General features: G+C 39.6%; 4 protein-coding genes, 1 long non-coding RNA gene and 1 other non-coding gene across 7 annotated transcripts; 3 read left to right on the top strand and 3 right to left on the bottom strand.

The window, feature by feature from the left end:
- Window positions 1-5160: 5160 nt before the first annotated feature.
- On the bottom strand, window positions 5161-5916 carry LOC111635520. The gene has a single exon (XM_023380504.1). The coding sequence runs from the start codon at window positions 5914-5916 to the stop codon at window positions 5161-5163; it is 756 nt and encodes a 251-aa protein (XP_023236272.1).
- A 12684-nt stretch (window positions 5917-18600) lies between these two features.
- LOC111635526 lies at window positions 18601-19736 on the top strand. Of its 2 annotated transcripts, XM_023380516.1 has the most exons (3): window positions 18601-18838; window positions 18909-19025; window positions 19144-19736. In XM_023380516.1, the coding sequence occupies exons 1-3, from the start codon at window positions 18638-18640 to the stop codon at window positions 19306-19308; spliced, it is 483 nt and encodes a 160-aa protein (XP_023236284.1). In that variant the 5' UTR covers window positions 18601-18637; the 3' UTR covers window positions 19309-19736. The 2 variants fall into 2 exon arrangements, with proteins under 2 accessions (XP_023236284.1, XP_023236283.1); XM_023380515.1 differs by having other exon boundaries at window positions 18909-19736.
- Window positions 19737-19879: 143 nt separating this feature from the next.
- On the top strand, window positions 19880-35582 carry LOC111635523. The gene is made up of 6 exons (XR_002758394.1): window positions 19880-19999; window positions 21468-21516; window positions 23643-23703; window positions 26039-26735; window positions 27390-27499; window positions 34599-35582. It is a non-coding gene; the product is annotated as an uncharacterized LOC111635523 (long non-coding RNA).
- Window positions 31464-31649, bottom strand: LOC111635527. The gene has a single exon (XR_002758395.1). It is a non-coding gene; the product is annotated as a U2 spliceosomal RNA (small nuclear RNA).
- A 5737-nt stretch (window positions 35583-41319) lies between the features above and the next one.
- Window positions 41320-42906, bottom strand: LOC111635519. The gene has a single exon (XM_023380503.1). It carries the CDS (start codon window positions 42904-42906, stop codon window positions 41320-41322), a length of 1587 nt encoding a protein of 528 aa, XP_023236271.1.
- A 10913-nt stretch (window positions 42907-53819) lies between these two features.
- Window positions 53820-55016, top strand: LOC111635518. The gene has a single exon (XM_023380501.1). The coding sequence runs from the start codon at window positions 53820-53822 to the stop codon at window positions 55014-55016; it is 1197 nt and encodes a 398-aa protein (XP_023236269.1).
- The last annotated feature ends 3289 nt before the right edge of the window (window positions 55017-58305 follow it).

The following is a 58305-nucleotide window of genomic DNA, read 5'->3' as shown; positions in this document are numbered from 1 at the left end:
AGATCTCCTATAGATCACCGTCGGCAGATCTATACACAGGAACGAAATCGAAAATCTTATCCTATATCTAATACTAACTATCCAACGTCTCCAAGTGAAGCTATGTTTGAATATCCTATCAGAGGAAACCCTATTGAGGAAAATGATACCAGATGGAAAGGCAAAATAGGCTTAACAACCTTAGTAAATTCTAACCCTGTTATATTGGTTTATCTTAATAATATCCCAGTGAAAATGCAAATTGACCCTAGAGTGAATTGTACGCTCATATCAAAGGACCTAGCAAATAGATTGAATGGGAAAGCTCATATCAAATTTGGAATTAGAAAAAACTTGGGACCCATCTTAGGGAAGCCAACTATCGCTATCGGAACAGCGATGCCTACATTTAAATTACGAGGACGGAAACTTCGAATGCAATGTGCTATCGTACGAGATGAGATCACATCCCCGTGTGAAGGGATTTTAGGCCGCGACATCATTGAAGCGGCGCAATTAACATTTGATTTTGCAAAGGCACGAGTGATGCTACCCAATAGAAAGCCTATACATTTTTGTACTCCACAACGAGCATGCAGAAGGAAGCGAAGGCAGAAAATCCTAAATAAAAGGGAAAAACCCTCTGTGGACACCTTCCAAATTGAACATATAACTTCCGTCGAAGGAGAAAAGAGAGGAAAGCGACCGAAGCGGAGAGCAAGAGGAAAACCGGCAAACCGAAGGAAATTTAGGCGACATAGAACACCGCCGGATAACACAGACATGACCGGCGAGTCATTCAACACACTCCTGGGAGAAGACGGCCCAACGGCCGCTCCACAACAGTGTATTTACACTGACTCGGAGGAGGACTTCTCATTGACCTCCATACTCCCATCTCTACCGGAAAGCGAAAATGAAAGTGATGACACTGAAGCGGAAAGCGAACTCTCCGAACATGATGTAGAAGAAAAACGAAATCTTATCCTTCCTTATGCTCTTCGAAGCCAAGGGACAGTTGCAGATGAACCTTGGGTTATGTCACGACCCACACGAAGCCGTATACCTCGATTGATTTCTCTCACCACTAGTCGATCATCCTCTCCTCATTAAAAATTATGGATAGGGCAACCACTACTTTTCCTCATAGTAAGTTGAGCAATCTAATCGTAGTACAAATTTGTGTTAATCAATTTAATTTTCCTAACAAATATCCATCATAGGTCATCTTCTTAACCTCTTGTTATCATAATCAAAGAAGGAACCATGGAAATTAATAAAGATATTTCCTTATTCTAGTGGAAGAAACTTCCCATACACTAAGGGTGAACCTGAACCAAACTGACCTAAAGTGACGCCGACGTCGTCATCAACAAAACCAAAATGGATTATCTCCAAATCACTTTTCTTATCCTTAGTATCAAGTCTATGGACATGAAACCTGCATCAACCCACGTCGAATTTTCTAAAGGAATACTTTTCCTTTACCAAGGAAATTTTTTGATGACCACAAGTCACTGGACCCTGGTCACTGAACTAAACTTTGAACATATAGAGAGACAGATTCAATTCATCTCACAAGCTTTATCCTATTTAGATGCCATGATTCAACAACGAGAACAACGAACGACTCCAATGAATGAAAATCCTCAAACCCAGTGAAATCTCCCTACATGAATACCTACATGATAGGTGAGGAATGAAGCTCGGAGGAGTCCTTCGAAGTCCTCCGAGCTTCATTCTTCACCTATCATAAGAGATATAAAGAACTTACTGACCTAATTACGCTAAAATCGTCTCCTAAACGAAGAAGAGGCTTTATAGACATAGGAGGAAAAGCTCTCAAATTCCTCTTCGGAACGGCAACATCAGAAGAAATTGAAGCCTTAAATAAGGAAATATCGAACATTAAACAGCGTAACGAAGGAATTCTTCATTTATTGCGTTCGCAAACGACCTTATTAAATGATACCCTAAATATAAGCAAACATAATAGACACCAGATCTATATATTATTTAAACGACAAGAATATTTTGGAGAAGTCATAAATTTATACCAGTATAACCTAGCCTTTGAGATAATTCTGCGAACGATCGAATTCTCCGTTCAAGAGTTTCATTTCCAATTAGTAGAACTACGAGAAGCTATTGATATTCTAGAACAAGGTCGATTGAGTACATATTTTATTTCACGAGAAGTCATGTTAAAAACTCTACGAGACATTCAACTTCAACTTCCGGAAGGTTACGCAATGATCGAACCCATACAACCGGATACGTTGTTTAAGTATTACCAGTGGCTGACTACCGTCGCAGTAGCCCTACCTGGTAAACTACGAATTTTCGCAAAAATTCCCTTAATCACTCCCAGTGGATATTTTGATATGTATGAAATTGTCAAATTTCCAACATACATCTCCACATTAAAGACCTTTTTCCAATTTAAAACGAATTATCCTATAATAGCTCTATCGATGGATAGACAATCGTACATGTTGCTCCAACGATTCGAACTCGCCATGTGCGAAATAGATCATTTACCTATTTGTTCGTTAAATGTTCCGATCCAACGATTTCCTCACCAAAGTTGTGAATATGCTTTATTTAATGGAATCGAATCCCAAGTTAAAGAACTATGTGTTCGACAAATTGTTGCAAAATATACCCCAATTTTTAAAAGAACCGATCGACAGGGAACCTGGATTTATTCCACACCGGAACCTCTCACCTTAACTATTAGATGCCCCACAAGACCTCAGAAAGCACCATATATATCTACAACACACAAATTGAATCATACGGGAAGAATTAATCTCCCAACTGCATGTACCGGTTACCTACCCGGAATCATCCTAACCTCACAATTTCAAAGACAATCAACCTTACAACTAGAAGTCGCACAACACCTAGTTGTTCCCCAAATTGAACAACTTTTAAACCAAACGGAATTACAAATCCTTCAAAACCGTCTCCTCGATCCACAAACTCAAGAGGACAAATTAAACGCAGAATACGATATCAAGTTAGCAGACCGATCCTTATCGGACGTCACTTATGACCTCAATCACCTATTACAGATGACAACTAAATCAACACCCTCATCCTACCTCTCAACCGTCATAACGGTAATCACCAGCTGCTTAGGTACTGTTGTTCTGGGAGGCTGTTTTTATTATATTCTTCGTCGATACCTTCAACAGAAACAACGTCAGTCACCACCACAACCGCACCCTACAGAAACCGACCCAGAAAACATCTCTCTCCACGAAGTAAAAAGTCAACAGAAACACAACCCTCAACCAAGCACTTCCCGAGAAATCGCACCCCGCGGCGACTCTACCCAAATAGCACACAAACTTATTGTTCAAAGCTATTAAGACCGTAGTCGACACTCGACAACCACCATTGTATTTTTTTTTATTTTTTTCCAGTTATTCGGCGTTCCGAATTTATATTTCTCGGCGTTCGAATTTATGAACGGAACCTTTCCTATATTTTTTAAAATTTTCCTAGATTTATATATATATATATCCTAAAGTTAGTATTTTAAAATCCGAGAGAGAGTAAAAATAAATATATGTAACCTCCACATACCTCTATAAAGGCCTCAGTGATTATTTTTCCATTATTATTAACTTTTATTAATGTTTTAATCAACGAAAAGTGCTACTTTTACCTCTTAAGCAGAAGACGTCCAACGCACGTGACTCCAACTATGTTAACACTTCGAAGTGCCAATCAACCCATCGCACAAGAAGTTCTAACCTGATTGCCACTACAAAATAACAACAATCTACTTCCTTATAGTCCAGAATCAGCTTGAAAGTGTTATTTAGCCGACAAAACCACTTCGTGCACATCAGAATCCAATCGACGAAACCAAGAACTTTGAGACAAAGAACAATCTCGACCCTACCGAACTTTGACCCGTACCCTCGTATCCAGGTCAACAGGAATTTCAACTGACCAATCAACCACTCCAGCTCGAAGACACCAGTCCTCTCACCCCGAGTAATAAATATTGTCGCGAATGACACGTGCCGGGATTTATTTGTATAATCAAAGTGTTACATTTCACCTCAGATTCTTTTATCGCTTTTATTTGTCAACGCGACCTTTTAATATAACCGAACGAATTTTTTTTTGGTGAAAAAAAAGAGAGAGAGAGAAAAAAAGAGAGCAAAAGGTCATTTGAACCATTCTCTATGTAAACATACCTCTATCCAGACAAAACAATCCAAAGGTTTAAAATCACACTACTAAGTGCGATTTTAAAGAAAACAGGGAGTGAATGTGAAATCCGGAATTTTTGTCGACTATTTGTCGATCAATTGTCCCGTATTTGCTTAAAATCTAATTAAATTTTCTTTTAACTTATAGTGGAACCTAACGAAAAAAAAACTTTTCGTTTACATTCGACATAAACATCCATTCAATTCGAAACTAATCCCACATTCCAACGCCAAAGTTGATAGTTAGCATGGTCCCGGGAACAACTCTGACCCATCTACATACCTTTTACCCCACAACAATCAATCATGTGACCATTCTCCCACGCCGAACTTATAAAAACCCCCTTCCTTCCCCTTCTCAGGGGAGTCGTACCAGAGCAGGTGCCGGAAGAAGATCAATTTCAAATAGTGTCCTTTTTATCTAGTGAACTTCCCCAAATCCAGGATTTGAATAGTTAACCAGTGACCTTTCCTACATCAGTGAACTTTCCTAAAAGAGAAATTTTCCTAATTCAAAGAGTAGCGTGGATAACAGATCAAGAGGTATGGAACCAATTATTGTAAGCTCTCTCTCGGTCTCNTAAACAGTGACCTTTCCTACATCAGTGAACTTTCCTAAAAGAGAAATTTTCCTAATTCAAAGAGTAGCGTGGATAACAGATCAAGAGGTATGGAACCAATTATTGTAAGCTCTCTCTCGGTCTCTCTGCGTTTTAGGGACGCGAACTATACGTTGTATTACTTGGTTTAATAAATTGTTAATTTTTCTTATGTTATATCTGGCCTCCTCGTTTTCTCGTATATCGCCTGTCGTCTCACCGACGCGCTCCTCCCTCCGCCACTCGACCCGTTACAATGGGGAAAAGAATCCTCCAACCACCCATCCTGACAGTGAAAGGGTTTAACAACCTGTTGCCGGATCGGGAGACCTACCCCCCTTCCGGTGGTTTCACACTCCTAACCGTTGTACGGTGCTGTCATTTGCCTGGTCGTAGCCGCCAAGGGCCCCCACTATGAATGCGTCGGTGAAGGTGTCATACCCTTGGCGTTTGAAGTGTTCTGCTAGATCGGCATACTTCATGATTTTTTCTGTTCGTGCTTGGTTGAATGCTTCCTCGCCATTTTCGAAGGGCGTCGTGACGTCGATGATAGTAGTGGTCTTGGGGTGTTCATTGGCCACGACGAGGTCCAGCTGACAGTTGTGTGGATATCCCGGAATTCGTTGGTTGACGTAGACTGTTAGCCCTTTGCGATCGAATGCATTGTATAGCTTGTTTAGAATAGCGTTGTGTTGCTTGGTGATCATGGCGTAGTTTGGCAGGCAGTGATTGATCACATGCGCCAAAGTCTCCCGGTGGCGTTGACATCTGCTGCAGGTTTGGCTGGCATTGCCAAATCGTCTCAGGCCACGTAGGGGTACCACGCTCAACCTCGCACGATGAATGAAACGCCAGTCTGCAAACCTGGTATAGTTGCCATCGTGGAGGAAGTGGTTGCTGCACGGGGATCCTGAAATTAGTTTAAAAGTTTTACCCTGGTCGGGCTTGTGAAGCAGCGAGGCGAGGAAGGAGGCTTTGACCGCATTTGTGATAGTTTTCATCGCGGTGGTTTTCGTGAGTGGTCTCTCGTTGATCGTTGGTGTAAAGGAGTCTCTGTCGACACGCCATTCGAGCTGGATGCGAGAACTTAGGCGCCGTGTGGCCATCCTTAGGCGGGTACATGTAGATGGTACATCATAAGGGTCGCACCCAAACTCATCTTTCATGGAACCCGCTAGATACTTACATAAGTAGGCGTTGCTCGGTGGACGTTTTATACGTTTTTCGACGACGAGTTGTAATGTTTTTGTGGCGAGGGTGGCCACGGCGGGGTCTTTGGATTGCAGAAGGTTGAGAAATTGGATAATTCGTTAAGAAGTTATGCCATTTTGAAAATTTGGATTTTACGAATTCGGTTTACCGGACTTAGTTGACCGATCATCCGGATCATGGTACGCTATTTTATTAGCACTATGTATGTGAGTAAAACTTTAAAATTTAATTGTTCTGGACTTAATATTTGCGGAATTATCGACTATTTCCGGTCTAAATTCGAACTCAGTTAACTTTCTTTCGGTGGGCCATTTGTACAAAATACTCAGGCAGTTCTCTTAAGACCTTAAACGTAACCTGCTCAGAAAATTTCGTTATCATCGGTCTAATAGTTTTTAAATTACGGCAATTCTTAGATTTCATCAAATTCAACATCCTGTTAAAGGTCATTGACCTCAACTTCTATAAGCTTCTAGAACATTAACCGGAAGTTGGGTTTTTCTCTCTTTCTAATAAAATTTATACTATTTTACTTAAAATGGAATCTATAATGCAGAAATTTCGTGAAAGTACTAATGGTATTATGGACGAAATTAGGCAATATTCTCGCCAATTTCCGAATGCTAAATTTGGAGCTGATTGCCACTTATCATTTATCTTAACACAATTCTCGAGATTAGTCGAACTCGCTGAGGTAACCCTTCACAATAACAATGTAATTAATGAAACATTATCTGGATTAGTAACAAAGGAAGATTTATTAAGATTTACAGAAACTCAAAAGAAAGAAACTAGCAAAATTATGAAGGATATTCAATATACCATGCTTACCAATAGAGAAAACATATCAGATGATTTTAGTGGAGGCAACGACTCTTGTCCTTCGAGTTATAGGGATGTTCTAAAGAAAGGATTAAAACCAATTCTTAATGTAAGTGAGCCGCCTCCGCCAAAATACACAGTACTAGTTTATAGCAATAAGAAAGAGGCTACTTGTGAGGAGACAAAAAAGCAATTAACAGACAATCTGAATCCTGGAGTGTTAGGTATAGGAGTACGAAATGTTAGAAAAATAGGAAATGGAGGTATCGCTGTGGATTTACAACACAAAAATGAAGTCAAATATTTTAAAGAGAATGCAGAAAAAATTCCTAATCTAAGTGCAAAATTACCTAAAAAAAGATTACCTCTGATAAAAATAGCATCAGTACCTAAATGTGTAGCTAAAGAAGATCTAATCTTACAAATTTTTGAGCAGAATGGATATCTATTAGATACTTTTACTGATAGAATCTTTGCTGAACAGGTACACATTAAGTTCTCATTAAATGAGAAGAATACTGAAAATGTCTCCTGGGTACTGGAAGTAACTCCAGAGATCAGACAAAAGATGATAAAAGCTGGGAAAATTTATCTACAATGGTCTTCATGTCGTGTTTATGACTACATTCCAGTAATACAGTGTTACAGATGTCTATCTTTCCATCACTTTGCTAAACGTTGCCCTGAAAAAGAAAATATATGTAGTCACTGTAACGAGAAGCATCTATTTAAATGTTGTCCGAATAAGCAGAATCCACCCAAGTGTATTAATTGCTCCCGAGGAAATTTAGACAATAACGATCATAACACCATGGATAAAAATTGTCCAGTTTATATTAAAGAGAAAGCTAGACTTCAACAGATGACTTTATACAGTTGATATATATTCATGATGACTACATTGTTGATATACTTTCGTATTGATTGCATTATCTTCTACTATGTTTAGCACCTCTCTCTTTAAATGTGAATTCTCTGTTTGATAATTGATTGTCGTTAATGCTTCATATGTAGCTAAAATATTTAAGATGTCATGCATCATATGTGATTTCTGTGATACTATGTACCATAATATAATTGAAATATGTAATGTGTAATTATGATATATTTTAATATTGAACATATTGTTCAATTACTTTGTACTTTACTATGACACTGTACCTTTAACTTTGTTCTCTATTACATGAAATTTAATTTGTATATATTTGATTATATTTATTTTATTGTTAATATTTCCATTATATACTACATATAATCTGTATTAATTATTTCTGTATATTATGTTTATTTATTGCATATAATTTTACTCTGTATTCTATGTTATACAATGCATTGAATTATCGTTATATATCTTGTATATTTAATATCTTCCTGGTAATGCTAATTGCGGGGCCAGGAAATGTGTATTAACACGTTGAATAAAATGAATGAATGCAGAAGGTTGATTACGTGGCTAACTTGTGCAACGTCCGCCAGTATGCCGCAGGCTGTGATGTTAGCTCCTCCTTGAGCATGCGGCATATAGATGATCTCTGGGCTGGTGCGTTGCGAGAGGTTCATCCACTTTCTAGTGAGCCTCTTGATGGTCCTGTCCAGGTTGTTCAGGGACTTCTTTTGGACCAGCGTAAGGTGGAAGGTCAACCTAGAGAGAAGAAAAGTACTTACGCAGTTGATCTTCTGCCAGGGTGCCAGAAGAGAGTTGTCAATATGTTTGAGGTCTCTATGGATTCCATCGATAACAGCCTCAGCCGAATTTTCAAGGGTGAAACCTGTTGGAATCCCCAGATGATGGTAGTGGTTTTTTTTATGGAGCTGCGGGATGTTGGTGCCTTGGATATTGAAGCGGTTGCTGTCGGCGCAGTTGTATTTCCCGGCGACTGACAGCGCCGCACATTTGCTGGGGTTGAACTTCAGCCCGCACTTCTGAGCCCAGGTGGATATTAGGTCCAGTTGGGCTTGAAGGCCATCGATGGTGTTGCTGATGATGGTGATATCATCCGCGTATGCGAGGATAGATATCTGCTGATTGTGAAGTTGGTAGCCCTTGTTGAGGTTGGTTATCAGGCGAAGCGCAGGCTCCACAACCAAGTTAAACAGGATGGGGCTAAGGGGGCAGCTCTGCCTGACCCCAGCGTGGATAGGAATAGGATCCGTTAGCCCGGTGTTGGATCGGATGCATGTCTGGCAGCCTTCGAGAAGAGTCTTAATGCAGTGGACGGACAAGTCACCGAGGCCGCTCCACTTGAGGCACGTGAGGATGGTTTCGTGGGGGACCGAGCCAAAGGCATTGGCAAGGTCCAACCACGCCACGTGACACCCTTTGTTTTTCCTGCATGCATCTTGTGTGACGGATTGCAGAGTAAAGGAGTGCTCCGAGCACCCCTCGAAGCGCATGAATCCTTTTTGGCAGGTTGATATAACGTTGTTGGTTTCACACCATTGAAGTAGCCGGCTTGCTATACAGGCAGAGTAAATCTTACCTAGGGTGTTAGCAAGGGCGATCGGTCTCCAGTTGCAGATGTTGTTGCGGTCGCCCTTTTTGTGAAGAAGTATGGTGGTTGAAACTTTCCAGGATTCTGGGACAGCGCCAATTCTCTGGACCGCGTTAAATAGAGCAGAGAGAATGTGGCCCTGCGGGTCGAGGCGACGCCAGATGTAGTATTTGATGCCATCGGGTCCCGGGGCGGAGTTTTGGCATTTGGCGAGTCTCTTTGCTACTTCGGATGGAGAAAAGGTGCTACAAAGAGGGTCGTTGCTGTCGGTTTGTGGTCTTGGGGGAGGAGGGCAGCCAGAGGTTCCTGTGGGACCTGGTGGTGGCTATTGATGTTCCTGAAGTGGTCTTCCAAGTCGTGTTTGTCGATGCTATAGAAGCGGCTCGGGCCATGTGTTATTTCTTCAAAGGCTTTGTTCTTGTTGGCTCTGTAGAGTTGTTGCAGACAACTGGCTTTGGTTGCATCATACCTGCGGCCGTGCTGGGGCCTGGTATGGTGTTGCCGGTGATGTTGGTGTGGGGGTTTTGCAGGTCGCTGTGGGGCCATGCATTTGGTGAGGTAAGTGAGATCGCTGACCATGACCTTGAGCATGTTGATGTCAAGGGCACAGTCGAAGCGATCTCTCTGAGCAATGACCCAGGAAGGAGGAGCTGCCGTTGAGCTGCTGGTAGAAGGTTGGTCAGGTTGGTTACATACCTGTGGTTGGTCGTTGTCCGGCAGGGTGTTGGGCGGGAGAGGCACAGGATGGTCCTCAGCTGCAGTGGTGTGGTTGGGGATCACGGGTTGAGGTGTTAGAGTAGTGGTCTCGGTGGTGGTGGTGTCAAGAGCCGAGGTGCCGGTGGGACACAGTGGGCTGTCCATGGAGTCAGGTTCCGGCGGCGCTGACGTTGGCATCGTGGGCGACGAGGACGTCTCACCAGGGGTGGGGAAGAGGTTTCACTCCCCAGGCTCGGCTGTGAAGGACGAAGGATCCCGCTGTTGGTGCCAGGAGGTGGTACAGCAAAGTTGTCAGCTGAGGAGATGGAGGCAGAAGATCCGTGAGCGGTGCTGGCCACAGGAACCGGTGAGCTCAACTGGTCGTTGCAGGAGCTGGCGTTGGTCTGGGCGTTGCAGGTTTTACCTAAACAGGCGAGGTAGGCCTCGTCGAGGCCACAGCTTCGAATTCGGTTTCTCGGCCTGTTTGGGCCTGCATGGATCTTGGGGCGAACTTTTGGGTCTCTGCTGGAACAGTTTGGAGACAGTGATGGCAGTTGTGCAGAACAATTAGCAGACTTTGCCTGGTGAAGTTTGACCTTTTTCAATTTTTCTGAGCGTACATGGCATATGCGGCATTCGAAGTTGAGGTGCCCACCGTGGTGACGCCTGAGGTGCCGTGAAAGGTTGCCGTGATCCACGTAATCGTGGTACACAGGAAGGCAGGCAGGGCAGTGGTATGGCGGGCGTAGTGGAACAAGCAGAGTAACCTCTTTGGTCTTGCAGTTGGTCGCCATTGATCAAATGTGTAGTTTGACAGATAGAAGAGAAAGAAGGTGAAGCGCCCCCTGGGGTGCAGAGCAGCCAACCAAGGAAGGGCGGGGAAGAAGCGAAAGCTAGTGTAGAGGCGAACTCCACACTAGGGTCTAGAGGATAGTGCGCCGCAAGGCTTGGGGGCCTGTGGCGCAAAAAGGAAAGTGTTGCCAGTTGAGCAGCGAATACACGGTGCGTTTAAACCATGCAGGCTGCTCTTCCAGCGGAAGAGAGAAGGGCAAAGGAAAGAAGAAGAACCAAAAATATACTTACCCCGGCAATCTGGGGAGCAGGAGCGGCTCGAAGTCCAGGCTGTCGTCGAGGGTGTCAGCTAATCCGTGAGATCCATCAAGCTGATAAGAACAGATACTGTGGTTTAAAAGTTTGAAAGACATGACTTTTCTCTTTACAGGCAAATTTCCTTCATAAAGCATGGCAGAACATATTCCAAGTGGCAAGCCAGTTATAAATGCGCTGGCTGTCTGCAGAAGAAAAAGCACGAGAAATATGCATTTATTTCGTAATTACCACAATATATACAAACAACTCAAACAAAATTAAACATCAAAACATCAACCCGACAGAAATAAATAAATTTAAAGACCCGACAATAAAGAATAAATTTACAAATTTAAAACTCGACAATTTAACCATCGTTAATAAAACAAAACACGAACAAAAATACATATTTAACATTCAATAATTACACTAAATATAACATCAGGTAAGCAAAAATAAAACAAAAGCAAATTACAAATTGTACCTCAATAGTAAAAGATTTACAATTTAAATCCTTTCAATAGGCACCAACCCGAACAAAACCATTGCTTACCATTTTACAAAAGTTAATAAAACTAAACATAACAAGATAAGTACATTTCAATAACATACAATCACCAATCATCATTAAACACAATTTTATCGTTACTAATTTTAAAAATCGAATCTGCTCCTCTATAATATAAATTTTTTTCTCGATCTGACATTTTTTCAAAGTCACTCCATATTTTGTAACTTAATTCTTGTTTTATTTTAACAATTAATAAAGAGGCGTTCCACATTTTTTTTCAAAAGTTAATAAACAACGACATTTCCATAACATTATCTTAATTAATGCTATACAGCAATTCAATAAATAACAATTTTTATTTCTTACTGCCAAATTTATCTGATATTTAACCTTAATCCAATCTATATTAGTTTTCCACACCCTCGAGACCCAGGACCAAACTTAGCATATCATTCTGATATTCTATCAATCTTTCTGCTATTACAATAGCCTCTTTTATCTGCACTTCCCATTCAATTCTCGTTTTCCACACCCTCGAGACCCAGGACCACACACTAAAAGCAATCTGACACTCAAAAAATATGTATAATTGATTCAACACCAGAACACCATGCACATTTTTTATCACGAACCTTATGGTAGATACGCAAAAACTCCTTACTCATAACTACGTTTGATAAAATCCTCCACGAAATCTCTACATACTCGACTGGAAGACTAAATATATTTTGCCATATCTTTGGCCAATCATACCCACTATTTCTCATATTTACATTTATACACCTATCATGTATGACTTTATAAATCTGCATTGGCCTAATTTTCCTATCCGAATTAATTAACTCATTTTTTTCATTTATAATTTTTCTTAATATCTCCCTCCATTTTCTAAATTTCCTATTATTCGTAATCATAAACGGAGAGTTTGTTTCCAGTCGAGCAATACATTTGGAGATCGGTCCCAATAAATAACACACAATATGAAACAAAGGATGATTTCTTTCTTTTAATATATTTATTATTAAACTTATCTGCAACGATCTCTCAAAATCTTTAAAATCAATCATCTTCCATCCTCCCGCATTGATGTCATTTCTCATAATTTCCCTGTTTGTAGGCTAAAAAGTGTTATTCCACAAATAAATATAAATGTATTTTTCAATTTCTTTAATATTGTTTTTGTCTAACTTTGTAATGTATAATTTATAAATCATTTTTGGGACAATAATTTTATTTATCACCTGTGCTCTCTCTGGCATATACAACCAGTTTTCCTTCCATTCTTCTATTTCCGCACTTATTTTATTTTTTATTTCCTCAACATTATTTATTTTCACATTTAAACCGTACCAAACTCCAAGTACCTTAAGTGTATCAACGCGCTCAATATCATTTTGTTTACAACCTATATTACCAACAACGTCTAAAATTTTGCATTTGTTTTTATTTATTTTATTTTTGTTATTTCGGAAAAATTTTGCAACCTTAACAAAATCCTTTCTAAACTAAACGTATTTACCACTAAAAACGTAATATCGTTTGCATGTGATACATAATGAATTCTATCAGACATCCCCGGTATATAAATTGGCTCAATCAGACAATCATTTTTTATAGTATTTAATAAAGTTTCGATATAAATAGCAAACAGTGCCATCTAACAAGGGCACCCCTGCCTGACCCCTATCTCGCAGTCAATTTCATCAGATGTCTTATTATTTAAATGTATATACAGGCCCGCCGTAAGCGGGCGTGCACTGCACGCGGGCGGCATGTCCAGGGGGCGGAAATTACAATATCTTTTTACTAATGACTTAATTTAAACATTTCCAAACACAGCAATAGAACTAAGAATATTACTTACATTGCTGGTTTCAGTTGCATTTGGTGAAAGGTCCTTTTCAAAATTAAAAATTATAAAATAAAACTATTTATGATTAACGATGCACCAGCAAAGACTAAGTAATTTAGCTATAGTTTCAATTGAACACGAAATTTTAGACAGCTTGGATACAAGAAAATTGATAGCAGATTTCGCAAACATAAAGGCAAGAAGAGTTCAATTTCTATAGGTAAATATTTATATGATTTTACACCTAAGTAAACAAAAATAATTTAGTAATAAAAATAAATAGTTTTTTTTTGTAAAGTATATCTTTTCTTTTTTCACACCCTTACGAGACAACACTAAAGAACCTTTCTGGCAAGCTCAGCGTAGGTAGTCGTAGTTAAACGGGGGCGGCATAATCGGTATTGCACACGGGCGTTCAAACAGCTAGCGGCGCTTCTGTGTATATATGTACTTGGACTCTGATACAATCTCTTAATATACCATATTTCACTTTCATTTAGCCCATAACATTCTAAAAATTTCCATAAAACCCTTCTATTTACAATATCAAATGCACGATTAACATCAATGGAAAGGATGGACAACGACATCTTTCTTTCTTTATAATAATTTTGAATTAAATCTAGAAACATTATATTATTTTGTATACGTCTATTTTTCATTCCAGCGCTCTGAGTATTTCCAATAAAATCTTTAAAAACCGACTTGAGCCTCTTTGCAATAATATTACTATAAATTTTAAAATCAATATTTAAAAGAGTAATCGGTCTAAAATCTGTTACCCCCTTATCCATGTTATCGTTTTTCTTAATTAAAACCATTCTACCGTGGCTAAAAGTGTCACTAAAATTATTAAAATTGTATAATTTGTAAAAAAATATTTGTAAAACTTTTCCCGAAAAACCTATAAAATTCTGCGTTAATACTATCCCTTCCCGGTGCTTTGTGTAAATGGAGAGACTGAATGGCTTCATCGATTTCTTTCCTCGTGATTTCTTTATTTATAATATTCTGCATCTTATCTTTTACAAGATTTATTCTATTATAAATTTCATTTCCAATAGAATCATCAATTTGTGGATCACGGAACAGGTAAGTATAATATGATTGAAACTTTTGTATAATCTCTTCTGAGTCTTTAATAGTATTTCCAAATTCATCTATTAGCTTTTCTATCTGTATACTCTCTTTCATTTTTCCTTTCTTTTCAAATACCATTCGCTCAGCCTCTCTTTTTATACTACATCTATTTAATTTGTGTCTAATATAATTCTCTTTATTTTTTTTATCTATTTCTTTTGTCATCTCATTTTCTATTTTCTCAATTTCCTGTTCTTTTTCCTGTAATATTGCCTGAGTTAATTCTCTTTGTTATTTTTTTATTTTTATAAACCTCTCTCTTTTCTTTTTATCCCATACTTTCTTAATTTTTTCTACAATTTCCTCTTTTATCTCTATCCATTCTTCTCAATTAATCCCTTCTACACTACTATCAATCCTATCCTTTATCTTATTTATAAACATTTCATCTTCCAAAATCTCTTTTGTTATTTTAACTCTTGTTTCCTTCCTTTCTCTTTTTCCTAGTTTTATACTCACTTCCACCATTTTATGGTCAGTCAATTTTCTCCTTTCCGTTTCTATCTTATAACATCTTACCTCTTTTATTTTTTCTAAAGTTCTCGACATAAAAATACTATCCAGTCTCTCCATTATCCCGCGACCCTCCCACGTATACCCCAGATAACATGGATAAAACCCCCTAAAATCATCAAAAAGATTAAAATCATCTAAAACCCTCCGTAAAACGTTCCTTGAGCCATCATATATAAAAGGACCGTTTTTATCTATAGCATCAAGAATACAATTAAAATCACCCATAATAATTAGTTCCCTTCCCACCCTTAAAAACTCGGTTAAAATCTTAAAAAATTCTTTCCGTTCATAAGCTCGAGTCGGCGCATATAAACTTAAAAATCTAAAACCCCGATCTCCAATACTTATATCTGCCGTGACAATTCTACCATTTATATCGGTTCTAAAATCTTGCACTTTAAGTGTCTTCCTTATTAACAATATTACACCTGTACTTTTTCTCGTTGCAAACGATACATAAATATTGTACTCCGTAAATACCCTTCGCAATTTTCTAAGGTCATTAAAATCTCTTATGTTAGTGTCCTGGATCCCGAGGACGTCTATTTTATTTGTCAAAACCAAATTCATTAAATATATTTGCTTTCCCATATCTCACAAACCAGAAATATTTATTTTTCTACTATCCATTATCGAACTTATTTCTGTTCTCTCCTTTGCCTGTCACTTATTGCCATATTCCTTGCCTTTTCCCAATTCCTTATCATTTCTTCTTTACGTTTCCGGTCATCTTTCTGTCCCTCTATTTACCCTTTTTCTATTTCTGGCTCTAATATTGTCTTTTTTACCTGCTGTCTTCTTCCCCCTGTATTTCGCCTCTTTACACTATTCGTTCTTCTTTCTATCTCCCTTGGTTCTCTCTCTCCCTTATACTCTTTTACCTTCTGTCTGACCATACTTTGTTCTATCTCCTTATTACTAGCATCTCCCTTTTCACTTCCCAATTCCTCTACTCTTGTAGTTACTACCCATAATTCTCTATTTAAATCTATAGGATTTTCTTTCTCTTGTTGTATTATATTTTGTTCTTTTTGCTTTTCTCTTTCTTTTTTCCACCTTTCTAAACTTCTCTCCCTTTTCCTTTCTAGACTAATCTTTATCGGGCCCCTCTGACAAATCTCCGAAAACAATGGTGTAGGACAAACTTCCCCTTTGCTATGTTTCACTTTACAATTGTAACAAGCATCACAATTTTTTACAAGGTGTTCCGTACTACCACACCGAAAGCATGGTTTAATTCCACAATCTCTAATTTCATGATCGAAACTTCCGCACCTATAACATGTTTTCATAGCTCCCACATAATACAAGAAAACCCTTCTTCCCAAAATTTCCATCATAGTTGGTATTCTTTTTCTAGTAATAATAGATACACGAAACACGCCCGTTCTAACACTAGTATTTGGATGATTATTTATCAATACATTTACAATTTTTCCATATTTACCCATTATCTCTTTAATCAAATCTACACCTACCTCTACCGGAACATATCTCATCGTTACTACTATTAAATCAGCCTCTAAACTTTCTATATTATAAAACTTTTCTCCCACCTTTATAACTTGTCCGACTAATTGCTCTTTTTCTTCTACACTTGTCATTCCTATCTCCACTACTCCTCTTGGTTTATAACACACTTGTTTAACACTTTTATCTTTCTTTATTTTTTCTTCTATCACTTTTATTAATTCTATAGTGTCTATCTTCTCTTCACTGATGATTCTAACAGACTTGACTGATGAATACTTCTTTATCTTTTCAGATTCCTCCACTTCAGTTGACTCTCGCTCCATCTCTTGACTTTCATCAATCCGCCTGTCCAGATTGGTTGCAGCCACATAAGGACTCTTACGATGAATTTCCGGCCCATCGTGGATAGGCAGGGGACTACCCTGTCCATCTAGGGCCTCCATTGAAGTAAAGGAACTTGTTGATGGGGAAAACTCCCCCATCCAATGATTTTCGACTTTCAGCCAAAATATTTAAAAATTATCAATAAATTCGCCAATAAGAGGCAAGATTCTAGGACAAATGTAGCAAAATTTCGTCCCCCCCAAATTGTAGAGCCCCCTGTGCGAGCATAAAAGTCAAAAGGACCATGCCCGTACGGGCGACCCTAAGCGAGATATAGGCCTCCAAACATGCGCTACGTCACATCCGGTCACGTGACGCCGAGCCCAAAAGGGACGGCGTCACGTGGGCGAAATTTTTTTTTTTTCTGTTTTCCCCATCTCAGTGTTGAAAAAAAACCGTGCTCTCCCCCTTCCTTAGGCCCCCGCGCGCGTTTTCTCCCTTCCATCCACGCTGGCGCCGCCGTCTCTCTTTGCATATGGCCCGCGGCCCAATTCTCCCGCCTGCAGCCTTCCGGAGTCGCCATCTGTTGCCTGTAAATACAAATATCTATTAATTTTACACCTCTCACCTCAGCCGGGGCTCGAACCCCGGTCCCGGCAGGCGCCGATCCAATTCTCTCCTCACCGGCCCGCCAGGTTGCTCTGCCAGAAACAACTCGGAACTCATACTTGAGCCGTGCTAGGCCGAGGAGCGCACTGCGCATGACGGGGCCTCCAGGCGGACATCCCCGTCAAGCACAGATGCAGCGCGCCAAGGCATGCAGCTCCCCTTGATTGAGAAGTGGGAGCGGACCCGTCGATCGGCCAATGGGCGGTCGGCCGCGGGTCACGTGACCATGGCACCGCCACCCGAGGTTTTATAAGCATGTATGCTGCCTAAGGCCCTTCGTACCCACTTTTTCTTACTACGCAACATGCCTTTTACGTGTGCTGTTTTAGAGTCTCCCGTTTTGGATCCCGCTGACATCTTTGAACATCTTAGGTCCTACACATTTAGTCGCTACCTCCCCACCGAAGAGGCTGCCCAGAAGTTTTGTCATCTTGTGGGGCTCGTTCCGCATCCGGACCTAACCGGTACCTTGCCACCGTGCCCTAAGTGCGGAGGCAATATGCGCAAGGTACCGGCTCCACCTGACAGGTTCGGATTCTACTACCGCTGCGAAAAACTGAATCAACAACGAACAGTTAGACGACGGACAGGCGGCACCGTCCGGAGGGCCCTGTGCACCGGTAGCCTGTCTTGTACCCACAATACATTTTTCGAACGAGCGAAGCTTTCAGCTACAGAAGTATGATATTGCAGTCGATCACGAGAAACTGGGGCTGGGAAACCGCCGCTTTGTCACAAAAGCGGTGGTTTCCCAGTCCAGTATTTTTCGGTTAGCGTTCTCTCCGTTAGCCACTGTATACCAACGTTAGCAGTCAACGTAATGATTGGAAACCGCTACTTTGTAAATAGTTGATAATTGGTTAAAGTGATGTTTGGCTAAGCCATGCGAATAGGAAAAGTTCGATTTTGATTAACGTATTGGTACAGTTGATGGAGCCCTGCTAACCGGAAATTACAGTATTGTCTCCATCACGCTACGTTCAGCGTTTTGTAATTTGCTCGTGCCGCTTACGAAAACCGATGTGTACAAGATGTGTTTTCTCTGTATTTTACAGGTGCTGAAGCTGATTTATTCGTGGGTCAAGCAGGAGCCGGTCACCATCGCCGCAGAGGAATGCGAGGTGGCCCTCGCGACAGCGGTAGATTGGTACAACTTCTGCCGGGAAGTTGCGGAGGTTTTCGTCTCCCAAAATCAGGACATCAAGTTAGGTGGTGAAGGAATGCACGTCGAGGTGACGATCGGCGCACGTTTCAGAGTTTGCCGAAAAGTCTATGTCTATATTAATGTTATTTCGTTTTCAGATCGATGAGACCTTCACCAGGAGGCGAAAATACAACCGCGGCCGCGTAGGTGTAGGCACACAAATTACTATATTTGGTGCCTACTGTCGGGAAACGAGAGAGCTGATGTACTGGCATGTAAGTGGTAGCAAAACATTATTTCCTTTTTATTTGTTGTTATCGAGGAAGGTTCCCTGTCCGGCAGACATTTGCACATTTTACAGGAATGGTGTTATATTTTGTCGTATTATTTCAGGTGGACAACAAAAGCAGAAGAGTTCTGTGGAGCCACATGCTCAGATACATCGCTCCAAAATCCATCATTGTTTCCGACAGCGCGGCCCAGTATCGCGGTTGTACGGCTTTGGGCTTCTCGGGACATAAGATCGTCAATCACAGCCGGCAGGGACCCGGGAGGTGAGAAGGATTAAAGTGTGCTATGTGTTAATTGAAAGGTATGAACGGGGTGATGGAGACGCGACATTTATGTTTTTTCTGTGCAGATTCGTCGACACGGATGATCCCGAGGCCCACACTCAGAACATCGAGTGTAGAAATCGCTGGCTGAAGAAGTCCATAAAGTCGCTCCGCACGGACAGGAGCCTGCAAAGTTACGCCTGCACATACGTGTACAGGACGCGGTTCCTGTCCCAGTCGCCAACAACATCGGCGAAATTCCGGCAGTTCATCGGGGACATCGTGGCCGTCTACCCGGGCCCCGGTCGCCAGGGTCTCCAACTCCAGACGATCAGTGTGCCCGCGGATGAACATCTGCCGCCCGACGAGCCATATTTCGATGTTTCCGTGCACGAGGGCGACGAAGAGGAACGGCAGGGGGATGACGACCGCCCAGTGAGTATTACAGCTTGTGTATAGTGCGCGTGAACAAAGGATACTTGTTTGCGGATGTGAATCCTGGATTATGTGACTTTTCAGATAACATCGGGCACCACCACCACCACCACCACCTTCGTCATCGACCCCCAGGACCTAGCCGAGGCGGGGACCAGCGGCCTCACCCCGTCCTCACCTACGCAACATCAGGATCCAGCTAGGCGTCGCCAGGTAGCGAGAGGACGTCGCGGAAGACCCAAGAGGAGACGCTGTTGAAGGTGAGTGGAGGATCTGTTTTCTTTCCGTCGTCAGTTAGAATGTGATAGAGATAGAGAAATGAAATCGTGCACGGTTTAGGTGTGAGCAGCATCTGTTTTCTTTCCATCGGAAGTTAGAATGTGATAGAGATAGCGAAATAGAAGCGCGCTCGGTATAGAGCGGCGGCGGAGAAAGCGTTGCCGAATTAGCGGTAATAATCGGTCTTTTCTTTGGTCTTTGTCGATAAAAGTGTGGTTAGAATACGGCTTGCTGCCTGTTAGACACGCAATAGGCTTAGCAGAGAGAAAGCGAGCGAGGTGCGAATCCCCATGGCGCTCCCCGGAAGTGGCGGTCGAAAGGTGCCGATCCTCGTGTTTTGGGACGTTTTGGGAGTGTCTAGTAGGTTCTAAAAAACGGCAAAAAATGCCATAGTTTCGAGATTTAGTTCCGAAAATTTTCACTTTTGAATTTTACCCCATTTTTGAGGGTCTCAAATTTTCCACATAGTCATTTTTGGGGGGCCTATATCTCGCGAAGGGTCGCCCGTACGGCCATGGTTCCTTTGACTTTTTTGTTCCTATCGATATGCTCTACAGCTCTGTCAAAGTCCCAATTTGCTACATTTGTCCTAGAATTGTGCCCCAATAAGACACTAAAATAACTTCACCCAAAGGGTTGTAGAGCGTTAAAATGTCCAAGAGAGGTAATAAAACTTCACTATCACGATCTTTCACTTATAACACGCCCCTCATGGGAGCTGTTTAAGAGACTATCTCTAGTAACGTTCGAAATTTAATGTCTTTTACTTTAAATCTTAATTTATTTTACTACAGTCTATCACAGAGTCACTCTATTTTTTAATATTATCGATATTTTCACTCACTTTTACGCCTTATCTCTCGTAACACAATCGGTGTAGACACTCCAACTTCAGTTTTCAATAAAGTTCGAAAAAATATTCCAAAATTTTTCAAAAAATCCAACAGGATACTCTTCTCTAACTCACCAAACCACTAAATATCGTTTATCCGATCAAAAAAGTCACAAAATAAAGTCAGAATCGTTTAACAAGAACTACTCACAAAAGCTCACCAGTACTGGCGAGATAAGAACAGATACTAGTGGTATAAAAGTTTGAATTTTGCCTAACCCTAACAATGTCAGGTAGATTTCCTTCACAGCAAGCAAAACAAGTTCCAAGATAGCATTGCAGAGACAGCCTGTTATATCCCGCAGGCCGCCAAAGAAAAGGCAAGAGAAAAATGTGCATTTATTAATTAACCACAGTATTTACATCAAAAACTAACATAATACATAAACCGACAATGTGTTAAAGTAAAAAACATAATTCATAAAACAAAAATTCACAAACTTTGTTAGTTACCCGACAATCAAACAAAATAACAAAGGGAAATATAGGTAAGTACAATTTCATATATAAAACATTCCAAAATGGTGAAAATTTACAATTATAAATTTTTCCTTTAGATTTAAACAAAAAGCAACATCGCTGAAAACACAAATCAACAAATACAAGGTAAGTACATTCAATTTAAAATTACCAATCATCATTAAATTTAATCTCATCATTATAAACTTTGAAAATTGCTTCCGCCCCTCTATATATAGCAAATATTTCTCTCATTTACCGACATTTTTTCGAAGTCACTCCTTATTTTATAACACAATTCCTGCTTTAGTTTTACAATTAAAAGAGACGCGTTCCATAGCCTTCTCTCAAATGTTAAAAGGCATCTACATTTCCACAAAATTCTCTTAACAAGAGCTATACAGCAATTTATTAGGTATACATTTTGGTTCCTTACATTAATATTTATCTGATATTTAACATTATACCAACTTATATTCGTTTTCCAAACCCTTGAGACCCAGGACCAACTTGCCCTTGCGATTGGACACTCGTAAAAAATATGAATAATTGATTCCGTCCCTTTACACCTTGTACATTTTTCGTCACGAACTCTATGATAAAGTCTAAGATATTCTTTACTCATTACCACATTGGATAGGATTCTCCAAGATATTTCCACATATTCGACAGGTAAACTAAAAATATTTTTCCAAATTCTCGACCAATCAAAACTAGTGTTCTCCATATTTCTGTTAACATGTTGTCTATGAATTAAACGATATATCTGCATAGGTCTTATTTTCCTGTCAAAATTAATTCCCCCACTATGTTCATTAACAATTTTCCTCAATATCTCTCTCCATTTTTTATATTTTTTCTTATTCGATATTATAAAAGGGAATCCTTCATCCAATCCAGCAATATATTTGGAGATCGGTCCTAATATATATTGTACCAAATAAAACAAAGGATGGTTTTTTCTCTTAGTATATTTATCATTATACTCAATTGTAAGGAGTATTCTAAATCTTTAAAATCGATCATCCCCCATCCTCCCTCATTGATGTCGTTCCTCATGATTTTTCTACTCATTGGTTCAAAACTACTATTCCACAAATACATATAAATAACTCTCTCGATTTCTTTAATATTTTGTTTATCCAAATTTGTAACATGGTTTATAAATAAATTTTGGTATTATAATTCTATTAATAACCTGCACTCTCTCAGGCATATACAACCAAATATTCGACCAGTCTTCAATCTCAAGTTTTATTTTACTTTTAATTTCATCTAAATTCTTATCATTAGCATTCTCACCAAACCAAACCCCGAGCACTTTCATAGTATTTACAATTCAATATCCCCTTGTGACCTACTAATATTCCCAACCACATCCATAATTTTACATTTGTTTTTATTAATTTTCATACCGGTAAATTCACAGAAATTATTTAATTTTAATAAAATTCTATTTAAACTTAAACTATTTACCAGTAGAAACGTGATATCGTCTGCGTGTGTTATATATGAGACTTTTTCATTCATTCCAGGAATATAAATAGATTCGATAAGATTATCATTTTTAATTGTTCTTAATAACGTCTCAATATAAATAGTGAATAATGCCATCGAACTGGGGCACCCTTGCCTAACCCCTATATTACATTTTATTTCCTCAGACATTTCACCATTTAAATAAATACATGTACTCGGGGCTTGATATAACCGCTTAATAAACCAGATTTCGTTATCATTTAATCCATAATTACTTAAGAATTTCCACAAAGCATATCTATTGACTGTGTCGAATGCATGCTTGACATCAATGGAGAGGAGGGACAATGTTACATTTCTCTCTTTATAATATTCTTGTATAAGTCTTAGAAAAACCGTATTGTTTTGTATCCTTCTTTTTTTAACTCCCGCACTTTGAGTATTTCCAATGTAACTTTTAAAAACCAACTCGAGCCTTTTTGCCATCACAATGCTATAAACCTTAAAATCCATATTAAGTAAAGTAATAGGTCTATAATGTAAAACCCCTTTATCCATTTTATCGTTCTTCCCAATTAAAACCATCTTTCCGTGACAAAAAAAGTCACTAAAAACATTAAAATTGTAAAGTTTATATAATACATCAATAAAACTTTCATTAAAATATTTAAAACATTCCGCATTAATTTTATCACATCCTGGTGCCTTGTGTGTATGGAGAGACTGGATTGCTTCTCTAATATCATCTTTTGTTATTTCTGCATTAATTATATTTTGCGTTTTCTCCTTTACAGGTTCTATACTAGCTAAGATCTCCATACCCAACTGTTCATCCAGTTGTATATCTTGAAACAAGTAAGTATAGTAAGAATGAAACTTCTTTATTATCTCATTTGTATTTTCTATCCTACAACCAAACTCATCTACAATCCTTTCTATATCTATATTCTCTCGCATTTTACCCTTTTTTTCAAATACTGCTTTCTCTGCCTCTCGTTTTATACTACATCTATTCATTTTATATCGGATATAATTTTCCTTATTTTTATTATCAAGTTCCCTCGTAATTTCTCTCTCTATCCTCTCAATTTCACTCTCATTATTTTTTAAAATCGAATGGGTTAAACTTCTTTGTAACCTTTTTATCTTATTAAATTTTTCCTTTTTATTTTTCCTCCATACTTTCTCTGCTTCTCTAATTATATTCCCTTTTAACTTTGCCCATCTCTCCCAATCTATATCGTACCTACTATTATCAATCATTTCCTTCATTCTACTAACAAAGGTTTCATTCTCTAATATTTCTTTCGTTATTCTTACCCTTTTTTCTCTTCTATCTTTTCTTCCTATTTTCACATTCATTTCTACCATTTTGTGATTAGTTAATCTTCTATGCTCTGTATAAATTTCATAACACTTAATATCAAGTACACTATTTATTGTTTTAGATACATATACTCGATCCAGCCTCTCCTTCACACCACGCCCCTTCCATGTATAGCCTGAATAAAATGGATAAAAACTTCTAAAAACATCGTATAACTTAAAATCATCTATAATACATCTTAAAACATTCCTAGACCTATCATAATTAATCGGACCGTTCTTATCTAAAACATCTAACACACAATTAAAATCTCCCATTATAATAACATCCCTCCCTACCCTTAAAAACCCTGTAAAAGATCTAAAAAACTCTTTCTGTTCAAAGGCCCGAGTCGGCGCATATATGCTCATAAATCTAAAGAATCTATCTCCAATACTAACATCAACCGCAATTATTCTCCCATCAACATCAGTACAAAAATCCTGTACCTTAATCGTTTTTTTAATTAATAATAATACACCTGTACTTTTCCGCATCGCAAATGAGGCATATATATTATATTGTACAAAAATCTTTCTTAAATTTTCTTATATCATCAAAATCTTTAATGTTAGTGTCCTGGATCCCAAGTACTTCTATATGATTAGTTAAAACCAAATTCATCAGATAAATTTGCTTTCCTGTGTCCCGCATACCCGAAATGTTTACAGATCTAATATTTATAAGTTTACTATCCATTATCTGTTTGTTATTTCTGTGTTCTCTTTTGCATCTCACTCAACGCTATATCCCTTGCTTTTCTCCAATTTTTGATCATTTCCTCTTTAAATTTCTGATCCTTTGTCATTTCTCCTACTTTCTCTACTTCTAATAACGTTTTCTTTGTCTGTTGTTTCTTTCCCCCTGTACTACGTCTCTTTATACTACTACTTCTCGTTTCCATTTCCTTTAATTCATTTCCCTCTTCATATTCTTTTACCATTTGTTTAACTCTATTCTGTTCACCCTCTCTATCACTTCTGTCACCTCTATCACTTTCTTGTTCCTCCATTCTCATCGCAACTACAACTAGTTCTTTAGTTATACTCTGTGTTATTTCTTTCTCTCTTTGAACTATTTCTCCCTCTTTCTCCTTTTCCCTCTCTCGTCTCCACCTATCCAAACTCCTCTCCCTCCTCCGTTCTAAACTAACTTTCCTCGGACCTTTTTTACAGATTTCAGAAAATAACGGCGTAGGACAAGCTTCCCCTTTACTGTGTTTATTTTTACAATTGTAACATGCGTCACAGTCCTTAATTAAATGTTCTGTACTATTACAACGGTAACATGATTTAATCATACATTCTCTAGCCTCATGTTCAAAACTATTACACTTATAACATTCCTTTCTTGCTCCTACGTAATACAATATAACTCTTCTCCCTAAAATCTTCATCGTAGTTGGTATCCTATTCCGAGTAATAATTGACACTCTAAATACACCTGTTCTAACAGTAGTGTTCAGATGATGATTAACAAGAACATTAACAACTTTACCAAATTTCCCCATTACTTTCTTAATTAACATTACATCCGCCTCAACCGGTACATATCGAATTGTTACTACAACTAAATTGACTTCTACACACTCTATATTATAAAATTTATCTTCCACCTTTATCACCTGTCCAACCAGTTTTTCTTTTTCACCAACACTTGACAATCCAATTTTTATCACTCCCCTAGGCTTGTAACACACTTGTTTAACACTTGTAGCCTTGTTTAGTTTTTCTTCTATCGTTTTTATCAGTTCCATAGTCTCAATCTTTTCTTCACTAATTATTCTTACTGATGTTATTGATGAATATCTCTTTATCTTTTCAGATTCTTCCTCCATCCTGGTTTCTCGTGCTGTTTCCTGTAGTTCCTCCATCTCATCATCCGGATCGGTTGTGGCCGCATCGGGACTCTGACGACCACTGACTTGACCCATCGTGGATAGACAGAAGAGAATCCTGCCTACCTAGGGTCCCTCCAGGAGAAAAATCGCTCGCTGACGGAGAAATCTCTTCCATCTAACGACGTTGGCGCTCGGCCAAGGTGTTAAAACAGTCAGTAGAACTCCAAAAAAAACTAAAACAAACTCACCAAAACGGGCTGTAGAAACCTTAAAATGTCCAATAGAGGCAATAAAACTTCCAGTAAACATCCAAGCACTCCAAATTTCCAAAGTCCAAAAACTTCCGAGAAAGTCGGCAAAAAGATGAAAAATCACTAAAAACACAAAAAATTGCTATAACAAGAACTGTGTGTCAAAATTTGTAGATATATTAAGTGTGCCTAATCAAGTACATTTCCTTCACAGATGCAGGAGCGATCACATGTATATGCCAGTGCCAGAATCAGAGGAGGAGGAGCGATAATCACCAACACCGACCAGGTCGAAATTCCTACCTGCGACCCAAACCCATGAAGATATTTATTTATATTTCAATTTAGGCCTTATACAAACTTAATAAAGTATCGACACAACATAAAAAGTAATCACAAAATAATCCCGACAATATATAATTATTACATGGTAAGTATTGTTATTTACAGTATTAATTACAATTTTAAAATTTCATAAAATTGTTATAATTTCAAAATATGATAATTTATAAACCCGAAAATTAAAGACAAATATTATTTACAAATTTTGTTACTATAATAACACACTAGATTTAAAAATGAAATACAACAGTTAATAGCGAATACAATAACTACATGCATATTTAAACAAGAACATAGAATATAAATATAAATTTAAATAGAATTATAAACTCTTTAACAATTTTTAAGCAGAACATGAAATGTATAACAATAAATTCAAACATTTAAAAAGGCAAAAGTGCCAAAAAACTTTTAAAACTAAACAAAATTTCAATCATCACAAAACACAATACAATTATTAGTCATTTTCCAAATGACATCAGTTCCATTATAGTTTCTATTAAATTCACCCTCACTCATGTTCTTTAAGTCACTTTTTATCTTATATGCAGCTTCTTCTTTTATTTTGGTCACAATTAACGTTGCGTTCCATCTACGTTTCTCATATACCTGACAACATCTCGCGTTCCACAATATCCTTTTAACTAATGCGATCATCCATATTAACATGTAACGGTTGGGATTTCTAGTCTTAAAATCTAAAAAGTATTTTATATTGTTCCATGTTATATTTGTTTTCCAGATCTTATTAAACCACATCCATATTTGTTGGGCCAGACAGCAATCAAAGAATAAATGAATCATAGTTTCTCTATTACCACATCTTAAGCAACGGGCATCTCGACCGTGATGGTACGTAGCTATGAAATCTTTAGTCATAACAATGTTAAGTAGCATTTTCCAGGTGAGTTTCAACCACTCAGGCGGGAGGTCATTGACATTTCTCCATACCTGTGTCCAATTAATACTAGAGTTAATCATAATATAATTTAATTCCTGTTTATGGATTATATCATAAATTAGTTTGGGTTGAATCTTAATTGCATTATGAATAATGCTCCCATGACTATCCATTATCTCATTTATTATCTTCCTCTAGTTTCTATATTTCTTATTATTATTTATTAAAAAGGGGTACTGACCTCCCACCTGAGTAATTCTTTTAACAGTCGGTCCTAGTATATATTGAATTAGATAACACACTGGATGATCATATTTCTTTAGGGCATTAATCATGTGACTAATTTGCAATGAGCTCTCTAGGCTTTTAATCTCCCACACTCTCCATCCCCCGTTGTTCCTCTCATTTGTCATCATTTTTCTATTTTAGGGTTCGTAAGTATTCATCCAAATATATTCGTAAATAACTGCATTTATTTTTTTAATATCATCAGTCGTCAAATTTGTATAGTATAACATATATATAATAGATGCAATAGCAATTTTAATTATAATCACGACGCGCTCTGGAAGATATAACCAATTGATTTTCCAATCTTCAATTACATTTTTAATTTTATCAATCATATCTTCTAAATTATTTTTATTACTCTCTTTTCCTACCCACACACCGAGCACCTTCATATTATCAACTTTCTGTATTTTCATTGATTCACATTCCATATCCCCGTAAATACTAAGAATCTTAGATTTATTTTCATTTATTCGCATACCTGTAAGTTTACTAAACATCCGAATTGTATCAATAATTCTTTCCTGACTCTTTTTATCTACCATCAAAAAGTTTATATCATCAGCGTGTGCATAAAACTTAGTTATTATTTTATTATCAGGGATATAGATCGGTTCAATCTTTTTATCATCTAATACATTCTGTAAAAGTACATTTATATAGATCGTAAACAAAATCATGGAGCAGGGGCAACCCTGTCTCGCCCCTGCTCCACATTTAATATCCCTTGATCGTTGTCTATTTACATAAATAAAGGTGCTCGGTGCATGGTATAGCTTTTTAATTTGTTCAATTTCTTCTTTATTTAAACCATAACTTTCTAACATTCTCCAGAGCACGTCGCGATTTACCGTATCAAATGCTTTCTGTACATCTACAGAGAGGATGGAGAGTGGGGATTTTCTCTTTGTATAAATTGCCTGTATTAATCTCAAAAATACAATATTGTCTTGAATTGATCTTCCTTTTATACCAGCTGTTTGAGTGCTCACTATACAATCACGAAAGAGTGCCTCAAGTCTCTTAGCAATTACGGTACTAAAAATCTTATAATCTAGGTTTAAAAGAGTTATAGGTCTAAAATTAGTGACAACTTTATCCGAATCATCCTTTTTATGTATTAAAATCATCTTTCCGTAAGTAAAATTGCTGCCAAAAGGGCTATAATTAAAAAGTGTATATAAATAATCTGTAAAGTTTTCACTAAAAAATTTGTATAATTCACTAGTTAATAAGTCATCGCCGGGAGCTTTACTATTCTTTAACGACTGAATCGCATCTCGAATTTCATCTTTAGTAATAATTTTATTTATAATATTTTCATTTATTTGTTTCACAGGTTTAATCCCTTTCTCCTACATATCTCTGCAAAAAAGGGAGCAGGACAATCTTTTTCCCTATCATGTATTGTCTTACAGTAGTAACACGCTGGACAGTCACGAATTAGATGCGTACTTTCGCCACATCTGTGGCACAACTTTATATTACAGTTTGCTATTTCATGTTCGTAACTATTACATCGTCTACATTGTTTCTTTTGGCCTACATGTATTAATTGAATCTTTTTTCCAAAGATTTCAATATAATTGGGTATACATTTATGTGTTGATAACAACACTCTATATATTCCCATTTTCACATTCGTTCCCATATATTTATTAACCTTAATATTAACTACTTTACCGTAAGCCGACAAAATTTCCGATAACAATATTTCATCTACTTCAACCGGAACTAGTCTAACCGTCACAAGTATCAATTCTGCCTCTAAACTCTCACATATATAAACAAAATTTTCTACCTTGATCTCACGTCCCAGAAGATTTATCTTATCGTTTACAGTCTTTAGTCCAATCTCAACTATGTTTCTCGGATGGTAGCATATCTGTTCCACTGTTTCTTTCTTTCCCAAAATGTTTTCTATAACTTCAATCAGTTCCATTGTATTTAAATGTTCCTTAGAGTTTATATGCACTGACTGAATTTCTGAATATTTCCTTATTTTCTCCTTTTCCTTTTGCATCATATTCTCTTTCCTTTTTCCAATGGCTGTTACTCCTTCACTCGCTTCATCGCCCTCACCAGTAGATATACTCGTCACCATTTCACCAAAATCATCATTTCCAATGCCATCTCCATGTGTTACTCGCACTAAATTTACTTGACATGTCGGGAGGACTACACTTCCTCCCTGATCATCACTATCTTCAGCCCAACTCGTCGAGGGACCGGGATTACCCCTCAGGTGATCCAAGGGCTCAGTTGCCTCTAACACCAGATCCGAACTTTCCATCGAACGATCCAAAGACTGGGATCCACTCCTCGACGGTGTCTGACTCTCTGGTGGACGGGAACGACTCGTCGAGGGAACAGGGCTTCCCCTCTGATGGTCTGGAAGCCTGGAATGGCTTACAGGTGGGGCCATCCTACCTAGCTGGCAGTCCATAGGATGGGAAGGACTCGTCGGGGGAACAGGACTTCCCCCAGTATGGTCCAAAGATCGAGGTCGAGTTTGACTTGCCGACAGGAGGGATTTTCCCGTCTGGCGGTCCATACCAACCAAGTCGGCAACAAAAAAGTTCAAAAAGCACTCACCAAGCACCAAGTCTACAACTTTCTATCCACTTCACTTATCCAAACCACTCGACATTTCCAAATCAGGTATCAGTTCCACAGCACAACACAGCAACTTCCAATAGTGATCTAAAAGGCACAAAATAAAGAACAAAGAACACACTTTAATCTTGGCCAAGAAGGCCGAGAAGCGATAAAAAACACCTCAAAGGTGCCGACAGGCCAAGTGTGGAGACATACAATACACCTGCGGTGTGTCCAGGTAATGTCATTTGGCAAATATCCGTTAATACACACGAAAGAACGTCAGGAAACGATAGGTGACGGTGCAAAAGGCTACAGGAAATATCACGATTTGCATGGGTGACGCCTGACAACGGCATAAAACTCCTGTTGGTCACCAATCATCACAGGAGGAAATTATGCCGCAGTCCGTACCCGCGTTGCATCGTGCTAATACCGATAGCATCTCGATGCTAAATATTTTTTCGCTTGCAAAATATATTAGAAATTTCTGTATTTAACGTAGAATATTTGCCGATTCGATATTACAATATATTCAATGCAATAAGTTTGAAACAATTCGGTTTTATCCGTTATTTTAGAAAAATGCCGTGCTCCTTCATTACTTCAATGTATAGAGTGAGGCTTACCTTTCCTGGGGTTTCTACGTGCAGGCCATGCATGTTGTCCACAGTAGTCACACTCTGAAAAAATTGCACATTTAATTTTTCTTCAATAACTTCGAATCGCTGATTAGCGATTTTGACCAAAAGCACGGAAAGGTCGAGATCGCACCGCTCTTCTTCATCGTAGCGTGCCAGAACTATGCGGCGATGGCGGTATTTCGCTTTCCACATTTCCTCTTACCATTTCTTCTGCAATTCGCCAGATTTCTGTTCCATGCTCTGCCATGCTTGGAATATGTTTTCCTATAGCTGTGATCGCTTATCTGGCATCTTCCGTGAAGGAAATGTACCTGTAAAAAGAAAAAAAAATTTTTTTTTTTAATTTTTTCTTTATATTTTTTATTTTTATTTTCTCCCCAAAGGGGGGTGGGCTGTCTCAGGCGATAGTGCCAGGCCTGAGCAACCCGCGGCGGGGAGGGAGCAAGCCCCCTTTCCCGCCCAATTCCAAAAATCAGGTTAATATCGAAGGTCTCCGATGGAAACCGTATCAGATATCAAGCTGATAAGAACAGATTTGAAAATGTTTTATTGAAGACTAATAAAATATACAAGGGTTTTAAATTTGGAGAATGGTTGAATACAGTCAAGTGGTATGTGCCATAAGAGTGATAATTATCGCATCCATGGGCTCATAGCCAGCCAAGATATTACAGTGGAGGGTGGGTATTTACATATGATGCAAATCGTGACCATGGGCTCGTAGCCAGCCGTGATACGACAGTGGAGGGCAGAGGTAATATGTACAATAACAGAAAGAGTAATCCCGACCATGGGCACATAGCCAGCCGTGATCCGACAACAAGTATAGGGGTATGTACAATGGGATGAGAGAGATCCCGGAGAGAGGCATGTAGCCAGCCGTGATGAGAGCGACGCGATAGTCCAGGGGTTGCAGATATAGTACTAGTGGGAAGGTATGTTGTTCCTGTGGTGGGCGGTGGCTTGATGGTTGGAGGAGCGTATGCCGTATATGAGATGATTACAGTAGATCTCTCTGCTCCGTTTGATACAATCGCTCACCATCAGCTTGGTCATCATTTTAGCGTATTTACGACTGATGCCAAGACGTTGGATGACGGCGATGTTTGCAAGATCGAAGCCTCCCAGCGAGCCTAAGATAAAGGCGTTGCAGTACGTGTCATAGCCCTGTTGCCTTAGGTGCTGTGTGATGGCATAGCATTTGCTAACCTTGGTGTTACGGGCGACGTCGAAGGCATTACATCCGTTCTCGAAAGGTACCGCAACGTCAATAATTTTTTCTATATCAATACTCTTTCATTTTACCTTTTTTCTCAAAAACGGCTTTTTCTGCTTCTCTTTTTATGCTATACTTATTTAATTTATACTATATATAACTCTCCTTATTTTTCTGATCTATTTCTTTCATAATTTCTTTCTCTATTCTATTTATTTCTATTTCTTTTCTATTTATTATTGCATCTGTTAATTCTCTTTGTAACCTTTTTAATTTAACAAACCTTTCTTTTTTCTTTCTATCCCATACCTCTTCAATTTCTCTATAAATCTTTTCCTTTATTTCTACCCATTCTTTCCAATTTACATTCTCTTTCTTGTTTTCTATCATTACCCTTATCTTATTTACAAAATCTTCATCATCTAAAATCTCCTTTGTTATCTTAACTCTTTTCTTTCTCCTATCTCTCTTACTCATTTTAATTGTTACATCTACCATCTTATGATCAGTTAACCTTCTCTGTTCTGTGTGTACTGAGTAACAAATAATATTTTCCACCTGATCAATACTTTTAGACACACATATGCGATCCAGCCTCTCCATTACTCCACGTCCCTCCCATGTAAAACCCTGATAACACGCATACATTTCCCTAAAAACATCGTATAAATTAAAATCATCAATAATACCCCTTAAAACATTCCGCGACCCATCGTAAAAGATGGGACCGTTTTTATCCAAATTATCTAATACACAATTAAAATCTCCCATTAAAATTATTTCTCTCCCGACCCTTAAAAACTCACTTAAATTCCTAAAAAAATCCTTCCACTCATAGACTCGAGTTGGTGCATATATACTTAAAATTCTAAAAAACCGATCTCCAACATTTATATCGACTGCTATTAAACGTCCATTATTATCTGTTTTAAAGTCCTGTACACTTATATTTTTCTTTACCATCAAAATTGTTCCAGTACTCTTTCTAGTCGCAAAAGAAGCGTAAATATTATAGTGAGTAAATATCTTTCTCAACATTATAATATCATATATATCCTTAATATTTGTGTCTTGCAAACCCAAAATATGTATCTCATTTGTAATCATCATATTAACTAGATAAATTTGTTTACTAACATCACGTAGACCGGAAATATTAACAAAACGAATAATTATTCTTTGGTGTTCAGCCATTATCTTGTTTTTCTTGTGTTTGACCTATTTTTTTAGCTTTCTCTATATTCGAAGGAAATATAGATGGCTGTCTAGATTCTATTTTCGCTTTATTCATTCGTATAGCGCTCTGCTTCATTTGAAAGTCTGGATCATGCTCCATCTGCTTTATTGCCCTCTTAACCTGTTTTTTTCCTACACTCGATCCTCGCTTTCTACCTCTTTTACCTTCCGGTGTTTGTTCCGGTGCCCTTTCCATTCTTTCTACCATTCCTTTAACTTTCCCGCTATTAACTATTTCTCTTGTATCTATCTTTTCTGTAACCACTACTAACTCTGGTGACAAAAGCTCCTCCATTCCTTGTTCTTTCTGTCTCTGTTCCTCTTTTTCTATCTCATTTTGCCTTTCCTTTTTCCATCTTTCTATACTTCATTCCCTTCTCCTTTCCAGACTCTGTTTTCGTGGACCTATTTTACAAATATCAGCGAAAGTTAATACCGGGCACCTATCACCTTTATCATGTATTTTTCTACAATTATAACAGACATTGCAGTCTTTAACTAGATGCATTTTGCCCCCGCATCTATAACATTTCTTGATAGAGCACTCTCTCGCTTCATGTTCAAAATCACCGCATTTGAAACACTCTTTTTTACATCCAACATAATAAACCTGAACTCTCCTCCCTAACATCTCCATTACGGTAGGAATTCTTTTCCTTGTTATTATAATCACGCGAACAACACCCGTTCTCACTTGTGTTTGGGAATACAACCCAATATAGACATTTACAATTTTACCAAATTTCGAAAATATTTCTCTGATTAAACTCTCGTCTGCCTCGTAAGGCATATATCTTACAGTAACTACAATTAAATCCGTTTCTAAACTTTCTATCACATAATTTTTATCTTCCACCTGAATTTCTTGACCGACAAGTCTCTCTTTTTCTTCTACTGTAGAAACACCTATTACTATTACTCCTCTAGGACGATAGCATACTTGCCTCACACTTCCTGTTGTTTTTAACTTCTCTTCCACTACCTTTATCAATTCATTCGTGTCTATTCTTTCTTGACTGATGATCCGCACTGATTTTATTGATGAATATTTATTTATTTTTTCAGCCTCTTCCTCTCCCTCTTCTTCCTCCGCCGGTTCATGTTGCATCAAATCCATTGATTCTTCCAGACCGGGAGCAACCGCGTCGGGACTACGGCGGAAACTACAACTAGCCGACGACCCATCGTGGATGGAAGGAGACCTTCCCCTTCCACCTAGGGCCTCCATAGAGGAGAATTTTCTAACTAATGGAGTGCTTACTTCCATCCATTAACTTCTTAAGTATAACTAACTCAATACAAGTCTACTAGAAGAGAAACTTCTCGAAGCCACGCCTTCCCACGGGAGCTGTTCAGGTGAGTATCACCAGAAAAGTCAAAAAAATAAAGTTTCTTAGCTTTAAACTTATTGTAGTTTATTCCTTTCGGTTCTAAAGTCACTCTATTCTATTTTACATCAAAAACAGCTACTCACATTGTCTCTTTATCGCTCTAGACACACTCAATATCGTTGACACTCCAAGATCACTTTATGGCAATTTCTCGAAAAATAATTTAATTTTCGCTAAATTTCGACGGGATGTTGTTCTCCTACTCCTCCGATAACCAAATAACACAAATTTAGTAGAAATAAACGCTGTAGAAGCTCACAAATGATGAACAGTAACTACTCACAAAAGTTCACCACCACCCTGGTGATAAAAACAAATACTTTTTAATTAAAGTTTATTTAAAATACTTCAACAGTAGTTACATATTCCAGCACTTAGGCTGTATTTTTACAATCTTTTATAATTCTTACAATATATTGGTTTCAGATAAATACACAGGCAAGTGTTGATATTCACAGAACTACTACCGACAATTTGAAACGCGTATATACAGGGAGTGTTTATACAAAAAATGTACAGAAGTAATTGTCGGATAGAGTGTAACGATGATGAGAAAACATCTAACATGCGAGTTGCATTAAAGAAATGGATATATTGATAAATTCATTGTACAATAGTGTTGAAAAGTAACAAAAAGAGAAAGCGCGACAATTGATTTCTTGCAAACGTTTTACATTAGTGGTTACAACAGAGATTAGTCTCGGCTAAGCTTGAATAGTGATCATAAAACATTTATATTAGAAATACATTATTATGCTGAGGGTTGTTACGGACAGATAGTAGCAATATAAAATGATAGACAGTACAGTAATGGCATTAATGCCATTTATCGTTCAAAATATAGTTTTTGTTGTCATATTTGAAGATGGTGTTTGCAGTACCTTTGTATAGATTGTTGAAGTCCCTTTCGCTGAAGAACTTGTTGTCTGCTTGTAGTTTGAGGGATGCATCATCGCGAATTTTGTTGGCAATAAGAGTGGCATTCCACCTCTTGTTTTCGAAGATGAAAGCACATCTTGCCTTCCAAAGAGTTCTTTTTGTGAGTGCTATCATCCAGTTAATACAATAGTGATTTTGGTTTTTTACAGGGAAGTCATAGTGATACTTTATGCAATGCCAATTGATATTCGTATTAAAAATTTTATTAATCTATGCCCAAACTTGGGTAGCGATGGGGCATTCATAAAAGATGTGAAAAGAATTCTCTATTTTACCGCATCTTGGACAGTAGGTGCTTCTCATATGCTGGTGTGTGTGAAGGTAGTCTTTTGACATGATGATGTTGTTTATCAGCCTCCAGGAAATCTCCTTCCACTCTGCTGGAAGGTTGGCGATGTTGGCCCAGGTTTTATTCCACTTTACATTTGGATCATTATATTTGTATTCTGCCACTGTTGATGGATGATATTGTAGATATGTGTTGGTCTGCATTTAAATTTGGCTGTGTTTATATCACTGTTGTTGTCAGCAAAAGTGTTGATGATTTTTCTCCAGTTTCTGTACTTCTTGTTGCTGTTGATTATGAAAGGCTTATTGTCTTTTGTGTTATCGATGCGTTTAATGGTGGGGCCCAGGATGTAACAGATAATGTCACAAATTGGATGGTTTTTATTAATAGTGTTGTTCAGGATATTAGCTACTTGTAGAGCAACTTCTAGCTCTTTAATATCCCAGATTTTCCAACCACCTTGTTCTATTTTATTTTTCATTATATTTCTCTTCAGCGGCTCGAAGTCCTTTTGCCAAATAAACTTGAATATTATCTTTTCAATGATTTTTTGGTCGTTTTTGCTGAGATCAGTGATGTAAAGATTGTATATTACCTTTGCAAAGAGGACTTTGTTTGTGAGGGTGACTCTCTCTGGTAGATATAGCCATATATGTTCCCATTTTTTAATTTCATCTTTGATTTTGTTTGTAATGTTTTCTAAATTTTTCTGTTTTTTGTCCTTGCCATACCATACACCCAAGATGTTTATGTTGTTTACATTTTTATAGGAACTATTGTTATGATTTAATGAACCAAAGATGTTAATGATTTTACTTTTATCTGTGTTTATTTTCATGCCTGTGACATTAGAGAAGATATTTAGCTTTTGGTTTATTCTGTTGATTGCAATGTTGTCTGTAATGAAGAAATTTATGTCGTCAGCATGTGCGACATATTTGACTTTGCTTTTTGCACCTGGAATATAAATGGGTGGTATGTGTTTATCTTCATTTATCATGATTAGCATAGCTTCGATGTAAATGCTGAAGAGTATCATTGAGCACGGGCAGCCTTGTCTGACTCCCGCCTCACAGTTTATAGTCTCAGATATGTTATTGTTGATATTGACATAGGTTTTGGGGAGTCTGTATAAAAGTTGGATTTTGTCAATCTCACTATCATTGACACCGAAGGCTTTCATTATGTCCCATAGGATCTCTATTTACAGTGTCGAACGCCTTTTCGACATCTATGGATAGTATAGCGAGGTTGGCTTTTCTTTTTGTATAAATTTCTTGTATGAGGTTTAGATACATAATGTTATTCTGGATCGTTCTCTTTTTAATACCTGCACTTTGGGTGTTACTGATATGGTTCTGGAAGAGCTGTTCAATTCTATTGGCTATGATGTGACTATAGGTTTTGTAGTCTATGTTTAACAGGGTAATGGGTCTGTAGTCGCCCATTTGTCCTCCTTGGTTGCCTTTTTTATTTATAAGTTTTATTGTACCTTTGTTGAAATTTTTGCTACAGCTTTTTTCGTTATATAGTTTTTCAAGTATTTCTGTGATGATTTGTTTAAAGAAGCGATAAAATTCAGCTGGAAGTCCATCTTCTCCAGGGGCTTTTCTAATGTGTAGGCTGTCAATTGCTTTGTTAATTTCTTCTTTAGTTATTACCTTGTTGATTATATTATTTTCTGTATCTTTTACTGGGATGATGTTTTTACTTATTTCATTCCAAAGCTTTCTATCTGTGTTCTGTTTTTTGTACAGATTGTTGTAAAAGTTCTGAAATTCTTTGATTATGACAGATTCATCTGTGATGATTTGGTTCTTGATTATTAGATGGTTTAGATCCAGGGTCTCTTTTGCTTTGTTTTTCTTTTTGAAGATGATGTTTTCTGCTGTTCTTTTAATTCCTAATTTGTTTATTTTGTAATTAATATAGTTTTCTTTGATTTTATTTTCTCTTTCCTCAGTTATTTCTTTTTCCAGCTTATTGATCTCTTCATTGTTATTTTTAAAAATTTGATAGCTTAATTTTCTTTGAAGTTGTTTTGTTCTATTAAAATTTTTTTTTAATGTTTAGCCATGTATTTTTTATTATTTTATTGATCTCTTTTTTATCATATTCCCATTGTTCCCAACTAGTATTGACTTTATTTTTGTTGAGGATGTTTATGACGTTGGTTTGGAAGTCTTCGTTGATAAGGATTTCAGTTGATAGTTTTATTTTTGTCTGTCTTTTTTTGGGAGTCTCTATTATAAGTTGTAGATTTAGCATTTTGTGGTCAGTTATTTTCTCATTATTATTCATCGAGGTCCAGGTTTGAATGTCTTTTATGTTGTTGATTTTATTACTCAGGTAAATTCTGTCCAATCTTTCACATATTCCTCTCCCCTCCCATGTGTAGCCAGGGTGATCAGGATATATGTATCTGTATGTGTCACTAAACTCATGGCTAGTAATAATGTCTTTTAATATTTTTCTAGAGCCGTCTGGGAAGATTGGGCCATTTTTGTCAATTTGACCGATAACACAGTTGAAGTCGCCTGCTATAATTATTTGTCTTCCTCCCAGAAAATAGTTTGGCAGTGTGTTAAATAGGTCCTTTCTACTGGTAACTTGGGGTGGTGCATAGATATTGATTATTTTCATCAGATTATTATTAACCTCAAAGTCCACTGCTAGTATTCTCCCATTTGCGTCAGTTTTAAAGTCGTTAACTTTTAAATTCTTTTTATCATTGTAATAACTCCTGAGCTTCTCCTAGTGGCAAAGGCTGAATAAATGTTGTATTGAGGAAATACTTTCCTTAGATTTCTAAGGTCCCAGAAGTCATAGATATTTGTGTCTTGTATACATAGAATATCAGTCTTATTTGTGCTAAGAAGATTAAGGATGCATATTTGCTTTTTTTCGTCTCTAAACCCAGTGATGTTGATGGTTTTTATATTTATAGTTGTAGACGCGAATTTATTGATTAGTTGCTTGCCCCTCTATTCTTTTGCTTTTTCTAGTGCCTCTTTTCTCAACTTTTGTGATTACTTTTTCTACTTTTTCTATAATTTCTTTGCCAGTTAGGCTGGCATCGAGGCTAATTGATAGTATTTTCTCTCTGACTGATGTTGCCCTATCATCCTCTTCTATTCTTTCTTCGATTGTATTTTTATTTGACTCAGTTATTTCATTTATTTCTCTATTTTGTGTCTTTTCTATTTCATTATTACTTTCATCCTTTTTTTTTAAGATACTCTTTTTTTTGTTGTTGCTATTTATTTTTTGTTCTTCCCCATTATATTGGGTCTCCTCAATTTTGTTGTTTTCCTCTTTGTTATCCTCTGTTACTAAATCTTTTTCATTTTGTTCTTGTGTCTTTATTCTTTCTAAGCTTATCTCCCTCCTTTTTTGCTTATTTTTGTCCCTACCACTATATTTACATAATTCTACGTAGGATAATTTGGGGCATTGCTCATTTCTATTATGTTCCTGTTTACAATTCTAACAGAGTGGACAGTTTTTGATCAGGTGATTTGGGCTTTTGCAGCGATAACACAACCTGATTTGACAATCCTTTATTTCATGTTGGGGGCTTCTGCACCGTCAACATTGCTTCTTTTTACCAGCATAATGTAATTCAACTTTATCTCCTAGTATCTCTATGTTATGCGGTATAACTTTCCTTGTTTTTAAAATAACTCTGTAAATCCCTGTTTTGATTTTTCTCCCCTTATAAGTGTTAGTATTAACGAGCACTTTTAGGACATTGCCGTATCGCGATAGTGCACCCCTCACTATATCATTATCTGCCTCACTTGGTACATAACGTAAGGTCACGGTAAGAAGGTTTTCATCAAGACTTTCACAAAGGTAATATAAATCTCTTACCTTTATATTATGTCCCATCAGTTTATCCTTAGCTTTAAGGGTAGTGAGTCCAACTTCCACTATGTTTGGGTATTTAAAGCAAACTTGCTTGACAAATCCATCGTCCCCGATAATGTTCTCGCACGCTTCGATGACTTCTGGACTGGACAGTTTTTCATTTGCCGTGAAGCGGATTGTTCGTTTTGTCGTATATCTCTCTATAAGTTCATCAGAGTCTATAAGGGGTTCTTTTTCCTGTTGATCTGCTGGGTCATAGTGATGGTCAGCATTCGTGGGTGTGGGAACCCTCACCGGAGATCCTTCTAGAAAGGTGTTATTACTCTCACTTAGATATGGTTAATCACATTCAAGTTCCGCCAAGTCTGGACGTCCCTTGGTTGCTTGGGCATAGGTCGGTGTTGACTGCTGGTTATCCATTGTGACACGGATAAGATGCGGCACTGACATTAACACGCAGGAAAATGCCTGGAGACACTACACACACAACACAGGAGATGATGACCAGGAAGCAAGACAAAACACACAGAACACAAACACTAGTATCCAAATGTATCCACCAGAGCAACGTAGATGAACACAGGGCACATGCCAAACTAGCAGGCGCAGTAATAAACGCAGTCTTGACTGGCTAAGATCAAAAGAGGGAGCCGAATCAAAGGAGTCAGAGATAACCATTGGGTGAAGATCCCAAGAAGGGGGGAAGAAAAAGAAGAAAGGGAGGGAAATGGAGCAGGGGGTAGCAGCGAGCTGCTCTCCCCTTAGATAGCAACAGTGTTGCCAATTGATCCGCGAATACACAATGTGTTTCAATCGTGCAGGCAGATCGCTTGGCGGAAGTGAGAAGGTATTAGAATAGTGAAAAGGTCAATAAAACGAATTACTTACCAAAGATACTTTTACTTTTAATTAAAGTTTATTAATTATCAAAAAAGCAAGTACATAGAAGTAGCGTCATGATGATGTTACACTTACAGCAGAGTTATTTTTACAATGATAATTAGCCACAATACCCTTATAAGGTTAAATATAAGATATATACAAATATATACATAAATGAGTATTTGTGGCTATCGAACAATATGCTGGAGACTTGTACGTTACAACCATCGTGAATGATAATAGTACAGATATGATTAATACATTATTACATAGAAGTATGCTACAGCTAGTAGAAAATTTGTATACAGGTTACTACAAAAATACATTCTATTACATTGGTTCATAGATGGCACTACTGGCAAGGGGGGTAGTGCGTAGACAGTTCACACACAGGTCACTGCTTGATTAAATTTAGCTAAGTCCAGTCATCGCTGAATATATATCGGGTGGTTTCTTCTTTCCAGATGACATTGAAAGTCCCGTGGTAGAGTTGATTGAAGTCCTTTTCAGTAAGGAGTTTGATGTCATTTTGTATTTTTAGGTTGGCTTCTTCCTTGATCTTTTTTATACACACGGCGGGGTTCCATTTTTTATTTTCGAAGAGGAGAGCGCACCTTGCTTTCCAGATAGTTCTCTTTATGAGAGCTACCATCCAGTTAAGACTATAGATGTTGTAATTGGTACTAGGGAAGTCAGAGTGGTACATGATGTTCTTCCAGTTTAGAGTAATATTAAAGATGTTATTAAACCAGGTCCACGTGCGGTAAGCGGTGGAACATTCATAAAATAAATGGTAGGTACTTTCGTCTCTGGTGCAGCGCGGACACTTGGCACTTCTTAGAAGGTGATAATTGTGCAGGTACTCTTTTGTCATTGTAACATTGTTTATGATGCGCCACGTGGTCTCCTTCCATTCCGGTGGGAGCCTGCTCACGTTGATCCAGCATTCTTTCCATTCAACAGAGTTGTCTACGAGATTGGGATTGTGATGTTGAGGATGGTTACTTCTGTATATTATACTGGGTTTTAACTTGTCTATAGTTATATTAGTTGTTATTAGACTTTTAATCGTGGATCTCCATTGGCTGTAATGGTTGCTATTGTCGAGCAGGAACGGTCTATTTGTTAGTTCATTGGACAGATGTTTAGTGATGGGTCCAAGGATGTAGATAGCTAGGTCCTCGAGAGGATGTTGCTTTTGAAGGATTGCGTTAATCAGGTTGGATAGTTGTAATGCTTGTTCTAACGTTTTGACATCCCATATTCGCCACCCTCCTTGATCGATTTCATTCTTCATTATGCCTCTCTTTAGTGGCTCAAAGTCTTTTGTCCAGATGTATTTAAAGATTAGTTTTTCTATTATTTTGATTTCTTTTTTATCTAAATTGGTGGTGTAGAGGGTGTACATTATTTTAGCAAATAGTACTTTGTTTACAATTATCGTGTGTTCTGGCAGGTAAAGCCAAATTTTTTCCCAATTTTCTATTGCTTTTTCTAGTTTGGACTTCATCTCTTTCATGTTATTCTTGTTTTTATCCTTCCCATACCATATTCCTAGTATCTTTTTATTGTTAGTCACTTTGAACGTTAAGCTATCTATGTTGTTGTGGCCGTAAACTTTAATAATGCTACTTTTATTTTTATTTATTTTCATACCAGTGGTGTCACAGAATTTATTGAGTGATAGGGTAATTCTATTTAGAGATACGTTGTCGTTGATGAAGAAGTTGATATCATCGGCATGCGCCGCATATTTGATCTTCTTGCTAACACCTGGAATATATATGGGAGTGATCAGGTTGTCATTATTAATTAGGTTAAGTAGTCCCTCTATGTATATCGTGAAGAGGACCATGGAACTTGGGTAGCCTTGCCTTACTCCCGCTTCACACTTGATATATTCCGACTCTTTTCCATTGATAACTATCTTTGTCTTGGGGTTAATATAGAGATACTTAATTTTGTTGATTTCCTTTTCGTTTAGACCTAGGCAGGCTAACATGCGCTACAAGATCTCCCTGTTGACCGTATCGAAGGCCTTCTCTACGTCAACAGTGAGGATAGAGAGAGGTGCCTTCCTTTTGGTGTAGATATCTTGTATTAAGTTGATAAACATCGTGTTGTCTTGGATGGTGCGACCTTTTATACCTGCTGTTTGTGTTGAGCCAACATAGTTACGAATGATACCCTCTAGTCTTGTTGCGATGATTATACTGTAGATTTTGTAATCAGTATTCAATATGGTAATAGGTCTGTAGTCGCCTACTTGACCGGTGATGCTGCCCTTCTTGTTGATCAGATTCATCTTGCCTAGGCTAAAATCCGTGTTGTTGATTTCGTTATTATAGAGTTTGTAGAGGATTTCGGTCATGTCATCCTTAAAGTATTTGTAAATTTCCGCTGGGAGACCGTCTATCCCAGGGGCTTTTCTAGTATTTAGCTCTTCTATTGCATTGCTGATGTCTTTCTTTGTGATTTCCCTATTGATTATGTTATCATTTTCATTTTTTGCTGACTTGATTTCTTTTTTTATACTTTTCCATTGATCCCACTTTGTATTAGGCTTTTGATATAAGTTGTTGTAGAAATACGGAATTCATTTATGATTTTGTCTTCATCATCCGTTTGGGTGCCGTTGATTATTAGGCTGTTTATCGCTGCTGACTCTTCCGGTTTCGGTTTTTTTTTTAATAGTATCTTTTCCGCGAACCTCTCTATCCCTAGCCTGCTCATCCTGTGGTTCATGTAGTTTTCCTTAATCCTATCTTCCATTTCTTTACTAATTTCTTGTTCAATCTGTTTTGCCTCTTCTTTATGGTTCCTAATGATTTTGTTGCTAAGCTGTCTTTGTAGTTTTTTCAGTCTATTAAAATTATTTTTTTATTCTTAGCCATGTTTTGTTAGTAATGTCTATGATTTTACTTTTAGTTATCTTCCAGGTCTGCCATGTGACGTTTGTTTTTAACTCATCGAGGGTGTTTTTAAGCTCTTGCTGGTAGGCAGTGTCGAAGAGGATGGTGTTATTTATCTTAACTTTATTAGTACGTCTTTTTTTGATATCGGAAGTTAAGGTCAAGCTTATGAGCTTGTGATCGGATAGTTTTTTCCATAGTTAGTTAGTTGGCAGCTATTGAAGCATTCAGTTTTGCCTGCATCTCTACTGAGGTAAATTCTGTCAAGACGTTCTTTGATACCCCTACCTTCCCAGGTGTAATCCTCCGCTTGAGGGTAGAGCATACGAAAAGCGTCTTTGAGGTCGTAGCTTTCAATAAAGTCTTTTAGGATATCACGAGAACCATCTGGGTGAAGGCAAATGTTTTTGTCTTTTTGATTTAGAACGCAATTAAAGTCCTTTCCTATAATGAAGTCCCTTCCCCCGATTATGTAGTTGGGAAGACAATTAAAAAGGGCTTTATGATCAGCAAGCTGGGGAGGAGCATAGATGTTGATTATCCTTAGTAATTTACTATTAAAGTTGATGTCCACAGAAAGGATTCTCCCGTTCGTATCTGTTCTAAAGTCATTTATTTTGATGTATTTCCGAACCATCGTAATGACGCCGGAGCCTCTCCTAGGGGCGAAGGATATGTAGATGTTATAGTTGATAAAGATTTTTCTTAATTTCCTTAAGTCGTAGAAGTCATAACAGTTGGTGTCTTGTAGCATAAGAATGTCTGTGTTGTCTGTTAACGTAAGGTCGAGTAGATATATCTGTTTAGCCTCATCTCTCATTTCCGATATATTAAGGGATTTTATATTGATTTTATTGGGTCTGAATATTGTTACTTGTTTGCGCAGTTATTCTTTTGCTCTTTCTTAACTTCTTTTTATCTGCGACGGTTATGACCTTTTCTACTTTCTCTATTAACTCATTTTTAGTAAGGCTCGCGTCAAGACTTATTGAGAGTATTTTCTCTCTTACAACCGCGGCATTCTTATGTTCTTCTATTTTCTCTTCTACACTTTCATCTTTATTAGTAAGATCAATATTATCGTTTTGACTATTTGTTACTATCTGGACCTCATCATTTTCCTGACTATCTGTTATCTCTTTTTTATTTTTACTTTCCTGGTTTTCATCAGGTGTTTGGTTATCGACACTCTTTTCTTGTGTGCCTTCATTCTCTTTACCCTCCCTCTCTTTCTCTTGTTGTATTTTTATTCTCTCTAGGCTTTTTTCCCTTTTCCTAGCTTTTATTTTGTTTCTTCCTCCTGATCTATAGATTTCGTCTTTTGTTGGTTCCGGGCATCTCTCCTCTCTACTATGTATTTGGCCACAATTATAGCAATTGGGGCAGTCTCTTATGAGGTGGTGGGGGCTTTTGCATCTGTGACATAGTTTCATAGTGCAATCTTTTATTTCGTGGGTCAGGCTCCCACAGCGCCAACATTGCTTTTTTCTCCCCATGTATTGTAACTCAACCTTGCTTCCCAGAATCTCTATAAAGTTAGGAAGGAGCTTTCTCGTTTTTATTAGTACCCTATAAGTACCTGTTTTAAATTTTCTGTTGTTTACTGTAACAGTGTGAACCAGTACCTTACTGACTTTCCCGTATACCGATAGAACGCTCTTAACTATCTCTTGTCCGCCTCATTAGGTACAAACCTAACAGTGACCATAAGAAGGTCCTCGTCGAGGCTTTCGCAAACAATATCAGAACCTCCTACCTTTAGCGTATGTCCGATTAGTTTTTTCTTTCACCTCCACCGTTGTTAGACCAACTTCAATCAGGTTGTTTGGTTTGTAGCAGACCTGTTCAACTTCTCCCAAATGTCCTATATGTCCTCGCATGCTGTTATAATATCCATCATCTGGACTCGTCCTTTTGCAGCAATCCTGATTGAACGTACTGTTGTATATTGTTCCAGTTTTTCTTCATTTAGCACCATATCCGGGTCCATGTCCATAGAGTTTGGTTGCTCCTGATTGTCTTGCGGGTCGACAGTTTGAGGCGATGGTGGGCGTGGCGACACCACAGGAACTGCATCCGTAAATTCACCGTCCGGGTCTGGAGCCAAATGGACCACAAGGGGGCCGACGTGGCCTGTGCATACGTGCATGATGTACTTGGGGTATCCATGCTGACAAAAAGCAGTATCCACTATGGTAAGGAACACACACACACACACAAATGGGTGGAAAACCCCGCGGTTCACAATCACAACAGCAGAGGCACGCACTACTTAATAAAGATAACTGTAATCCCAGTGACTGGTTGCCTGTAAGAGGCGAGGAAAAACGCAGTCTCGGCCGGCCAAGATCAAAAGGAAGGAGGCAGGAAAAGGTAGTGAAGAAAGTAAAACGAGAGAAGCCACCTGGGGAAGAACCCAAGAAATGGTGTGGGGGAAGATTGAAGGGGGGAGAAAAGACTGGTGGGGGGTCGCAGTAAACTGCTCACCCCTTGATAGCGAAAGTTTTGCCAATTGATCCGCGAATACACGATGTGTTTCAACCGTGCAGGCAGATCTCTTGGCAGAAGTTAGAAGGTTATAGGAAAGCAAAATAGACGTGAGACTAAGATATACTTACCAAATTGGAAACAGATTTAAAAGCCTTTATTAAGAATTTAAAAATATTTACAGTAAGGGATATTTAGGCGAGATGAATACAAGAGTACCCAGATAATGTGGGTAATGAGTGTATCGCGAACATGGGCTCGTATGCCAGCTTGTTTAGATTTACAGTAGTAGATGATCGCAAACATGGGCTTGTGTGCCAACCAAAGTGTACGCAAACATATATAGTTATAGCGCGTTTACATGGGCGTATATGCCAACCAAAGATCGCGTGTATCTATATATACAAAGTGCGCAAACATGGGCACATATGCCAGCCAAAATGTACATACGACAGGGATTGGAGAAGTTACAAATTACCGTTGTTGGTGTTGTGGGGCTTCTTGCTGTCGCTGGTAACCTAGGTGACGCTTGTATATATTGCAGCTCCACCGGATTGTGTCGCTGACCATCAGCTGCTTCATAAGTTTTGTGTACCGTCTGCTGATGCCCAGTCGTTGTAGGGTCTCCTCGTTTGCGTGGTCGTAACCTCCGAACGCTCCTATGATAAAGGCACTTATGTGCGTGTTGTACCTCTTCTGACAGAAGTGTTGGACCAGGGTGTTGTACTTCTGGAGTTTTTCGTCTCGGGCTGACTGGAAGGCAGTAGGCCTGTTTTCAAACGGTACTGTCACATCGACAATGGTAGCTGTTTTAGAGGGTTCGTGAATCACTACCATGTCTGGCCTGCAGTTTACCTCAAATCCTGGTACCCTTTGATTGACCAGAACTGTTGTGTCCTTTGGTTGAAAAGCGGTGACAATGCGTTGTAGAATGGCATTATGGTGCCGGGTAATAAGATGGAAGTTTGGGGGGCAGTGACATAGCACGTGGGCCAAAGTTTCGCGGGTGTAACCACATCTCCTGCACCTTTTGGTTTCATTACCAAACCTTTTGTGACCGCGGAGGGCCATTACACTCAGTCTGGCACGGTGCACAAAAACCAATCGGCAAAGCGAGTAAACTTGCCATTGTTGATAAAGTGGTTACTAAAATCACTAGCCGCAGTGACCCCAAAGGCCTTCCCCTGGTCCGGCTTTGCAACAAGCTTTTGCAGATGGTAAATTCTCAGAAGACCACTGAGGGTCTGTTGACAGATATTGGCACATAGCAATTTGTTTTCGGCCGTTATGACCGGGATGTCATCAGGTCCTACTGTCCAACTGAAATTTATGTATTTTTTCAGATGCCGGGTCGCCATTCTAAGTCTTGTCCAAGTGGAGGAGATTTCCTTACTTGGGAGACCAAATACATCCTCCATAGAACCATTAAGATAGCTGCACAGATCCTCTGGGGAAGGGACTCTACCGATACGTTTCGTCACCACTCCCTCGAGTGCCCCATGCGCTATGCTGGTGATGTTCGGATCTCTAGACTGAAAGAGGTAGAGAGCATGGCTCAGTTGGGAGATATCTGCCAATTGGCTGGTAGGCGTGATATTTTTGCCCCCTTGCTTGTATGGGAGGAATAGAACCTCTGGGCTGGCCTGTTGTGGGAGGCCTAGCCACCTCTTTACGCAGCGTTTGATGACCCGGTCAATCTTATCAAGAGTTTTCTTAGGCGTCGTCCCGTTAGTCAAGCAGAATGAGAGTTTCGGCATGACAAAGGTGTTAATGGCATCTATCTTTTGCCATGGGGCTAGCCTTGAAGAGTTTAGCTTTTCAATTGTCTCTATGATGCTATTTGTGGTGGCCGTCTCCGTATCACAGCGAGTGAAACCAGTAGGGATGCCCAGATGTCTATAGGCATCCTTGTCGCTGAGTACTGATGGTAAAGACTGTGGGACTGGTAGCGTGGGACTTCCCTGCTACCGTGAGGGTACCACACTTTGAGTAATTGAAGATAATTCCAGCCCATGCAGTCCAGTCAGAGATAGAGTGGAGCTGTGATTGCAGGCCTTCTGCTGAGTTGCTAATCAGCGCCACATCATCGGCATACGCCAAGACGTCAATATGGCGGCCATGGAGAGGGTAGCCCTTGCCCAGATCTTGAATCCGACGGATTGCCGGCTCGATTGCCAAGATAAAAAGGAGGGGGCTGATCGGGCACCCCTGCTTAACCCCCGAGTTCATAGGAATCGGGTTAGTAAACCCCGTGCTCGTACGGACGCAAGTAGATGAGCTTTCGTATAGTTGTTGGAGTACACATATGGCATCCTGATGCATGCCATGCCACTTTAGGGACTCCCATAGCGTGTGGTGGGGTATGTTGCCAAAAGCATTGGCTATATCCAGCCACGCTATGCAACAGTCTTTCCTGGACATTCTTGCGTCCTGGATTACAGACTTGATGATGAAATTATGCTCGAGGCATCCTTGATAATTCAAGAAGCCTTTTTGCGAGAGGGAGAGGTGGTTGTTGTCTGTACACCAGCGAAGAAGCCTATCTGCTAGGCAAGCAGTATATAGTTTGCCCAAGGTGTTTGAAAGGCAGATAGGGCGCCAATTCTTCAAGTTGGCGGTGTCTCCCTTCTTGTGGATCAGCACAGTTGTTGATGTTTTTCAACTGTGAGGGACACAGCCAGTTCTTGCGACAGCATTAAAAATGGAAGAGATAATCATTCCTTTCGGGTCTACCCGCTTCCAATGTAGATACCGGATCTTGTCCGGCCCCGGAGCGGTGTTGTGCCCCTTAGCAATTCTCAGTGCCACCTCTTGTGGCGTGAAGGGGGCCTCGAAAAGGTTATTGGTGTCTGGGGGAGAACATGGGTCGGCTGGGACTGGAGTCACACCCTCTGGGGCTGGTCGTTCATACATAGTGTGAAAGTGATTGGAGATGGTTTGAGAGTCCACAGTGCAGTAACGGGGCGGACCATCCACTACACGGTCATACGCACGCTTGCGATTTGCCTTATACAGGCATTGGAGTTCGCCGGCGTCCGACCACGGGGTTGTGGGGTGCTGCATGACAGCCACTGGTGTGAAAATGTCGCCGTGGTTCTCTGATGTTACAAATCTGGTAGACGAGTGATAGAAAGTCATTAAGTACACTTTCCATCATATCCTCGTCAAGGACCGCGTCAAAACGTGTCATCCAGGCGGACACCCAAGATGGAGGATTGCTGTCATTGTGTTGGCTGCCAGGGATGGACGTCTGGCTAGCGTGGGCCCCACCATACTGCCGGCCAGGAGCGGACATCTGGCTGGAGTGTGTGTGACTGGTATGCTGGCCAGGAATGGATGTCTGGCTGTGCACGTGACTAGTGTGCTGGCCAGGATTGGACATCTGGCTGTGCGTGCGACCAGGAGTGGACGTCTGGTCGACGCAAGTCTCGCCGTTTTGCAGGCCAGGAGTGGACATCTGGCAAGGGGGTTGCAGATGGGTGGGCTGGTACCCGTGCTGGACGGGAGTTGTAGGTGATGAGCTGCAGGTCGGTTGTTGCTGACGTAGTGCAGGGCTGTAGGGGGGGCGACTTGCCATTGCCTGGCTGACCTAGTGGGTCAGGTGGTCTCGCCTCCGAGGTTTGCCTGGTGTTGGTAGGTGGTATAGGGGTTTCGGTTGATGGAGGATGTTCACCTGGCAGCTGTTCCTCTACAGGAGTTGGCTGCAACGACCTGGTGATTCTTCTACGAAGTGATCTGGGCCTGGCGGTTGGTGATGCTGCCGGTGAGGAGGCTGTTGATGAATCGCTTTCCGGTGCAGGCTGGGTGATGGTAGGAGGACGAGTTGTGGTGCGACGTTTCCTGGGACGTATTGGTATATGGCATTTTACCCAATTTGCGGGTAATGAGGGAGGCGGAGTGGCAGCCTCAATGCTGATACGGCATGCCTCGGACTTAGATTGATGATATTTCATGGCTTTTAGTTTATCCATAATAAGTCCGCACGCCCTGCATTCAAATAGCACAGACGTGGCGTGATCTCGCCTCAAGTGTCTAACCAGGCCAGCATGGTCAGAATACTCCCTTGGAATCGGGAGACAAAGCCTGCAGCCATGTGGTGGATGAAGAGGTACTAATATCGTCTCTTCTGGCATGCTTGACCAAATGTGCAGTACTTGGGAAAGTTGAGTGTGGAAAAGAGCGGAAGCGCCCCCTGGGGTGCAGAGCAGCCAACCAAGGAGGGGTGGGAAGAGGAAGAAAGTAGCGTATAGTGTGACTATACGCTAAGGAAAGGATGCTCGCGCAGAGCACCGAATGGCTACCAAGATTTTGGCGCTGATAGGAACAGTGTTGCTGGTCGAGCAGTGAATACACGGTGCGTTTAAACCGTGCAGGCCACTCTCCCGACGGAAGAAAAAAGAGGGTAGGACAGAGACAGTTAGCAAAACTTACCCAAGGGCCAGGGAGCAGGCGGCTCGGAATCCGGGTGGCAACCTGAAAAGATAGCAAGATTAAACATTAATTAATCAAGCTGATAAGAACAGATTTGAAAGCCATTTATTATAATCAATAAGTATGTACAGTAAACTAGGTAGATCATTAAAGTGAGAACATGGGCACGTAGCCAGCCAGTAAGATACAAATGGGGTGGTAGGTAGAAGATGTGAGGACAAAAGGTCCTCTGTGCGTTCCATGGGCTCAAGCCTGAAATATATACAATAAGAGATGTGCGCGATTACATGGGCTCCAGCCTGTCGAATAAAATACAAAGGTAAGTTCGCGGGTAGTAGCAGTAATTATTGTTGGCGGCGTCCGTTGATGTGATTCATGTAAATGTCTTTGCTGAATTTTATGCAATCGCTTACCATAAGGTGGCGCATCAGCTTAGCATATCTTCTTGAGATGCCGAGGCGCTGAATGATGCTTTTATTTGCGGCGTCATAACCGCCTAAGGCACCGATTACGAAGGCGTCGATGAATGTGTCAAAGCCATGGTGACGGAAGTAGGTAGCGAGGTCTTCATACTTTTTGATTTTTTTCCTCGCGAGCCGTGTTGAAAGCTTCTTCGCCATTTTCGAATGGCGTGGCTACGTCTATGATGGTTGCCGTTTTTGGGTCTTTATTGATGATGACGAGGTCGGGCCGGCAGTTGCCTGTGTATCCTGGGACTTGCTGGTTTGAGTACACAGTAGCATGTTTCCGGTCGAAGGCGTTCAGAAGACGGTTGAGTATTGAGTTGTGCCTTTTGGTGATCTGTGAGAAATTCGGCGGGCAGTGATTAATCACGTGCGCCAATATTTCTCTGTGTCTCTGGCAGCGGCGACAGTTTTGTGAGGCGTTGCCAAAGCGGTGGAGGCCGCGAAGAGGGACCACACTAAGTCTGGCGCGGTGTATAAACCTCCAGTCGGCGAAGCTAATAAAGTTACCATCCCGAAGGAAGTGGTTAGAGTTGCAGTCAAGTGAAAAGCCTTGCCCTGGTCGGGCTTCCGGAGGAGGGCCGTTAGATACGTAGATTTAACTGCGGCGGTGATGGTGCTTACTGCGTTGGCTTTGTTGAGTGGCTTGCCGTCAACGGAGGGGATGAGAGTACCGTCGTCGTTTGGAGTCCAGATGATGTCAATGCGGGATCTCAGTCGCCGTGTAGCCATCCTGAGCCAAGTCCAGAGGGAAGGGATGTCATATGGATCACATCCAAACTCATTTTCCATGGACCCAGCCAGGTATTTGCAGAGGTCGGCGTTGTTTGGTTCACGTCTGAGGTGCTTTTCCACGACCAGCTTGAGAGTTTCGGCGGCGAGGCTGGTAACATTGCTGTCCCTAGATAAGAATAAATTGAGTGCATGACTCACCTGGGCGACGTCGGCTAGTACTGCACACGGCGAGATGTTTGCTCCACCCTGACTATTTGGCATGTGGACGACCTCAGGAGAAGCTCGCTGCAGAAGGTTCATCCACTTCTTCACGCAGCGTTTGATGTTTTTGTCTAGGTTATTTAGAAGCTTCTTGGGGACGTTGCCGAGGGTAAGGTGGAAAGTTAATCGGGATGTCAGGAATGTATTAACGCTATCGATTTTCTGCCACGGGGCGAGGCAGGAGGCATCAATGAGCTTCAAGTCCTTAATGATTCCGTCGACTACGGTGGTGGCAGATTTCCCGATAGTGAATCCGGTGGGCACTCCTAAGTGTAGATAATGGTCGTCTTTCTGGAGGCAGAGGATGTCGGCCTCCTGGATCTTGAACCTGCGGTCAGTGCAGTAGTACTTACCGGTTATGGAAAGTGTTGCACATTTGGCCGGGTTAAAGGTAAGTCCACTGTGGCGGGCCCATGCGGTGAGCAGATTAAGTTGTTGTTGTAGACCTGCTGCGGTGGGGCTGGTGACGGTGATATCGTCGGCATATGCAAGGGCCGAGATGTTATGGCCGTGGATGGGGTAGCCGACTTGCAGGTTGGTAATTAGTCTGAGCGCCGGTTCGACGACGAGATTAAAAAGGATGGGGCTGAGTGGGCAGCCCTGTTTTACCCCAGCGGAGATGGGAATGGGGTCTGTAAGGCCAGAGTGAGTCCGGATACAGGTGTGACATCCAGAAAGTAGGCTTTCGACGATTTGGATGGAGGGGGCCGCCAAGCCACTCCATTTGAGACAGTCGATAATTGTGGAGTGAGGTACGGAGTCGAATGCATTCGCGAGGTCAAGCCAGGCGACGTGGCATTCTTTATTGCATCGTTGTGCATCCTGGATCACAGACTGGAGCATAAAGGTATGCTCTGAACAGCCCTCAAACCTCATAAACCCCTTCTGCGCAGTGGAAATGGTGTCGTTCTGCTCGCACCAACGCAGAAGGCGGTAGGCGATACATGCTGAATATATTTTCCCAAGCGTGTTAGCTAACGCTATGGGTCGCCAGTTGCTTACCCTATTGCGGTTACCCTTCTTATGAATTAGTATTGTTGTTGATATTTTCCAGCTAGAAGGGATGACACCGATGCGCTGAACCGCACTGAAGAGGGCAGCCAAGATGCGGCCCTGCGGGTCGAGGCATCGCCAGGTGTGGTACTGGATGCCATCGGGGCCCGGGGCGGTGTTATGGCACTTGGCCAGCCGGTTGGCGACTTCGTCCGGGGTGAAGGAACCGCTGAGTGGGTCGCTGGTAGCTGGTACGAGAGGCGGCGGAAGTAGGTTGTTTAAAGATGCAGAGTTGGTGCTGCAACTATAAACTTTGGAAAAGTGATCAGTAAGGGCCGCTTTACCTATTTGACAAAAGCGCTAAATTCTAGTAATTTTGAACTTTTCAACATTCATTCTTCACTGATCATCTCCATAGTAACCTCTTTGTTTTCGAAGCTTCTGGAACTTTCAACGGAAGTGACGTTTTTCTCGTTTTATAATAATAATTTACTGGCAATATTATATATTTTTGGACTCCTCTAAAGAAGAGGAAGACGTTGAGCACGCTTTCAGAACAATAGATTTATTTCTCTTAAAGTAATTAATATTTAAATTTAACTTTCTCTATATTATACTTCCTGATTATATTGATGTCTCTAATGATTGGAATGGAATCAGAATTAAAAATTTTTCATGATAATGCCAATGACATTATTGAGGAATTTAAAAAATATTCTCTGGACAATCCAAATGCTAAGCTGGGAGTTGCGTGTCATTCCTCATACATATTGACACAATTCAATCGGGTAATCCAATTGGCGGAAACCTTCATAAAGAAAAATAGTTTAACAGAGTACTTTGATCAAAAATTTTCTGTACTTACTACTAGAAAAGATTTGAAAGAGTTGAGGGTTACTCAAGATGACAAAACAATGGAAATTTTAACGGGCATTCAAGAAACTGTAAATAATCTTAAAAAGAATTTTTCTAATGAAATCCTTGGTGGAGAAAAAGATAGTGCCCCCAGCTACAGAGACATTCTCAAAAAAGGTATTAAACCAATCTCAAATGTACATGAACCGCCTCTGCAGACCCATACAGTTTTAGTATACAGTGATCAGGAGGGTGCCACTTCCGAACAAACTAAAAGTTATTTAACCAATCATGTGAAACCACATATCCTTGGTGTAGGAGTTAACCGATTACGGAAACTGAAAAATGGGGGAATTGCTGTTGACTTAAATCATAAAGATGAAGTTGAATACTTTAAAGAGTCTGTTCAACAGGTTCCCGGATTAAACTCTCGTTTACCAAAAAAGCGACTTCCATTAATGAAAATTGCATCTGTTCCTAAAGCAGTTGTGAAAGAGGAATTAATACAGGATATCTATGAACAAAACGTGTGCTTCGTACATCTTTATACTGATAAAACTTTTGCGGAAAAAATTAATATTAGATTTTCTCTAAAACAAAAGAACAGAAACTACCTTTCTTGGGTCGTCGAGGTGACTCCTGAAATAAGGGATATACTCGTAAAAGTAGGAAAAGTTCACATTCACTGGTCAACTTGTCAGGTGTACGATTTTATTCCGACAATACAGTGCTATAAATGCTTATCCTTTGGCCATTTTGCTAAAAACTGTACTTCCACAGAATCAATATGCAGTCATTGTGGTGAGAAGCATCTTTTTAAAAACTGTACAAATAGACATGAAACACCAAAATGTGTCAACTGTTTGAAAGAGAAAAGAACACAACATAACCATAATACCATGGATAAAATGTGTCCAACGTATCTAAGAGAAAAATCAAAATATCTAACTAGGACTGAATACATACATACATGAAACTCAATAGCTGTATGTTACTACAGACCAGGAAATACTTGCAGACCACTAGCTGAACTTCGTCACAGACCAACAGGAAATTCACTCCTTGAAATAATGCGTTTCTGAAACTGTGATAAACATCTATACTGTGATGTCTTGAAACCTCTAGACTGTTGCATTTTACATGCTATTTGGATGTTCCTGAACATTTTGTATAAACTGGACATTTTACATGATATGGCGAGTTACTTACAATTATAACTGTATGCGCCAGTATCCAATCGGCAAGACGCTACATTAAGTATTTATTTACATTCATTATTCAGGTTAATATTTTTTTTTTCTATTAAAGGTAACTCTATGTCTTTGCAATCTTGCTGATTTTATGTACATAATTTTGTATATAGTTAAGTTCATTGTTTCTTAATTTATCTGTTTTTATCTTATTTTATGTATTTATTGACTTATTTTCTTCTATTAAGTATTTGCTTTCATCATTTCTGTACACGTAACAAAATTTTATCTTGAGTACTGTAATATTTAATGTGTATAACCGGTAATGCTCAATGCGGGGCCGGTCTGTACTATATTTGTACAACAATAAATGAATGAATGAATGAATGACAAAAGCGCTCCGTACCTCGGGTGACTTCATCGAAGGCTCTGCGTTTGTTCACCCTGTAGAGGCGTTGAAGTCTGCTGGCCTCAGCTGCGTTGTACCTACGTGGCCTGTTGTTGGTGGACCAATCATCGGGCGGCTGACGGCGGCGTTGGTGATTGAGGCGTTGCATTTGCCGTTGGGGCGTCATGCTGTAGGCCAGGTCGAGCAGGTCCTGAACCATAACCTCCAACATGTTTTCATCCATGGCGCAGCTGAACCGCTCACACCAGGCGGTGACTCATTGTGGGGGCTTGCCGGTGGTGCTGGCAGCTGGCTGGTTGACATCTGGAGAGGCGTCCTGGTTGGTGGGCTGGTGGTCCAGAGGGGGGTGGTGGAGATGGGCTGGCAAACGACGTCAGGGGTGGCCGGCAGATGGGTGGCTGGCTTGTTGACGGTGGCGACGGTGTCTGTAGGGGTGCTGGTATAGGTGGATGTGCCAGAGGTGGTAGTGGCTGAGGGCTCCTGTGAAGAACGACACCGGCGGCGGCGAGGGCGCCTGATGAGAGGTGGAGTGGTGCCGCTGTTGATGTCCGGAGGAGTGAGTGTCCTGTCGCCAGGACTGGTGCTCGGCAGAGGGCTGGTGCGACCGGTGATGGAGGAGTCGTCAGGAGTGGAGGCAACCAGGTTGGTGTTGACCACTTGGCTGTAGGTAAGTGGTTGACGTGGATCGTGGCCCGAGCTGGTATTGTTGGTGCTCTTGGGGGCTGGGAATGCAGCGTCCTGCCTACGAGTAGAGTTGTAGGGCCGTGGTTTAGTAGGGTCGAGTGGCACATGATTATGTTGCTTCGGGTCCCTGGTGCTACTAGGTGAGATGGACGGGAATTGGTTAGAGCAGTTGACCGACTTGGCTTGGTGTAGCTTAATTTCCTTAAGCTTGTCGGAACGTTTGCCACAAGCCCTACATTCAAAGTTAAGTTTGCCGCCATGTGCACGTCGAAGGTGCCGGGAAAGGCCCCCGTGATCAACATAGTCATGGTAGAGGGGCATGCAAGGTGGACACTGGTACAGAGGGCGCAGAGGCACTAGAAGAGTGACCTCCGTACAGTCGCTGGTGGCGGCCATAGATTAATATGTGTAGTATAGCAAAGAAAGGGGAAGGGGGCAGAAATGCCTCCTGGGGTGCCAAGGCAACCAACCAAGGAGAGGCAAAGTAGAGTATAGGCTAGTGTAAGAGCAGGCTCCCACACTAGCGGAAGAAGTACGAGAGAGCACCTTGGTCTGGAAGGCCTGCGGTGCAGGAATAGGAAGGTTGCCGGTTGAGCAGCGAATACACGGTGCGTTTAAACCGTGCAGGCCGCTCTTCCGGCGGAAGTGAGAAGGAGGGAGGAAAGAGAGTGTAAAAACAACTTACCAACTGAAGACCGGGGAGCAGGAGCTGGCTCGGAATCCGGAAGACTTCGTAGACTGGCTTTGGTGGTTATCAGTTGACAGACCCATCAAGCTGATAAGAACAGATACTGTGGTTTTAAAGTTTGTAATTTTGCCTAACTATACTCCAAAACATTTCATTTCCAAATGGATTTCCTTCAAGACATCTCCAAGCATGCAGCAGCAGAAAAACAACCTGATATAGTCCCGCAGGCTGTCCAGAAGAAGAGGCAAGCGCGAAATGTGCATTTATTTTTAAACCACATAAAACTTACAAAATGTTAAATATACATACAATTCTTACAACCCGACAATATAAATCAATTTGTTAGTAACACCAAGAATACATTTAAATAAAGCATTTAACAAAACATGCCAAAAAAACCATAACTAGAAGTTTACAAAAAACCTGCATTAAATACACAGGTAAGAATATAACAGGTAAATATAAAATTTTACATTATAAAAATACCAAAATGGCAGAATTTACAACCTAAATTTTCCTTTAGGTATCAACCACAAAGACATGAAAAAATACATCATACAATAAAGAAGTTAATATAACAAACAAGGTAAGTATATTAAAATAATTCACCAATCATCATTAAAAGTAATCTGTTCATTCTGAATTTTAAAAATCACTTCCGTGCCTCGATGATAACTATTTTTTTTTCTTTCCAACATTTTTTCAAAATCACTTCGGATTTTATAACCCAATTCTTGTTTAATTTTTACAATCAACAGGGTAGCATTCCATACCCTCCTTTCAAATTATCAAAAGATACCGACATTTCCACAACATACGTTTAACTAGAGCTATACAACAATTTAATAAATATACACTCTGATTCCTTAATATTAAATCTGTTTGATACTTAATTTTACATTAATCAATATTAATTTTCCATATCCTCGAGACCCAGGACCATGCTGATTTTGCGATTTGACTCTCGTAGAAAATGTGCACAATAGATTTCACATCACCACATCTCCTACATTTTTCATCTCTAACTTTATGGTATATACGTAAATATTCTTTACTCATTACAACATTTGACAGTATTCTCCATGAAATTTCAATATACTCAACTGGTAGGCTATAAATTTTCTTCCATATTTTAGGCCAATCAAGACCACTATTAATCATATTTATATTTGGATATTGATTATGGAGTAATCTATAAATCTGCATCGGTCTTATTTTTCTGTCTAAATTAATTACATTAGCAAAATCATTAATTATTTTTCTTAACAACTCTCTCCATTTTTTAAATTTTC

This window comes from Centruroides sculpturatus, unplaced genomic scaffold (assembly GCF_000671375.1).
Source record: "Centruroides sculpturatus isolate CEXI.00-Female unplaced genomic scaffold, Cexi_2.0 scaffold990, whole genome shotgun sequence".
In the NCBI taxonomy this organism is placed as follows: Eukaryota; Metazoa; Arthropoda; class Arachnida; order Scorpiones; family Buthidae; genus Centruroides; species Centruroides sculpturatus.
The sequence above is the reverse complement of the archived record's forward strand: the minus strand, read 5'-3'. Positions and strand labels throughout refer to the sequence as shown.

What these genes read in the sequence shown, in the direction of transcription:
- LOC111635520 (XM_023380504.1), bottom strand. Translation starts at nt 5,916, where the DNA reads ATGGCCACACGGCGCCTAAGTTCTCGCATCCAGCTCGAATGGCGTGTC.
- LOC111635526 (XM_023380515.1), top strand. Translation starts at nt 18,638, where the DNA reads ATGTGTTTTCTCTGTATTTTACAGGTGCTGAAGCTGATTTATTCGTGG. An exon ending in GTGAAGGAATGCACGTCGAG is followed by an intron (nt 18,839 to 18,908) that starts GTGACGATCGGC and finishes TTTCGTTTTCAG; the next exon opens with ATCGATGAGACCTTCACCAG.
- LOC111635519 (XM_023380503.1), bottom strand. Translation starts at nt 42,906, where the DNA reads ATGTTAGCCTGCCTAGGTCTAAACGAAAAGGAAATCAACAAAATTAAG.
- LOC111635518 (XM_023380501.1), top strand. Translation starts at nt 53,820, where the DNA reads ATGTCTCTAATGATTGGAATGGAATCAGAATTAAAAATTTTTCATGAT.